At 40.1% G+C, this 72,089-nt stretch overlaps 1 protein-coding gene and 2 pseudogenes across 1 annotated transcript; all 3 read left to right on the forward strand.

The window, feature by feature from the left end:
- Nucleotides 1–16,010: 16,010 nt before the first annotated feature.
- LOC138080038 (olfactory receptor 2A7-like) lies at nt 16,011–16,950 on the forward strand (annotated as a pseudogene).
- Nucleotides 16,951–19,562: 2,612 nt separating this feature from the next.
- LOC138079995 (olfactory receptor 2A1/2A42-like) lies at nt 19,563–20,469 on the forward strand (annotated as a pseudogene).
- A 23,974-nt stretch (nt 20,470–44,443) lies between these two features.
- LOC138080042 (olfactory receptor 2A2-like) lies at nt 44,444–45,376 on the forward strand. The gene has a single exon (XM_068972919.1). The coding sequence runs from the start codon at nt 44,444–44,446 to the stop codon at nt 45,374–45,376; it is 933 nt and encodes a 310-aa protein (XP_068829020.1).
- The last annotated feature ends 26,713 nt before the right edge of the window (nt 45,377–72,089 follow it).

The following is a 72,089-nucleotide window of genomic DNA, read 5'->3' on the forward strand; positions in this document are numbered from 1 at the left end:
TGATATAGAGGGAATATACCTCAACAAAATAGAGGCCATTTGTAACAAACGCCTGATGAACATCACACTAATGAAATGAAAGATCAGGAACAAGACAAAAATGCCCACTCTCACAATGTCTGTTTAACATAGTACTGGAAGACTTACACTCCACAATTGAAAAAGGTATAAAATGCATCTACATTGGAAAGAAGTAAAACTGTTGCTCTTTCTGATGATGTGATAATATATACAACTCTGAAGACTCCACCAAAAAAATACTAGAAACAATAAATGAATTTAATAAAGCTTCAGGATAAAAAATTAATGCACACTAATTTGTTACATTTCTGTACTCTAATAATGAGCTATCAGAAATAGAAATCAAGAAAAAAATCCCATTTACAATTGCATCAAAAACAATAAAATACCTAGGAATAAATTTAACCAGGAAGGGGAAAGATTTGTACTCCAAAAACTATGAACATTAATGAAAGAAACTCAAGATGATAGAAATAAATTGAAAGATACCCCATATTCATGGATTAGAAGAATTAATATTATTAAAATGCCCATGTTATCCAAAGCAGTCTATAGATGCAATGCAATTCTTCAAGCAACATGGTTTTTCATGGAACTAGAACAAATAATTCAAAATTAGTATGGAGCCACAAAAGATCCCCAAAGAGTCAAACCAGCCTTCAGAAAGAAAAGCAAGGCTGGAGATAATCACATTTCTGTCTTCAGATTATACTACAAAGTTATGACAATCAAAACAGTATGGTACTAGCACAAAAACAAACACACAGATCAATGGAACAGAATAGAAAACCCAAATATAAACCTGCACGCATATGGCCAATTTATGACCAATGAAGCAATAATGTAAAATAAAGAATATCAATCTTTTCAATAAGCAGTTTGGAGAAACTGTACACTTATATGCAAAAGAATTAAGCTGGACTACTTTCTCATACCATATGCAAAAATAAATTCAACATGGTTTAAAGACTTAAATGTAAAACCAGAAACCATAAAACTCATAGAAGAAAATGTAGGCAGTAAGCATTTTGAAATAAGTCTTAATATTATTTTTTGAATCTGTCTCCTCAGGCAAATAAAGCAAAAGTAAAAATAGATAAACGGGACCCAATCACAATAAAGAACTTTTACAGGGCAAAGGAAAGCATCACCAACTGAAGAGCAGTTTATTGAATGGGAGGAAATCTTGGCAAAAAATATTTCAGATAGAAGGTTAATACCCAAAACATATAAAGAAGTCACAGAACTCAATATAAGAAGTAAACAATATGATTAAAATATGAGCAGAGGACCTCGATTCTAGTTTTTTTCCAAAGAAAACATACTGATGACCAACAGACGTATAAAAAGATATTCTACCACAGATGTATAGAACAGACTTTTGGACTCTGAGGGAGAGGGAGAAGGTGGGATGATTTGGTAGAATGGCATTGAAACATGTATACTATCATGTAAGAAACAAATCACCAGTCTATGTTCGATGCAGGATACAGGATGCTTGGGGCTGGTGCACGGGGATGATCTGGAGAGATATTATGGGATGGGAGGTGGGAGGGGGGTTCAGGATTGGGAACTCATGTACACCTGTGGCAGATTCATGTCAATGTATGGCAAAACCAATACAGTCTTGGAAACTAAACTAAAGTAAAAATTAAAATGAAAAAAGACAACAACAACAAAAAACAAATGAACAAGCAAAAAAGATACTCCACATTATTAATCATCAGGAAAATGTAAAACAAAACCACAGTGGGGTATCACCTCACAACTGTCAGAGTGACTGTCAACAAAAAGATAAAAATGGCAGGTGTTAGTGAGGATCTGAAGAAAAGGGAACCCTGGTGCAGTGTTTGTGGGAATGTAAATTAGTGCAGGCACCATGGTAAACAGTATGGAGTTTCTTCACATAATTAAAAATAGAACTACCATGCAGTTCAGCAGTTCCACTGCTGGATAGTTACCCAAAGAAAAGGAAAATGTTAATTCTAAAAAATACTTGCACCCAAATGTTTATAGTAGCATAGTAGATACACTAGATATGAGATGAAAACAATGCTCATTGACAGATGAACAGATAAAGAAGATACACTGTGTATATGTACAATGGAATATTACTCAGGAATAGAAAATGAAATTTTGCCATTTGCAGCAATGTGAATAAAACACAGAGATTATTATGATTAGTGAATAAGTCATAGAAAGACATCTTACATGACATCTTTAGATGTCACTTCCATCTAAAAAAGAAAAATGAAGCAAATGTGTAGAACGAAACAGAAGCAGACTCGCAGATACAGGCTTCGAGTAGAACCAGGTGTAAGGCAGGGCTTTCCTTCTGCTTGGCCACTGTCATCACCCTGTCAGGGACAAGGTCAAGTTCCACACTGCTGGCACAGAAGCCCTGGGGGAGCTGATTCAGTTCACTTTGGGTGTGTGCTCTTCCTGTACCCAACAACTCCTTGCCCCAGAGGGGAGCAGTGCTGGAGCAAGAGGGGCTGGTGGGGGTATTGCACGAGGGTCCTGACACAGGCCATTACAGTCTGATCACCATCAGAAATCCAAATTGTCTCTGATGGATGACCCGTGCAATCGTTCTTGGTCTTGGCAACACTCACTTTGGTGCTGGAGTGTTTGCTTGGCTCAGGCTGAACCAGACACCTCCCTGGTCTCAGGAACCAGTCACATCACTCATTTGGTTTTAACCTGTCCTTTCTGCCCTGCTTCGGGAGCAAGGAAGTGTTCACTCTCCCTGCAAGCAGAGTTCGGGCATCCTCTGGGCCATCAAACACCCAAGGGGGCCTGTCTTCACTTTGTCAGACCCCAGAGCCCAATGTGTGGTTCTAATAGCTCACTCACAAGGGAGGGTCTCCACTAAAGTAATTTACCATTTGCTCTGAGTTCCCTCCCAAGTGTGTAGGTCCTGGTATTGCTTTTCTGCCCTTCCTGTCTGGTTTTGTATGGATCTTTTTGCAGCTTTGGTGGAACAGGAGTCTTTCTGCTAATCTCTAGTTAGTTTTTTACTGAGAGTTGTTCCACATTAAGATGTATTTTTGATGTGTTTGTGGGAGGAGGTAAGTTCTCTGTCCTCTTACTCTACCATCTTGATTTGAGTTCAAATAGATTCTAGTTCACCTTTAAGTTCAGTTCAATTCAGTCGCTCATTCGTGTCCGACTCCTTGCGACACCATGAATCGAAGCACACCAGGCCTCCCTGTCCATCACGATCTCTGGGAGATCACTCAACTCACATCCATCGAGTCAGTGATGCATCGAGCCATCTTATCCTCAGTCGTCCCCTTCTCCTCCTGCCCCCGATCCATCCCAGCATCAGAGTCTTTCCAATGAGTGAACTCTTCACATGAGGTGGCCAAAGTACTGGAGTTTCAGCTTTAGCATCATTCCTTCCAAAGAAATTCCAGGGCTGGTCTCCTTCAGAATGGACTGGTTGGATATCCTTGCAGTCCAAGGAACTCTCAAGAGTCTTCTCCAACACCACAGTTCAAAAGCATCAATTCTTCAGTGCTCAGCCTTTTTCACAGTCCAAATCTCACATCCATACATGACCACAGGAAAAACCATAGCCTACACTAGACGGACCTTAGTCGGCAAAGTAATGTCTCTGCTTTTGAATATACTATCTAGGTTGGTCATAACTTTTCTTCCAAGGAGTAAGTGTCTTTTAATTTCATGGCTGCAGTCACCATCTGCAGTGATTTGGAGCCCCCCCAAAATAAAGTCTGCCACTGTTTCCACTGTTTCCCCATCTATTTCCCATGAGGTGATGGGACCAGATGCCATGATCTTCGTTTTCTGAATGTTGAGCTTTAAGCCAACTTTTTCACTCTTCTCTTTCACTTTCATCAAGAGGCTTTTTAGTTCCTCTTCACTTTCTGCCATAAGGGTGGTGTCATCTACATATTTGAGGTCATTGATATTTCTCCCAGCAATCTTGATTTCAGCTTGTGCTTCTTCCAGTCAAGCGTTTCTCATGATGTACTCTGCATAGAAGTTAAATAAGCAGGGTGACAATATACTGCCTTGACATACTCCTTTGCCTATTTGGAACCAGTCTGTTGTTCCATGTCCAGTACTAATGTTCTTCCTGACTTGCATACAAATTTCTCAAGAGGCAGGTCAGCTGGTCTGGTATTCCCATGTCTTTCAGAATCTTCCACAGTTTATTATGATCCACACAGTCAAAAGCTTTGGCATAGTCAATAAAGCAGAAATAGATGTTTTTCTGGAACTCCCTCGCTTTTTCCATGATCCAGCAGATGTTGGAAATTTGATCTCTGGTTCCTCTGCCTTTTCTGAAACCAGCTTGAACATCAGGAAGTTCATGGTTCATGTATTACTGAAGCCTGGCTGGGAGAATTTTGAGCATTACTTTACTAGCGTGTGAGAGTGCAATTGTGGAGTAGTTTGAGCATTCTTTGGCATTGCCTTTCTTTGAGATTGGAATGAAAACTGACCTTTTCCAGTCCTGTGGTCACTGCTGAGTTTTCCAAATTTGCTGGCATATTGAGTGCAGCACTTTCACAGCATCATCTTTCAGGATTTGAATAGCTCAACTGGAATTCCATCACCTCCACTTTGTTCATAGTGATGCTTTCTAAGGCCCACTTGACTTCACATTCCACGATGTCTGGCTCTAGATTAGAGATCACACCATCATGATTATCTTTGTTGTCAAGCTCTTTTTTGTACAGTTCTGTGTATTCTTGCCACCTCTTCTTAATATCATCTGCTTCTGTTAGGTCTATACTATTTCTGTCCTTTATCGAGCCCATCTTTGCATGAAATGTTCCCTTGGTATCTCTAATTTTCTTAAAGAGATCTGTAGTCTTTCCCATTCTGTTGTTTTCCTCTATTTCTTTGCATTGATCACTGAGAAAGCCTTTCTAATCTCTTGCTATTCTTTGGAACTCTACATTCAGATGCTTATATCTTTCCTTTTCTCCTTTACTTTTCATTTCTCTTCTTTTTACAGCTATTTGTAAGGCCTCCCCAGACAGCCATTTTGCTTTTTTGCATTTCTTTCCATGGGGATGGTCTTGATCCCTGTCTCCTGTACAATGTCACGAACCTCAGTCCATAGTTCATCATGCACTCCATCTATCAGATCTAGGCCCTTAAATCTATTTCTCACTTCCACTGTATAATCATAAGGGATTTGATTTAGGTCATACCTAAATGGTCTATTGGTTTTCCCCACTTTCTTCAATTTGAGTCTGAACTTGGTAATAAGGATTTCATGATCCGAGCCACAGTCAGCTCCTGGTCTTGTTTTTGTTGACTGTATAGAGCTTCTCCAACGTATAGAGCTTCTCCAACTTTGGCTGCAAAGAATATAATCAATCTGATTTTGGTGTTGACCATCTGGTGATGTCCATGTGTAGTCTTCTCTGTGTTGTTGGAAGAGGGTGTTTGCTATGACCAGTGCATTTTCTTGGCAAAACTCTATTAGTCTTTGCCCTTCTTCATTCCGTATTCCAAGGCCAAATTTGCCTGTTACTCCAGGTGTTTCTTGACTTCCTACTTTTGCTTTCCAGTCCCCTATAATGAAAAGGACATCTTTTTTAGGTGTTAGTTCTAAAAGGTCTTGTAGGTCTTCATAAAACCGTTCAACTTCAGTTTCTTCAGCATTACTGGTTGGGGCATAGACTTGGATTACTGTGATATTGAATGGTTTGCCTTGGAAACGAACAGAGATCATCCTGTCATTTTTGAGATTGCATCCAAGTACTGCATTTTGGACTCTTTTGTTGACCATGATGGCTACTCCATTTCTTCTGAGGGATTTCTGCCCACAGTAGTAGATATAATGGTCATCTGAGTTAAATTCATCCATTCCAGACCATTTTAGTTTGCTGATTCCTAGAATGTCGACTTTCACTCTTGCCATCTCCTATTTGACCACTTCCAATTTGCCTTGATTCATGGACCTGACATTCCAAGTTCCTTTGGAATATTGCTCTTTACAGCATCGGACCTTGCTTCTATCACCAGTCTCATCCACAACTGGATATTGTTTTTGCTTTGGCTCCTTCCCTTCTTTCTCTCTGGAGTTATTTCTCTGCTGATCTCCAGTAGCATATTAGGTACCTACCGACCTGGGGAGTTCCTTTTCAGTATGCTATCATTTTGCCTTTTCATACTGTTCATAGGGTTCTCAAGGCAAGAATACTGAAGTGGTTGCCATTCTCTTCTCCAGTGGACCACATTCTGTCAGACCTCTCCAGCATGCCTGCACCCACAGGTAATGACTTAGTTTCATTGCGTGAGACAGGGCTGTGGTCCTAGTGTGATTAGATTGACTAGTTTTCTGTGAGTATGGTTTCAGTGTGTCTGTCCTCTGATACCCTCTTGCAACACCTACCATATTACTTGGATTTCTCATATCTTGAATGTGGGGTAATTCTTCATGGCTGCTCCAGCAACGCGCAGCCACTGCTCCTTACCTTGGATGAGGGGTATCTCCTCAACGCCGCCCCTCCTGACCCTAAACATGGAGTAGCTCCTCTAGCCCTCCTGTGCCCACACAGCCACCGCTCCTTGAACACGGGGTTGCACTTTTAGTTTTATAGAAATTTTGAGTCCTGAACTCAGAGTTCTGTATATTCCCTCATTCCTCCCCAGTTTCTTATATTGTTGATATCTTGCAATGTGTGTGGTGTGTTTTTTTAAACCAATGAGCCAATATTGATACATTATTAACAAAATTTCATAGTTAGAGTGCACTCTTTGGGTTATATATTCCATCAGTTTTGACAAAGGTATCATGTATATACCTTTATATACATATAAAGGTGGACATATATCCACCATTATAACACCATACCGAATAGCTTCACAGCCCTACAGTCTTCTGTGTCTCACCAATGCACCCCACTTTCTCTCCCCAAAACCTCTGACAGCCACTAATCTTTCAAAATCTCCATCAGTTCTGTCACTCAGTTGTGTCCGACTCTTTGTTACCCGGTGGACTGTAGCAAACCAGGCTTCCTTGTCCATCACCAACTCCCAGAGTTGACTCAAACTCATGGGCATTGAGTCAGTGATGCCATCCAGCCATCGCATCCTCTGTCATCCCCTTCTCCTCCTGCCTTCAATCTTTCCCAGCATCAGGGTGTTTTCCAATGACTCAGTTCTTTGCATCAGGTGGACAAAGCATTGGAATTTCAGCTTCAACATTAGTCCTTCCAATGAATACTCAGGACTGATTTCCTTTAGGATAGATTGGTTTGATCTCCTTGCAGTCCAAGAGACTCTCAAGAGTCTTCTCCGACATCACAGTTCAAAAGCATCAGTTCTTCGGTACTCAGCTTTATTTATAGACCAACTCTCACATCCATACATGACTACTGGAAAAACCATAGCTTTGATTAGATGGACCTTTGTTGACAAAGTAATGTCTCTGTTTTTTAATATGCTGTCTAGATCGATCATAGCTTTCCTTCCAAGGAGCAAGCATCTCTTAATTTCATGGCGGCAGTCACCATCTGCAGTGATTTTGAGCCCCCAAAATAAAGTCTCTCACTGATTCCATTGTTTCCCCTTCTGTTAGCCATATCTCCATAGTTTTACCTTTTCCAGAATGTCATATAGTTGAAATCATCCAATGTATATAGCATTTTCAATTTGACTTCTTTTACACAGCAATATTCATTTAAGGTTTCTCCATATTTTGGGGACTTAATAGGCCATTTCTTTTTATCACTGAATAATACCACTGATAAAATAATATTGTCTTGGTGTACAGTTTGTTTATCCATTTACTTGTTGAAGGACATCATTATTACTCCCAAGTTTTGGTAATTGTGAATAATGTTGCTATAAACATTTGTTTGCAGGGTTTATGGGGACATAGTTTTACCTCCTTTGAATGAATGAAAACCAAGTAGGGTGATTGGTAGTTCGTAGAGTAAGAGTATGTTTAGTGTTTTAAGAAACTACTAAACCGTCTTCCAAACTGACTCTACCAGGTTACAGTGAATGAAAATTAATTCCCTTAGTAATGGATAAAGATTCCTTTTGGTCCATATCCTAAACAGTGTTTGATGTTGTCCATGTTTGGATTTTAGCCATTCTACTAGGGCTATAGAGATGTCAGTCTTATTTTAATTTGCATTTCCCTGAAGACATGGATGTGGAATATCATTTCAATGCTTATTTACCATCTGTATATTCTCTTTAAAGGGATGTCTGTTAGGGACTTTGGCCCATTTATAAATTGAGTTGTTCATTTTCTTATTGTGTTTTAGGGCTCTTTGTGTATTTTGGAATCAAGTCATTTTTCCAACATGTGAACAGATTTTCTCATCTTTGGCTCAACATTTAATATTTTTTCACAATCTCTTTCACAGAGCAAAAGCTTTTTTTTTTTTTAATTTTAATGAAGTGCAGGTTATCAAGTATTTTAATGATGAAGTGCTTTTCATTTTTTAGTTTCACTGTGTTTTCTCAAAGCTATATACAATCAAGTGTTATATACTATGAATTGTGATATTTACCTCATGTTATAGCCTTTGAGATGCTTGAAACATCTTCTTAAAATCTGTGATAACATGTCTTCTCCTGACTTTCATTCATATATTTCCTGCACAGACAGTCAAACACAGGCAATCTCTGTTTTCCTCCAGGGAGAATGTTGAGGAAAATGTTTTCTCTCAGGAAAGGTGTAATAACTAATGGGACCCCTTGGAAAATCTAAATTCTCAAGAGAGTCATAAGAATTGTTTGTTTCTAACTGATGGTAAAATACAAACTTTGGTAGATCGAAAACATTACATTTAGAATGGATAAGCAATTAAGTTCTACTGTATGGCACAAGGAACTGTATTCCAGCCCCAGGGATAAACCATAATGGAAAATAACATTTAAATAAAAGGATTTATGTGTGTGTAACTGAGTCACTTTGCTGTACAACAGAGATTGGCAAAACATTGTAAATCAACTATCAGTTCAGTTCAGTCACTCAGTCATGTCCCACTCTTTGCGACCCCATGAACTGCAGCACACCAGGCCTCCCTGTCCATCACCATCTCCCGGAGTTCACCCAAACTCACATCCATCGAGTCAGTGATGCCATCCAGCCATCTCATCTCTGTCGTCCCCTTTCCTCCTGCCTCCAATCCCACCCAGCATCAGAGTCTTTTCCAATGAGTCAACTATTCCCATGAGGTGGCCAGAGTACTGGAGTTTCAGCTTTAGCATCATTCCTTCCAAAGAACACCCAGGACTGATCTCCTTTAGAATGGATTGGTTGGGTCTCTTTGCAGTTCAAGCCAAATCAACTATACTTCAGTTCGAAGCATGATACAGGATGTTTGGGGCTGGTGCACTGGGATGACCCAGAGGGATGGTATGGGGAACAAGGTGGGAGGGGGTTTCAGGATGGGGAACACGTGTATACCTGTGGCAGATTCATGTTGATGTATCACTAAACCAATACAATATTGTAAAGTAATTAACCTCCAATTAAAATAAATAAATTTGAAAAAATAAAAATAAAAAAAAAGAAACACACTTACAAAAATAAATTTAAAAAAATTTTAAAAAATACAACCTTTGCTCCCAAAAGTGCAGACAGCAACATTTTTATTATTCTCCAACATCATCAGAAAGTGAAGTAAACATTTTTAACCCTGGAGTTTCTCACTACAGAAAGTGAAAGTGAAAGCATTTGTTGCTCAGTCCTGTCCAACTCTTTGTGACCCCATGGCTGATCCAGGGCTATTAGAAGGAACGATCTACCTTCTGTGGGATTGTCTCAAGGTTAAAGCAGACTCTTAAGGTAACAGCCTACCCCTAATGCCATCATGTGTAGCTGAGATCTGTCTGCCCTGAGAGGTGGTTTGGGGTAAGGATTATTGCATTAGGACGAGGGCTATGGTGAGAGGAAAATTATGTCTTGGGTGTCTATCTTTCTGAGCCAGGGTTTGTATTCAGTGCAACTGGATTGGCAAATAAAGATGTTCTCATGGGGAGCTCTTCTTACCTGAACTGTAAACATGACCCTCTTGGACCTGGTTCCCATCTTTCTCCACATCATTTCCAATAATGTGATTAAGGATGGAGGCCAGAGCTGGCACTAATGAAAGGAGACAAAGAAAATGAGAGCCTCCTTGCCCAGGCTGTGACCTCTGCATGTGGCTCTCTGAACTCAGCCACAGAGGGAAAAGATTCTTTTAGGACTATACTAAATACTTTGTACTTTCTTTATAAATGTGATTAAAATATTTGCTACATTCGGCTCAGTTCAGTTCAGTCACTCAGTCCTGTCTGACTCTGCAACCCCACGAACTTCAGCACGCAGGCCTCCTTGTCCATCACCAACTCCTGGAGTTTACTCAGACTCATGCACATTTAGTCAGTGACGCCATCCAACCATCTCATCCTCTGTCGTCCCCTTCTCCTCCACCTTCAATATTTTCCAGCATCATGGTCTTTTCCAATGAGTCAGTTTTTCACATCAGGTGGCCAAAGTATTGGAGTTTCAGCTTCAGCATCACTCCTTCCAATGAATATTTAGGACTAATTCCTTTAGGATTGGCTGGTTGGATCTTCTTGCAGTCCAAGGGACTCTCAAGAATCTTCTCCAACACTACAGTTCAAAAACATCAATTCTTTGGCTTTCAGCTTTCTTTATACTCCAACTCTCACATCCATACGTGACTACTGGAAAAACCATAGCTTTGATTAGATGGGCCTTTGTCAGCAAAGTAATGTCTCTGCTTTTTAATTTTCTGTCTAGGTTGGTTATAACTTTTCTCCAAAGGAGTAATCATCTTTTACTTCTTGGCTGCATGAAATCACTATGTGCAGCGATTTTTGAACCGAAAAAGATAAATTCTCTCACTGTTTCCATCGTTTCCCTATCTATTTGCCATGAAGTGATGGGACCAGATGCTATGATCTTTGTTTTCTGAACATTGAGCTTTAAGCTAAAATATTCACTCTCCTCCTTCACTTTCATCAAGAGGCTCTTTAGTTCTTCTTTGCTTTCTGCCATAAGGGTGGTATCATCTGCATATCTGAGGTTATTGATATTTCTCCTGACAATTGTGATTCCAGCCTGTGCTTCATCCAACCCAGCATTTCTCATGATGTACTCTGCATATAAGTTAAATAAGCAGGGTGACAATATACAACCTTGACATACTCCTTTACCAATTTGAAACCTGTCTGTTGTTCCATGTCCAGTTCTAACTGTTGCTTCCTGACCTGCATATAGATTTCTCAAGAGGTAGGTCAGGTGGTCTGATATTCCCATCTCTTTAAGATTTTTCAACAGTTTGTTGTGATCCAACAGTCAAAGATTGAAATAGTTTAATAAAGCAGAAATAGATGTTTTTCTGGAGGTCTCTTGCTTTTTCCATGATCCAACGGATGTTGGCAATTTGATCTCTGGTTCCTCTGCCTATTCTAAATCTAGCTTGAACATCTGAAACTTCATGGTATACATACTGTTGAAGCCTGGCTTGGAGAATATTGAGCATTACTTTACTAGCATGTGGGATGATGACCATTATATCCACTAATGTGGGCAAGAATCCCTTAGAAGAAATGGAGTAGCCATCATAGTCAATAAAAGAGTTTGAAATGCAGTACTTGGATGCAATCTGGAAAACGACAGAATGATATCTGTTTATTTCTTAGGCACGCCATTCAGTATCACAATAATCCAAGTCTATGCCCTGACCAGCAATGCTGAAGAAGCTTAAGTTGATCGGTTCTATGAAGACCTACAAGACCTTGCAGAACTAACACACACACACACACACAAAGTCCTTTTCGTTATAGCAGACTGGAATGCAAAATTAGGAAGTCAAGAAACACCTGGAATAACAGGCAAATTTGGACTTGGAGTACAGAATGAAGCAGTTCAGTTCAGTCACTCAGTCATGTCCGACTCTTTGCGACCCCATGAATCGCAGCACAGGCCTCCCTGTCCATCACCAACTCCCGGAGTTCACTCAGACTCACGTCCATCGAGTCCGTGATGCCATCCAGCCATCTCATCCTCTGTCGTCCCCTTTCCTCCTGCCCCCAATCCCTCCCAGCATCAGAGTCTGTTCCAATGAGTCAACTCTTCACATCAGGTGGCCAAAGTACTGGAGCTTCAGCTTTAGCATCATTCCTTCCAAAGAACACCCAGGACTGATCTCCTTTAGAATGGACTGGTTGGATCTCCTTGCAGTCCCAGGGACTCTCAACAGTCTTCTCCAACACCACAGTTCAAAAGCATCGATTCTTCGGCACTCAGCCTTCTTCACAGACCTACTCTCACATCCATACATGATCACTGGAAAAACCATAGCGTTGACTAGATGGACCTTAGTCAGCAAAGTAATGTCTCTGCTTTTTAATATGCTGTCTAGGTTGCTCATAACTTTTCTTCCAAGGAGTAAGCATCTTTGAATTTCATGGCTGCAATAAACATCTGCAGTGATTTTGGAGCCCAAAAAGATAAGGTCTGACACTGTTTCCACTGTTTCCCCATCTATTTCCCATGAAGTGATGGGACCAGATGCCATGATCTTCCTTTTCTGAATGTTGAGCTTTAAGCCAACTTTTTCACTCTCCTCTTTCACTTTCATCAGGAGGCTTTTTAGTTCCTCTTCACTTTCTGCCATAAGGGTGGTGTCATCTGCATATCTGAAGTTATTGATATTTCTCCCAGCAATCTTGATTCCAGCTTGTGTTTCTTCCAGCCCAGCGTTTCTCATGATGTACTCTGCATAGACGTTAAATAAGCAGGGTGACATTATACAGCCTTAACGTACTCCTTTTCATATTTGAAACCAGTCTGTTGTTCTATGTCCAGTTCTAACTGTTGCTTTCTGACCTGCATACAGATTTCTCAAGAGGCAGGTTAGGTGGTCTGGTATTCCCATCTCTTTCAGAATTTTCCACAGTTTATTGTAATCCACACAGTCAAAGGCTTTGGCATAGTCAATAAAGCAGAAATAGATGTTTTTCTGGAACTCTGTTGCTTTTTCCATGATCCAGCGGATGTTGGCCATTTGATCTCTGGTTCCTCTGCCTTTTCTAAAACCAGCTTGAACACCAGGGAGTTCACGGTTCACGTATTGCTGAAGCCTGGCTTGGACAATTTTGAGCATTACTTTACTTGCATGTGAAATGAGTGCAATTGTGCAGTAGTTTGAGCATTCATTGGCATTGCCTTTCTTTGGAACTGGAATGAAAACTGACCTTTTCCAGTCCTGTGGTCACTGCTGAGTTTTCCAAATTTGCTGGCATATTGAGTGCAGCACTTTCATAGCATCATCTTTCAGGATTTGAAAGAGCTCAACTGGAATTCCATCACCTCCACTAGCTTTGTTCGTAGTGATGCTTTCTAAGGCCCACTTGACTTCACATTCCAGGATGTCTGGCTCTAGATGAGTGATCACACCATCGTGATTATCTGGGTCATGAAGATCCTTTTTGTACAGTTCTTCTGTGTATTCTTGCCACTTCTTCTTAATATCTTCTCCTTCTGTTAGGTCCATACCATTTCTGTCCTTTATCGAGCCCATCTTTGCATGAAATGTTCCCTTGGTATCTCTAACTTTCTTGAAGAGATCTCTAGTCTTTCCCATTCTGTTGTTTTCCTCTATTTCTTTGCACTGATCACTGAGGAAGGCTTTCTTATCTCTTCTTGGTATTCTTTGGAACTCTGCATTCAGATGCTTATATCTTTCCTTTTCTCCTTTACTTTTCACCTCTCTTCTTTTTGCAACTATTTGTAAGGCCTCCCCAGATGGCCATTTTGCTTTTTTGCATTTCTTTTCCATGGGGATGGTCTTGATCCCTGCGTCCTGTACAGTATCATGAACCTCATTCCATAGTTCATCAGGCACTCTATCTATCAGTTCTAGGCCCTTAAATCTATTTCTCACTTCCACTGTATAATCATAAGGGATTTGATTTAGGTCATACCTGAATGGACTAGTGGTTTTCCCTACTTTCTTCAATTTGAATCTGAATTTGGTAATAAGGAGTTCATGATCTGAGCCACAGTCAGCTCCTGGTCTTGTTTTTGTTGACTGTATAGAGCTTCTCCATCTTTGGCTGCAAAGAATATAATCAATCTGATTTTGGTGTTGACCATCTGGTGATGTCCTGTGTAGAGTCTTCTCTTGTGTTGTTGGAAGAGAGTGTTTGCTATGACCAGTGCATTTTCTTGGCAAAACTCTATTAGTGTTTGCCCTGCTTCATTCCACATTCTAGGTGTTTCTTGACTTCCTACTTTTGCATTCCAGTCCCCTATAATGAAAAGGACATCTTTTTTGGGTGTGTGTTCTAAAAGGTCTTGTAGGTCTTCATAGAACCGTTCAACTTCAGCTTCTTCAGCTTTACTGGTTGGGGCATGGGCTTGGATTACTGTGATATTGAATGTTTTGCCTTGGAATCGAACAGAGATCATTCTGTTGTTTTTGAGACTGCATCCAAGTACTGCATTTTGGACTCTTTTGTTGACCATGATGGCTACTCCATTTCTTCTCAGGGATTCCTGCCCACAGTAGTAGATATAATGGTCATCTGAATTAAATTCACCTAGTCCAGTCCTTTTTAGTTTGCTGATTCCTAGAATGCCGACATTCACTCTTGCCATCTCTTGTTTGACCACTTCCAATTTGCCTTGATTCATGGTCCTGACATTCCAGGTTCCTATGCAATATTGCTCTTTACAGCATCGGACCTTGCTTCTATCACCAGTCTCATCCACAACTGGGTATAGTTTTTGCTTTGGCTCCTTCCCTTCATTCTTTCTGGAGTTATTTCTCCACTGATCTCCAGTAGTGTGTTGGGCACCTACTGACCTGTGGAGTTCCTCTTTCAGTATCCTATCATTTTGCCTTTTCATACTGTTCATGGGGTTCTCCAGGCAAGAATACTGAAGTGGTTTGCCATTCCCTTTTCCCGTGGACCACACTGTGTCAGACCTCTCCACCATGACCCACCCGTCTTGGGTTGCCCCACGGGCATGGCTTAGTTTCTTTGAGTTAGACAAGGCTGTGGTCTTAGTGTGATTAGACTGACTTGTTTTCTGTGAGTATGGTTAAAGTGTGTCTGCCCTCTGATGCCCTCTTGTAACACGTACCATCTTACTTGGATTTCTCTTACCTTGGGCATGGGGTATCTCTTCATGGCTGCTCCAGCAAATTGCAGCCACTGCTCCTTACTTTGGATGAAGGGTATCTCCTCACCGCCAATACTGAGTCCTAATCTAACGAAATTATTGATTTTGTTTTTATGTTTAGATAAACAGAACAGTACAAATCTATTCGGTCATTCATGTAAATATTCATCTGAATATTGGGAAAACCTCAATGTGAAAGAACAGATTGTAGGATGAAAACAGTTTTTACATTTGAACAAGCAATAGATTTTGTGCAATATTAGTTGTGGAGGTAACCACTTAGAGGCATAAGTGAAAAGTGTGTCTCAACAGGCAGGTAAGTGGTTAATTCCTAATGATGTATTTATATAGGAAGATGATATGTCTATCCTTAGTATGTACTGTCCTTGATAAACCCCTCTAACCCAAAATTTGATGTATTGCAGCTTAAGGACATTAGCATGTATATCAGGTAAAGGTCATACTTTCTGGGAAAAAATACAGATAACATTAATATAAGCAAAGAAGAATAGAATTTATTTCAATGATATGAGGTATTTCACTGAATGAAACAAAAACTCTATATTTGATTAACATGTGGCAACATACTTATTTTGAAATTTAGCCTCTTAAAAACTTAACAAGAAAGAAAATATATGTATATATGTGTTTATGTATATGTATGCATTTTAGGATTACCAAATATATTATTTAAAATTTCATTTAAAAACACAAAATATCACTGAAAGTGGTTCTGAATACATTTTTACACCACAGAAAGGTATAAGGTGACATAGCTCTCTTTGCAGAGACTTCTCTTTAACCCTGGACATTACTCAGTTCCTTATGTCGTAGGGCTATGGGAGACAATATGACCTCTGTCACTGAGTTCATCCTACTGGGATTCCCCCTTAACACAAGGACTCAGATGCTCCTCTTTGGGCTCTTCCCCAGTTCTCCCAGTTCTCACCTTGCTGGGGAATGGGGTCATCCTGGGGCTCACCTCACTGGACTCCAGACTGCACACCCCCATGTACTTCTTCCTCTCACACCTGGCCATCACTGACATGGCCTATGCCTGCAGCATGGTGCCCCAGATGCTGGTCAACCTCCTGAGTCCAGCCAAACCCATCTCCTTTGCTGGCTGCATCACACAGACCTTTCTCTTCTTGACATTTGCTGTCACAGAATGTCTTCTCCTGGTGGTGATGTCCTATGATCGGTATGTGGCCATCTGCCACCCCCTCCGGTATTCAGTCATCATGAGCTGGAGAGTCTGCATCATGCTGGTGGTGACCTCCTGGACCACTGGAGTCCTTCTGTCTTTGGTTCATCTAGTGTTACGTATACCCTTACCCTTCTGCATGGCCCAGAAAATCGATCATTTCTTCTGTGAAATCATGGCTGTTCTCAAACTTGCTTGTGCAGACACACACATCAATGAGCTTATGGTACTGGCTGGAGCAGTTCCTGTGCTAGTGGGACCCTTCTCCTCAGTTATAATCTCATATGTGTGCATCTTCCATGCCATCCTTAGGCTCCAGTCGGGGGAAGGGCAAAGCAAAGCCTTCTCCACCTGCTCATCTCACCTCTGTGTGGTCGGACTCTTTTATGGCACAGCCATTGTCATGTATGTTGGACCCAGATATGGGAACCCCAAGGAACAGAAGAAATATCTTCTCCTGTTTCACAGCCTTTTCAACCCCATGCTCAATCCCCTTATCTATACTCTTAAGAATTCAGAAGTTAAGAATGCCATGAAAAGAGTGCTGGGAATAAAGAGTTTTATGAGAAGATGACCGCATCAGTGTTGACAATGACCTAGGAGGATATTATTTCAAAAGCTCTTAAGCCCAACCCCGCATAAGATTATCTGAGATGCTTATTTAAAATAGAGTAAGTCTCCTGACCCACCGTTAGATCACTGATTCAGTAGATGTAGGAAGTATTTTAGAAAACTACACTTTTAAATATTATCATTATCCAAATATTACCAATAGCAATTTGTGATGCTTCTGAATGTCATAGGCCAATATTTGGAAGTCACAGATCTAGAATAACACTCTTTGTAATTTCTTCATCAAGCTATGTTTCAGCCCCATATCTCCCAAAATGTTTTCCTCAAACCCTGCAGTATTTGTCCTTCTCTGTCTCATTTATCTCACTAAGCACAATGCCCTCAAGGACCATTCGTGTCACAAATGGCAGGATTCCTTTTTTGTGTGTGGCTGAACACACATACACTCTCTCTCTCTCTACTTCTTGTCCTCTCGTCAGCTGGTGAATGCTTAGGTGGTTTCCTTTTCTTGACTATTGTGAGTAATGCTGATATGAACATGGGGGTACAGATAATTTTTGAGTTAGTGTTTTTTGTTTCCTTCAGATAAATGCCCAGGAGAAATTCCTAGATCATATGGTAATTCCATTTTTTATTTTCAGGGAAATTTTCTATATTATTTTTCACAGTAACTGTAACAATTTTCACTTCCACCAACAGTGTAAAAGGATCCCTTTTCTTTACATCTTTCTCAACATTTGTCATCTCTTATCATTTTGATCATAACCATTCTATCAGACATGATGCGATATGTCACTGTGATATTGATTTGCATTTGTCTGATATTGAGTGATACTGAGTAACATTTCAGGTCCCTTTGGTTATCTGTATGTATTCTTTGGGAAAATGTCCATTCAGATTCTTTATTCACATTCAGATTGGATTATTGGCAACAAAGGTCCATCTAGTCATGGCTATGGCCTTTCCAGTGGTCATGTATGGTTGTGAGAGTTGGACTATAAGAAAGCTGAGCACCGAAGAATTGATGCTTTTGAACTGTGGTGTTGGAGAAGACTCTTGAGAGTCCCTTGGACTGCAAGGAGATCCAACCAGTCCATCCTAAAGGAGATCAGCCCTGGGTGTTCATTGGAGGGACTGATGTTGAAGCTGAACCTCCAATACTTTGGCCACCTGATGTGAAGAGCTGACTGATTGGAAAAGACCATGATGGTGGGAAAGATTGAAGGCAGGAGGAAAAAGGGACAACAGAGGATGAGATGGTTGGATGGCATCACCGACTCAATGGACATGGGTTTGGGTGGACTCCAGGAGTTGGTGATGGACAGGGAGGCCTGGCGTGCTGCAGTTCATGGGGTCACAAAGAGTTGGACATGACTGAGCAACTGAACTGAACTGATTGGCTTTTTTGCTGCTGAGTTGTATTGGGAATTTTTAATATATATTTTGAATATTAACCCCTTGTTCAATATATATGGTTTGCAAGTATGTTTTCCCATGCCTTATGTTGTCTTTTCATTGTGTTAATCTTTTTATTCCTTTGCTGTGCAGAACCTTTTTAGTTTGAGGTAGTTCCACTTGTTTATTTTTTATTTTGCTTTAGATGTTATGTCAAAAAATTCATTGCCAAGAGCCACGTCAAGGATCATTTATTTTATGTTTCATTTATTTCTTTGTAGTTTCAGTTCTTTTGTTTAAGACTTTAATCCACTGTGTGCTAATTTTTGTGAGTGGAGTAGGATAGGAGTCTACTTTCATTCTTTTATATATGAATATCCAATTTGCACATTTACTGAAGAGACGGTCCTTTCTCCACTGGGTATTCTTGGCTCCCTTGTTAAATACTAGTTGAATATATTTGCAGGGATTTATTTCTGTGCCCGCAATCCTGTTTAATTGGTCTGTGTTTCTGTTTTTAGGCCAGTAATGTATTGTTTTGACTGCTGTAACTTTGTAATATAGCTTGAGATCTAGAAGTAGAAAGCATGAAGCTTTGATCTTCTTTCTCAGGATGGCTAGGCTATTTTGGTATTTTGGTGATTCCTTAAAAATCTAGGAATATTTTTCTAGTTCTGTTAGAAATACCATGGGAATTTTGATAGGGGCTGCATTGAATCCATCTATGGCTTTTGGCAGCATGTACTAATTCTTCCAATCTGTGACCATGGGATTTAAATACCAATTACTTCTGATTCTTTCTACTACCGGGTAGTTCTCCCACTGACTTGGACATAAGCAGCTCTTAGACAATCCATATTTCATGATTATTTTCTCATAATCTGGTTTGATATTTCTTAATTTCAGGACAGTGTCAGTGGCTCTAGGTAAGTCTTTATTGATGACATATTTCTCTTCTGTAAAATTGAATATTAGACTGAGAATTTAGTTTATTGAACACTCAACTTTATTTAGATACGTAAGTCTGTCTTTCTTTTCTTTTTTGCTTCCTTCTTCCTTCCTTTCCCCTTCCTTAACCTTCCTATTCTTTCTTACCTTGTTTATAATTCAGTGAGTTCTTAAAAGATGTTTATTAATTGTTTTCCATATACCAAAATTATATGAAGTATTAAATAAAATAGATGTCATATAGCTGTCTGATTCTCTCTTAATAGTGAAATGGAGAAAAATTAGACAATGGTTACAGAGTTCATCCTCCAGGGATATTGTCTTGGTCCAAGATTCCACTTATTCCTTTTTGGGCTCTTCTCCCTGTTCTATGCCCTCACCCTGCTGGGGAACAGGGTCATCCTGGGGCTCATCTCACTGGACCCCAGACTGCACACCACCATGTTCTTCTTCCTGTCATACCTGGGCATCGCTGACATGGCCTACGCTGGTCAACCTCTGAGTCCAGCCAAGCCCATCTCCTTTGCTGGCTGCATCACAGAGACCTTTCTCTTTCTGAGTTTCGCTCACACTGTGTGTCTGCTCCTGGTGGTGATGTCCTTTGATCGGTATGTGGCCATCTGCCACCCGCTCTGATATTCTGTCATTGTGAGCTGAAGAGTCGGCATCAGCCTGGTGGGGACTTCCTGGGCATGTGGCTCCCTCCTGGCCCTGGTCCATTTGGGTCTCGTCCTGAGGCTGCCCTTCTGTGGACCTCATGAAATCAACCACTTCTTCTGTGAAATCCTGTCTGTCCTCAAGCTGGTCTGTGCTGATACCAGGCTCAACCAACTTGTCCTCTTTGCTGCTTCCGTGTTTGTCTTAGTTGGGCCCCTCTGCCTGGTGCTGGGCTCCTATGCGTGCATCCTGGCCTCCATCCTGAGGATCCAGTCCGCTGAGGGCCGCAGGAAGGCCTTCTCCTCCTGCTCCTCCCACCTCTGTGTGGTCGGGCTCTTCCTTAGAGTGCCATCGTCATGTCCATGGCCCCCAAGTCCCGCCACCTTGAATAGCAGCAGAAGATCCTTTCCTGTTTTATAATCTTTTCAACCACATGCTGAACCTGCTGATCTACAGCCCGAGGAGCAAAGAGGTCAAGGGTGCCCTGAGGAGAGCACTGTTCAAGAAGAGTCATTTCTAACTGGTGACATTTGAATGCAAAAAAAGTTCTCTGCTCTCTTATATGTGCCTTGAAGATAGAAGAATAAGATTTCCCTCTTCCTTTGAAGGAAAAGTTTTAGCTATATTGCTTTCATTGATTTTTCTTTCAGATGTGATTTTATTGTTATTGTTCAGTCACTAAGCATGTCCCATGAATTCCATGAACTGCACTCCAGGCTTCCCTGTCTCTCACTGTCTCCCAGAGTTTGCTCAAACTCATGTCCATTGAGTCAGTGATGCTATCCAACCATCTCATCTTAGGTCACCCACTTCTCCTGTCCTCAGTCTTTCCCAGCATCAGAGTCTTCCAATGAGTCAGCTCTTCACATCAGGTGGCCAAAGTATTGGAGCTTCCACTTCAGCATCAGTCCTTCCAGTCAACATTCAGGGTTGATTTCCTTTGGGATTTACTGGTTTGATCTCCTTGCAGTCCAGGGGACTCTCCAGAGTTTTCTCTAGCAACGCACTTCCAAAGCATCAGTTTTTTGGCACTCACCCTTCTTTATGCTCCAACTCTCATATCAGTACGTGACTATTGGAAAAACCATAGCTTGGATTATACTATGATCTTTTTCTTTGATTGCTCTGAATTTAATATATCTGAAATTAACATTTATTTAAATTGATTTCCTGAGTCTACAAATTTGAATCATCTTTCCACTGCCCTAACTATATTAGCTCATCAATGGAATAGGTCACAAGACTTGGAAGAAAAAACAAAGTTATGAAGGGAGGTGACCTTGAAAGCCTGGATGCACACTTGTCCACTCTCAAAAACTGCACTCCCCCTGTTCAAGAGTCAGTCAGAGATGTCTAGCTAGTTGTGCTCCATAATGTTGAACAATCTCATATGAAAATTGTTGAGTCATATTAGGGAGCAGGCTTATTGAAGGAACATAATTAATACAAGGTATTTTGGAGATCCAAACTAGTCAATCCAAAAGGAATTGGACTGCAAGGAGATCCAACTAGTCAATCCTAAAGGAAATCAGTCCTGAATATTCATTGGAAGGACTGATGCTGAAGCTAAAACTCCAATACTTTGGCTACCTGATGTGAAGAACTGACTCCTTGGGAAAGACCCTGATGCTGGGAAGTATTGAAGGCAGGAGAAAGGGACAAGAGAGGATAAGATGGTTGGATCGCATCACCTACGTGATGGACATGAGTTTGAGCAAGCCCTGGGAGTTGGTGATGGACAGGGAAGCCTGGCGTGCTTCAGTCCATAGGGCTGCAAAAAAGTCAAACACGACTGAGCGACTAAACTAAACTGAACTGATTTTGGAGAAAGCAGGAAAGATAAAGGAAAAGCTTGCTGATGGGGTGGAAATAGCATGTTGTTTACAGCTCTGGGGGTAAACTGGTTAGCTCATGGCTGCTAAAAGAATAAAACTAGGCAGATAATGGGTACAACCAAATAATTTCTGTTGTCTTTTAGATTCCCAGAAAATTTTATGGGTTGAATGTAAGTTATGTAGATGTACAGACTGTCTCTGAATATTATTTTCTAGTGTCTTTTCAACAGTAATTTCATAGGAAATTTTACCTGATGGTATAAGTGGCTAGCATGGTATGACTGGCTCTTCTGCCTTGTGGTAATTCTGTTTTACAAACCCAATGGTCCCAGTGCAGTCCCATATATGTCAAATGACATAATTTTCTCAGGGTGTTACTTTTACATCCACTTTATAACTTGCCCTGAGACAAGGATGGCCACTTTCCTCCAGACTCTTCCTCAGTTTCACAGTAACAGTGAACAGAAGGCTTGTTCAGTAAAATAAGGGTGTGTCCTTCATTTGGGCTTTAATAAGTTCTCAACCCTACGCTTAATTACTATGTGTGGGCAACAGCACTTACTGAATGTAGAAACAAAGTGGATTTTTACAAGAGTTAAGGCTCGAATTGACCGCTCAGTGCTGCACATTTCATGCTCATATCGACCATTTACATGGACCATCCCGCTCAGTCATCATAACATATCCCAGAAGAGGGTCCTATTATCAGTTTGTTTTATGTATGCATGTGCCAGAAAAACAGTGTCAGACTTTTACCTGGACAGTCTGACTCCCAAGCCTTGTGTACTTAATCATAACAATGTCATAGCTCAATATCATTGTAATTCAGTAAAGAAGAAGTCTAAGATATCCCAAGGAAGAATATGTTAACTGAAGGAGTATCTCTGCGCTGTCTCATGTATGCAAAGTGAGCTGCTCTTTGCTCTCTGAGGCCTGGAAGAGACTGTTTATGAGAGGTCGGTTGTCCTGGACGGTAAAACCTATGGACAGAGTTGCAAGAGTTATGGGACTTCTAGAGGAATACAGACCATGAAGAAGGTGAGAATTAAGTCTACTCTCACTGAGACTGGTGATTTAGTTCAGCTAAGATCAGAAGTCATTACAAAGACATCAACACCCTCTGTCTTTCTCTCTCTGTATCTCCATCTCTGATTTTGTCTCTCTGTTTCTCTCACTGTAAGCCAGGCACTGCACTTTACAAGAATTATTTCATTTCATCCTCAAAATAGCCCTTCGAGGCAAGAGACAATCCCTACTTTACACATAAGGAAATGGAAGCAAAGGGATTGAGTAACTCACCTTGTTCACAGAGAATGACAATCCAGTTCATTGTACTAAGGCAGTCTGATTCTTGACCCTATAATCATTACCATTGGGTAATGGCCTCTTTAGAGCAGATCTATGGGTAAAAATCATGGGGATCGAGAGGCTGAAACAAATCAAATGACTCAGACCAGTGAGGGCATTGGGATTTAGAAAGAAAGGACTTTCATTTGCTAAAGAAAGCACCTCGACTCCAAAGTGAGATGTGAACAGTGGGTGTAGTAACAAGGAAGAAGTGTGGCTCCAAGGGTCAGAGATGGAGGTGGTTCTCTGGAAATGAGCTGGGAAGTGAAAGAGAACCAGTGGAAGGGAAGACTGATGCCACAGTTTCTCACTGGTTCCTCACCAGAAGAGAACAGGCAGAATGGATGTTTGACATTATTTTGTCTAAAAAGTTCCCTTTCCCAAGATAAATGTCCCTTTTGTTTATTTTTTTATTTTGCTTTTATTTCAATTACTCCAGAAGGGGGGTCAAAGAATATCTTACTGCAGTTAATGTCAAAGAGTGTTCTGCCTATATTTTCCCCTGAGTTTTATAGCTTCTGGCCTTTCATTTAGGTCTTTAATCCATTCTGAGTTCATTTTTGTGTATGGTGTTAGGCAGTGTTCTAATTTCATTCTTTGTGTGAGCTGCAAGTTTCCCCAACACCACTTATTAAAGAGACCATCTTTTCTTCATTGTATATTCCTGTCTCCTTTGTCAAAGATAAGGAGCCCTTCGGTGTGTGGGTTTACCTCTGGGCTCTCTGTCTTATTCCCTTGGTCTGTGTTTCTGATCTTGTGCCAGGACCATGCTGTCTAGATTACTGTGGCCTTGCAGTCTAGTTTGGAATCAGGAAGGTGATTCCTCACACTCTATTTTCCTTTCTCACGATTGCTTTGGCTAGTCAGTCTTTTGTGTTTTCATACAAGTTGTAAAATTTCTTGATCCAGTTCTGAGGAAAATGCCATCGGTAATTTGACAGGGATTTCGTTGAATCTGAAATTGAAATAGACGACAGCTTAGATCAAGAGAAAGTTGGAGGTGGTTCCAGTATTTTACTGGTCTTGCTGTTCATAGCGATGGTTTTGCTTAGTGTGGGAGGAACTGCGTTATACTGCACTTTTGGTGACATGGAGTCACCCGTTTGTACAGACTTTGCAGACGACATGGACTTCTATTACACTAAGTTACTACAGGGAATAGCGGAACTTAAACACTGGATCTCCCTCTCCTAGCAGGCGTTCAGGAGGGACAGGCATGCTGGCAGTGAGCATCACAGAGTGAAACTTTCTAAGCAGCTTTTATTTCAGGAGCTCTGTAACATGCGCCGCCCCTGCCTCCCACGCCGTCTCCCCACAGAGGAACAACAAACATCAGAAACAGCAACTGTAAATGGCAATCCAGAGGAGCTCTCAGAATAATCACATAATGAAGCGATATTGATCCGAGCACTGTGGATGGAGGGAATGGCCTTTGGACAGCATGTCCACCTCCTCCTCGCTGCTTCCTAGAGTAATGAGCTACACTGAGCAGAATTAGATAGGGCAGTGTTGGAGCCAAACACTTTTTGGCTACCTTCAAGTTAATGGTTAACTTCCCAGGTGGCTCAGATGGTAAAGCATCTGCTTACAATGCGGGAGACCTGGGTTCAATCCCTGGGTCGGGAAGATCTCCTGGAGAAGGAAATGGCAACCCACTCCAGTACCCTTGCCTGGAAAATCCGATGGACGGAGAAGCCTGGTAGGCTACAGTCCATGGGGTCACAAAGAGTCGGACACGACTGAGTGACTTCACTTCACTTCATTGAATTTGAGGATTATTTTGTGTAGTATAGTCATTTTAACAATATTAATTCTTCCAATCCAAGAACCTGATCTCTCTCTCCATCTGTTTGTGTCATCTTGATTTCTTTCAACATTGTCTTAGAGTTTTCTGCATACAAGTCTTTTTCTCCTTAAGTAGGTTTATTCCTCAGTACTTTTATTTTTTAATGCAAAGATCAATATAATTATTTTCTGAATTTCTACTTTTGACCTTATATTGTTAGTATATAATCTGTTGCATTTGTATATACGAATAATATAAGGTCAAAAGTAGAAAATGCAACAGATTTCTGTGTATTAATTTTGTATCCTGGAACATTACCAAATTCATTGATGAGCTCTAGCAGTTTTCTGGCAGCATCTTTAGGATTTTCTATGTATACTGTAATGTCATCTGCACACAGTGACATTTTTACTTCTCTTCCAGTTTGAATTCACTTTATTATTTTTTTCTTCACTGGCTTCCATGTCTAGGACTTCCAAAGTTACATTGAATAAAAGTTGCAAGAGAGGAATCCTTGTCTTGTTCCTGATCTTAGAAAAAGTGCTTTCAGCTTTTCACTCTTGAGTATGATGTTAGAGTTTGTCATGTATGACCTGTATTATGTTGAAGTTGTTCCCTCTGTGCCCACTTTATGAAGAGTTTCTTTTTATCATAAATGGATATTGAATTTTATCAGAAACTTTTTCCTCATCTACTGAGATAATAGTATGATTTTAATTATTCAGTTCATTAATGTGGTGTATCACACTGATTAATTTGCAGATATTGAAAAAATCTTTGCATCCCTGGGATAAATCCCCCTTGATCATGGTGTATGATCCTTGTAATGTACTGTTAGATTCATTTCCTGGTATTTTGTTGAGGATTTTCTATGTTCATCAATAATATTGGCTGTACTTTTCTTTTCTCATGGTGTCTTTGTCCAGTTTGGCTATCAGGGTGATTGCAGCCTCATAGAATGAGTTTGGAAGTATTCCTTCCTCTGAAATTTTTCGGAATAACTTTGGAGGATTAAGTGTTAATTCTTTTCTACATTTTGGATGTAACTCACCTGTGAAGGCAACTTATGCTGGACTTTTGTTTACTGGGAATTTTTAAATCACTGGCTCCATATCAGTGCTTGTATTATAGTTGGTCTGATCATATTATTTCATTTCTTCCTGTTCAGTCTTGAGAGACTGTACATTCCCAAGCATTTGTCCGTTTCTTCTAAGTTATATATTTTATTGGCATATACTTGTTTGTGGGCCCTTATAGTCCACGAACTTCCCGCTTTGGGGCTAGGACACTGGCCTTTTTCTGCTGCCTTCAGACTACAGCTTATACTATCTGCTATCCTGGTAATCAGACCTTTGGATTCAGACTGAACTGCAACACTGGTTCTCTTGAATATTCAGCTTGACGAGTGCAGGCCTGGGGGCTTCTCAGCCTCAAGCAGGAGGATATTAGACATTGGACAGGGAAGCAGGAGTGACTTAAGGTTTCTGCAGTGCTGTCTTTTCCACCCCAGGCTACCGAGCTGCAGAGAAGGTAGTAGCTGCTGCCCCTGTAGGCTGCCCTGTTCTCCCTGAAGAGTTTTACTTGCTGACTGGGTGTATTCAAGAAAACATAGGGGTAAGACATTTGAGACAGAAATTGCTGGAGAGAAGTTCTTGAGTTGTCAAGAGGGATGACTTTTATAGTATAACTTGTAGACTGGCCTTTGATGAAAAGAAACTAATAACTCCATAGGAAGAGCAGCTAACTTAAGATAAATGCACAGATTTATTAACTTAGTCAGTGTGTGTGTTAGGATTGAATGAACTGTCATCTGATTGCATCCATTTTCTCAGTTACTCTCACTCAGTAGCTAAGACTATGGGTGGAAGTAATTATGGGAGATTTATTGAAAGAGAAAAAAAAAACACACCTGAGAGAAGAGACTAGGAAATACAGTAGGATTTCTGGGAACCTCAAAGGCCAAATTGATGTGAATTCTCATGAATTTAAGGGACGGAGTCATGTGTGTGTGTTTTTCTGGGCATCTGTGAATGCAGGCAAAGCCTTGCATCATCTAAACTCAATGCTTACAACACTGCACTTACAACAGAGAGGGGACAATGGCCTCTCTAAATGTAAGATGTATATTTAGGGGAAAATGTTTTCAAAATGGGACAAATACTGAAGGAGTAGGGTAGAGCAGGAAAGCATTTAGGCAATAAGATTCAGTCTACATCATTTTCCAAGCAGTGAGTAATACTTGCAATGGAAAATTTTAATAATTATTACATATTAACACTTTTCAGCAGATGGGGATAATTCACTCCCTAAGAAAGATCTCATCTTTAGAGGGGCTACCTTAATAATCTCCATGGGAGATCACATTTATTGCATCATGAATCAATCTTTCCAAAGGTAGGATATGGAGACAGGATCAATTTCAATATCAAAGACATAATACACATATATCCTTGGGAATTCTACTGTGGGACATAATTAATGAAATGAAATTTATCACTTAGAGTTTTATTTCAAGAGTCTCTTGAGTACAGACGTCTTTGCCATTCTTCCTCAGTTCTTACTTCTCTGCAAAAGCAGGTTCACACGTGCACACACACGCATGTGCACACACACACACTCACAGATAATAATGCAAGAGACCCAAGAGAGGAGGAGGAGGAAAGACACAGAATGGTGAGAATATGGTTTGTAATTTGTTCCCTGGACGCCACAGGTATGTCTCTGGGGAATGGGTTGCTTTCATTTAATCAGACCATAAAGCCCTCACATATATAGAAGATCCCGGGCACCCCTGAGTCCTGCCCTCTCTGTCAGGGCAGAAAAGGGATCCGGGACTCATCATCTATTGCACTTGCTTCCAGGAGCAGGTGACTTAACTCCAGCCACTCCCCATCTCTGTGAGTTTTCCAGCCCAGCTTGGGAAAAACACCAGAAGGAGTACCACGACTCCTCTTTATGTTAATAGAAATCATTACTTTTATACTGGTTAATGACTGACAGAGGAGCAGGGCAGAAGGCTGGCAGAAATCATCAGGTTTATGAAGAAGGAAAAGCCACCTTTGTGAAGACCCCTTTCTTGAACTGGTGCTGAGGTCTCAGAGTCACATCTGATACCCACGCTGTCTAAACATAGGCTTCTTTTTCTTCTTAACCAGACCCCTTCCCTGGTCACACGTATGGGAAGAGGCTGGTGAAACTCAATGTCCCTGAGTCGTGGTATCAAGCTGAAAGGGATGTAAGAGACCTCTGACCCTTGCCTCCTGAAGCTGGGGGTGTGCCATTTAGTACTTTTCATTTCTTCCTCTGCTGACCAGCTTCTCACACTACGCCTTGGAAACATCCTCCTGCCAGGGAAGTGAGGAAAGCTAGCATCCCCTTCTTCTGAGCACAAGGGAGATGTTAGTAAGTGGCAGGACCAAATCCTATAGCTACTTGATAAAGATCTCATCATTATTTCCTTTGTAGCAGGAAAGTGGGTACAGGAGCCCGTTTAGCTTACTCTAATTCCTTTTCCAGAATTTCTCTCCAGGGATGGTTGTCCTCATCTGAGGAAAAGCCTGCAGCATCTCCTGGAGTAGGTTAACATGACTACCATTGTCACTTATCAAATGTGGGGGAAAGTTCTAGGTGTTAAAAATATGGCAAGATATCCCTACTATAAAACCAATGTCTTAGTTTGAAATGTGTTTATACCTGGAAGATTTTCAGTGAATGTTTTTGCTTTTATTCTCTTCACATTTAAGTCAATTTTTTAAAATAATGAAAATATATCATTTTTAAATTTTGCTGGAGCAAAATAAAGTCAGAAGAATCCTGTCAGTGTTTATAATGTTACAGAAATCACAGGACTCCCACAGACTTTCTCTAAGCTGAAGTATTTGGCTATTTTCATCCATATTTCAGCATTCTAACCTTAAGATTCAAGTTAATATAACTGAGGCTAACAGAGTCTTCATATTCATACTAATCTGGCTTGTGCTGTGTAAAAGTGGAGAACTGATGGTTTGCTAACAGGAAGTTACTGGAAGAGCATTCTAGGTATCCCTGACTTGAGTTTGTAAGTGTTCAGAGTCCACTGAGGTGTGAGGTATTGGAGCAAAGGGTTTCACTTCTGCAGCAGGTCAGAGAAAGCAGGGATCTCTCTCTGTAGACACCTGGGAAGATGGGAGATGTTCTAAGACTAATGAAGATAAGGATATAGTCCTCTGATAATCATCTTGCAACATGTTTATTAATGTTGTTTATTATTCTCTTACTAAATGAACCTTCTAAGCATATATATAATTGTATAGAAATTTAAATGCATTAACTGACTCTCCTCAATGGCATATTACTATATGATGTAGAATGCAACAAATACTTTCTTTTAACTTACAATAACAACATGCCTGGACTGTAGAATGAATTTTAGATGTACTGAATCTCTTGAAAGCTGGACTTGAAGGTAATAGGAGATAACTGGGAACTCCTTGGAGGGATGATGAAAAAAGACAGACATTCGCAAGCACAAGTCTGGAAGCCAAGAAATCAGGCAGTGTTACCAGGGTGTGACTACTTGTAAAATTACACTGGCTAATGGAGATTAGACTTGTCTGCAAATACATGAATTTGTTTAGGAGCGGGTTCTTCATAAACTCAGTTACTAAGTCCCTCAGCGGACAACTCAGGACAGGAGAACAGACCAGAACTAACAGGTACCATGTAAGCTCTTAATGCTTTTGCTGACATTTCTAACATGTGATGTTTATGCTAAGGTTAGCTGTAACATTAGGACCTAAAACTTGGGGGTTAGAGACATGCACTGAAAATGGATGCAGGCCTTGACGTCACTTTACCAGCTGGCTGACAGCCTGCTTGAGAGCCTCATCCACAGGCATTCAGTAGAGAAATCTCTGGTTAATTCTGCCTGGTACACAACACAGAGACCTGTCACCCTAAGAAGTTAGTAAATCAATGCCTGAAATATGCTGTATTTGCCCATTTGTGTCCTTTTAATTAATTAATTTATGTTAATTGAAGGATGATTGCACTATGATATTGTGGTGGATTTTGCCACCCATCAACATGAATCAGCCACGGGTGCCCATTTGATTTTTAACTTAGGGTTTGTTTTTTAAATCAGTGTCTGATTATCTGTTTGTTTTACTCCAACAGCAATGAATAAAAATAAGACTTTTCTACCGTTTCAGGCTTTAAAGGATGACTGTATTCCTTGGTGAGTGTCCCTGAAATGAATTTGTACAGATTATATAGCCTACATCCCATCTAAAATGTGCATTCTTGTTGTTAAAAATACACTGAGCACTTTTCATGTAGTAAATGTGCCAGAAACTTTAATTCATTTACATAGATTTACCGTATAATTCTCAAAAAATAGTGATGCACTTAAATGTTATTCTCTTTTTATTTATGGTGAGCAATAGAGCTAATATTCAATAATATCCCCTAGATTATATTTTATCCAAATACAGAAGTTTTGTCAAATTCCTTCAGATGCAAGATAAATAAATTATGCTAGTAGGTTAGGTATAAGTAAAGTCAACTTTTGACATTAAAAAATTAAACTTTCTTTTTACTTAGCTATGGGTAAATATCTGTGTTGCTCTAACATTTAAAAATCATTAGAAAATATATTTTTTAAAAGTTTAGCAATTGCCCGCTTCATTTAGAACCAGACAATCACACCTGTTCATCTGCCTAAGTATGTTCATCAAATTTTGGATTTCAGAGGTGATGAACAGGGACTTCATAGCTGATGCTGTGGGTGCCCTGTCCATAACACCGTGCCCTCCCACTTCAGTGCACACTGGCCTGATTTCCCAATGCCAGCACCTCTATTCGTTTGCCTGGACAGGTTCCTGAAAACCAGAGACACTTTACTACCTTCTTAAACAGGGAAAAGGAGCCCTGATATCAATCCTTGGTCCACCCACCTCACGGCACTTATCTGATAACAGATACTAGTAGGTGTATTAACACCCCAGCTCCCTTCCAACTAAAGGTAGGTTAACACTGAGAAACATATTCTACCCTGGCTCCAAGATTTTCCCATTGGGATCTAACTTCAGTTACAACAATTTTGATCTACGTGGTCATCCAGCCTTCAGTGACCACCTTTTCTCAGTTGTCCCCCTTTGCCAAATTTCTACCTGTGTTTCCTGGGATTCGGTTCAGTTCAGTCTCTCAGTCGTGTCCGAATCTTTGCGACCCCATGAACCACAGCACACCAGACCTTCCTGTTCACACCAACTCCTGGAGTCCACCGAAAGCCATGTCCACTCAGTCAGTGATGCCATCGAACCACCTCATCCTCTGTTGTCTCCTTCTCCTCCTGCCCCCAATCCCTCCCAGATTCTGGGTTTTTTCAAATGAGTCAGCTCTTTGCATCAGGTGGCCAAAGTATTGGCGTTTCAGCTTCAAAATCATTTCTACCAATGAACACCCAGGACTGATCTCCTTTAGAATGGACTGGTTGGATCTCCTTGCAGTCCAAGGGACTCTCAAGAGTCTTGTCCAAAACCACAGTTCAAAAGCATCAATTCTTCGGCGCTCAGCTTGCTTTATAGTCCAATTCTCACATCCATACATGACCACTGGAAAATCAATAGCCCTGACTAGATGGACCTTTGTTGGCAAAGTAATTTCTCTGCTTTTAAATATGCTGTCTAGGTTGGTCATAACTTTCCTTCCAAGGAGTAAGCATCTTTTAATTTCATGGCTGCAATCACCATCTGCAGTGGTTTTGGAGCCCCCCAAAATAAATTCAGCCACTGTTCCACTGTTTCCCAGTCTATTTGCCATGAAGTGATGTGACCAGATGCCATGATCTTAGTTTTCTGAATGTTGAGCTTTAAGCGAACTTTTTCACTCTCTTCTTTCACTTTCAGCAAGAGGTTCTTTAGTTCCTCTTCACTTTCTACCATAAGGGTGGTGTCATCTGCATATCTGAGGTTATTAATATTGCTCCCGGCAATCTTGATTCCAGCTTGTGCTTCCTCCAGCCCAGCGTTTCTCATGATGTTCTCTGCATAGAAGTTAAATAAGCAGGGTGACAATATACAGCCTTGACGTACTCCTTTTCCTATTTGGAACCAGTCTGTTGTTCCATGTCCAGTTCTAACTGTTGCTTCCTGACCTGCATACAGATTTCTCAAGAGGCAGGTCAGGTGGTCTGGTATTCCCATCTCTTTCAGAATTTTCCACAGTTTCTTGTGATCCACACAGTCAAAGGCTTTGGCATAGTAAATAAAGCAGAAATAGATGTTTTTCTGGAACTTTCTTGCTTTTTCGGTGATCCAGCAGATGTTGGCAGTTTGATGTCTTGTTCCTCTGCCTTTTCTAAAACCAGCTTGAACATCTGCAAGTTTATGGTTCACCTACTGCTGAAGCCTAGCTTGGAAAATTTTGAGCATTACTAGCGTGTGAGATGAGTGCAATTTTGAGGTTTTGAGCATTCTTTAGGATTGCCTTTCTTTGGGATTGGAATGAAAATTGACCTTTTCCAGTCCTGTGGCCACTACTGAGTTTTCCAAATTTGCTGGCATATTGAGTCCTGGTATTACTTCCTAAGAACTACTTGTAGTTGAATAACTGTCTCAGGGGTTGGCCTCTGGAGGATCCCAACCAATGCTTCTCTTAACTGGACCAACATTTAAATTTATTTAATGCATAATGGGAAACAATATTCACAAACATTGGTAATTTTGAATATGGAGAGAAAATTGACATGGTGAATTTTATGTTTACAAATATTAAATATATTATAGAAGACTCATTATTTAGCAATGCAATGCTTTGTTGTCAGAATATATTTCACTACAAGTTCAAATTCATTTATATCATTTCATTTATATTACAAGGACAGATTAAACAGTGTTCATTGGTGGTCATAGATTTTGAACTCAGAGCACCTTTTATAAAAATCCTTATTGACTATATAGTTTCAGGAATGTAACTTTGACTATTTTTTTTTATTTCTAGAGAAAAATTTTGCATATCCAAATAGGCCCATTGTTTTCATTGAGTAGTTTTCCAAAACATATATTTTGTTCAGTTCAGTTCAGTCGCTCAGTCGTGTCCAACTCTTTGCAACCCCATGAATAGCAGCACGCCAGGCCTCCCTGTCCATCACCAACTCCCCGGAGTTCACTCAGGTTCATGTCCATCAAGTCCGTGATGCCATCCAGCCATCTCATCCTCGGTCATCCCCTTCTCCTCCTGCCCCCAATCCCTCCCAGCATCAGAGTCTTTTCCAATGAGTCAACTCTTCGCATGAGGTGGCCAAAATACTGGAGTTTCAGCTTTAACATCATTCCTTCCAAAGAAATCCTGAAATAATTAAATTAAATCATTTATTTCTAAAACTAATTATATGAGTCCTGCAGTAAACATTTATGTGGTCACATGGATTGTGAAGTCAAGCCCAAAGATAAGTCCTTGTTTCAATCTTCTCTTATAAGCAAAGATAGAGTTTTCCTTTGGAAGGTATGAAAAAAATGTTATTATAATTATTTTAAGAATATTCATATGTAAACCTTATATATAAATCTAAATATGTGTATGACATTTGTATGTGTCTATGGGGGCCACATCTGAAGATAGAATCCATGAGCCATTGTTATGCATATGTTCAAATATAGTCAGTTCTTCTTGACTTTTCCAAAACTGGGGCATTGTATTATGTTCTCAGTAGTAATGTATCCCTGTTTCATATCCTTGCCAACCTTGTAGTTTCAAACTTTTGAATTTTGTCCATCAGTGTGTTTTGCATTTTAATTTCTATCTCTTTGGAGACCTAGGAAGGTTAGTACCTCTTAATCTTTTAATGTGCTAAGGGGTTATTCGGATATTCTTCCACGTGAAATGTTTGTTCAAGTATTTTCCCCAGTTTAAAATGGGTTATCTATCTTTTCATTAAAAATGTGCAGAAAATCTTTAAGTATTCTGAATATGAGCCCTGTATTGGTTATGTGTTAGTTGCTCAGGCTTGTCCGACTCTGCGAACTGTAGCCCACCAGGCTCGTCTGTCCAATTCTTAAGGAAAGAATATTGAAGTGGCTTGCCATTCCCATCTCCAGGGGATCGCCCTGACATCAGGGATCAAACCTGTGTCTCTTGGCAGGTAGGTTCTTTACTACTAGCGCAACCTGTATAGGTTATACATGTTGTAAATATTTCCTTCCACTCTGTGGATTTCATTTTTGCTCTCTTAATGATGGCTCTTGATAAAATGCAAGTTAGGTTCTTAATTTTATCAATCTATTCTTTCAGTTCAGTTCAGTTGCTCAGTCATGTCTGACTCTTTGCGACCCCATGAATAGCAGCACGCCAGGCCTCCCTGTCCATCACCAATTCCCAGAATTCACTCAGACTCATGTCCATTGAGTCGATGATGCCATCCAGACATCTCATCCTCTGTCATCCCCTTCTCCTCCTGCCCCCAATCCCTCCCAGCATCGGGGTCTTTTCCAGTGAGTCAACTCTTCCCATGAGGTGGCCAAAGTATTGGAGTTTCAGCTTCAGCATCAGTCCTTCCAATGAACATCCAGGACTGATCTCCTTTAGAATGGATCTCCTGGCAGTCCAAGGGACTCTCAAGAGTCTTCTCCAACACCACAGTTCAAAAGCATCAATTCTACAGCGCTCAGCTTTCTTCATAGTCCAACTCTCACATCCATAAATGACCACTGGAAAAACCATAGCCTTGACTAGACCGACCTTTGTTGGCAAGGTAATATCTCTGCTTTTCAATATGCTATCTAGGTTGGTCATAACTTTCCTTCCAAGGAGTAAGCGTCTTTTGATTTCATGGCTGCAGTTACCATCTGCAGTGATTTTGGAGCCCCCAAAAATAAAGTCTGCCACTGTTTCCACTGTTTCCCCATCTATTTCCCATGAAGTGATGGGACCAGATCTTTAATACTGTTTTAATTCTCTTTCATAAATTTTTTTCTCCCTCTGACGTTTTCACTATAAGTCACTAATATTCTACAAAGCTTTTTTTAAACATGTGATGCTTAGTTCCGAAATCCATCTGATATTTTTAGTGTGTTGGGAGAAGTCATGGTTCGTTTTTATCCTCATAGCTAGCCAGCTGATTCAGCATTATTTATTAAAATCACTGGTGCCTTTATCTTGGTTCAAGTATGTATGTGTGTGTGCATGTATGTGTACACATTTCTGAATTTCTGAGTTAAACATGCTATTTGTTGTGTTTGTTTATCCTTGTTCCAATAAAACATTGATTGAAAATGTAAAGTCACTGTAACATTGTAGGTATCAATATTCCCGAGTGGGTCATTTTATTGATACTTCGTTCTTCTTCAAGATTGCTCTGTCTCTTCTTGAACTTTGATAATTTCACATCAAATTTATAATGAGATTCTCAATTTCTACACATGAAATTTCTTCTTGCATTCTGGTTTTGACTTTATTGACCCAAAGAACAGTTTGAATAGATTTTCAGTCTATAAAATGCTCATTCCATAAGCAGGGTATGTAAGTCCTCCCATTTTGTACATCATCCATGAATGCCTATTTTTTTGAGTGTTCACCTGTAATAATAGATCATCCATAGAGATTCTGTTCTTAACATCCACAATTTTTATCAGTAATTATATTTTATTTTCCACTTTAAATCCTAGCCCTTCTTTTTCTTCCTGTTGCCTTATTGACAGCTAGTTCTTAGGTCACATTTGAAAGAATTGGTTTTAGGGGAGCATGTTAAAATCATATTCTAACTCTAAAGGAAAATTTTTGAAGTTTTACTGTTAATAAAAAAGTAAAGTTTTTGTTTGAATAGATGAAAAAACTTGTCTTCTATATAAAATTTGCTAAATTATTTTATAGTGAATTTTATTCTTTTGGCAAATTGTTCATTTTATTACAACTTTGTAGTATCTTATATGGCCTCCCTGGTGGCTCAGACAGTAAAGAATCCTCCTGCAGTGCAGGAGACCTGGGTTTGATCCTTCGGTTGGGAAGATCCTCTGAAGGAGGGCATGGCAACTCACCCCAGTATTCTTGCCTAGAGAATCCCCATGGACAGAGGAGCCTGGCAGGCTACAGTCCACGGGGTCACAAAGAGTTGGACACGACTTAGCAACTAAGCACAGCACAGTATCTTGTATATATCCTTCCATCCTTTGGTCTGATATCAATATTGCTATTACCAGTCACTGTTGGCATGAAGCATGTTTTTTCATCATTTTACCATCAATCACCTTTTTTGGTTTTGAGTGTACGTGCATGTCTCTGTGTATTTGTGTTTAAAAGTGACTGTTGTAAAGGTTTGTATGTGGATTTTCTGTTTTTAATCTGATATGACCATCTCTATCTTGATGAATATATTTAATTCATTTACATTTAATACATTAATGGAAACACTTGTTTTTGTTATTGTATTTTGTGTTTTCTGAATATCAACCATTTTTTTTCTTTTTCTGTTTTTTCCTTGTATTCTACCTTCTTGTTTGATTGACAATGCTTTAATGCTTGATTTGTTTGCAGTATAATTTTGAAAATCATTGATTCCATCCTTTTTTGATTCATGGTTTTTTGAAGTGTCAACATAAAAATGTGTGATGTACAGTAATAAATTTAGAATATTCAATATTTTGAGCCTCCTCAAGAATTTAGCACTCTTTATTTTTAGTCTCTTTTCCTTTGTTTATGTTTTTCAAATTTTAGTTTCACCTTTTTTAAATATAAAAATAATTATTTCGTAGCCCATAAGTTATCAAATATAAGATTATATTTTATTACTTTGTTCAGTATTATTTGTATGTATTTGATTCATTCTGAATTCACTTCTACTCTAGTGGGGAATACTTTTTACTGGTATGCTAAATAGTTATAGGCTCTAAACATTTGTAATTTACATGTGAAATAATTTCATTTTGTTCTCATTCATTCAAGAGAGTTCTTGCAGTTATAAAACTCTTGATTGAGAACTTCTCTGCCTCTTGAGACATTAAAGATATTACCTTTTTGTCTTCAGATCTTGCTGATAAGAAATTCACTGTTAGTCAAATTGTTGATCCTATATAGACACTTTTATCTCTAATGTTTTTAATATTTCCTTTTGATCTTGGGACAATAATGCAACAAAATATTTTAAGAGACAAATGAAACTATCGCTTTTATTAAAAATTGCAAAACTTATGAAATAAAAACTAAGATTTTAATTTGTTATGGCAGCCCTAGGCAAAGATAGGCAAACATTTGTTTATTTATATTTATTGAGAACTTATTTTTAACCAATCTTAATCTCAAATTTTTGATCTAAAGATTTTATCTTTAATTATTAGAAGGTCTTCAAGTCCTTATGGGAGCATTTACCTTTACTGTTTTCTTTCAGAATGCATTTTTATCAATTTGGAAATTAAGTCTTTGTTCAATTTGGAACATTTTTGGTAAAACCTCTTCAAATAGTGCTTTTTAAAAAATCACATCCGTTATTATCTCTCTGGAAATTTTATCTTGTTTATGTTTCACCTCTCCATCTTTATCATGCCTATGAGTTAAATTTTCAAGGTCTCCCTCTATTTTCCACCTGGCACTAATGTAGTGTTACAGGTCAATTTTACTTCAAATAACAAAAAAGAAAACTTGTAGAGAAAGACATCAGATTTGTAGGACTGAAGGTGAGGAATAGTTGAGGGGGAACTGAATGAAGGTGATCCAAGGGTACAAACTTTTAGTTATAGGATAAGTAAGTCTTCTAAGAATGTAATGTACATGAAGAATATAATTAACACAGCTGTATACTACGTGTCAATGTGAATAAGAGAGCTAATCCCAAGATTCCCACAAGAAAGAAATACCTTTATGTCTATATGAGAGGCTGGATGCTTACTGTGCTTGTCACGGTCATCAGGTCACAAGGTATGTAGGTCAAATTGTTATGCCATACACCTTAAACTTATAAAGTGTTGCATGTCAGCTGTAACTTGATACAATTAGAAGAGAATAAATAAATTAAATAAAATATCCAAATGAAGAATCTACCCCTTGTCTGTACATGTTGAAATCTAGGTAGATTCTTTTTAATATAAATTTATTTATTTTTAATTGTAGGATAATTACTTTACAGTATTGTGTTGGTTTCTGCCAAACATTAACATGGATCAGCCACAGGTATTAAATATAATCTTTCAGTGCGTTATTTCCCTCTTTTAATCTCCAGTATTTTATCTTCTTTATTGAGTTTTAAAAATGAGTGACACTGCTTATTTCCTGAATGCCTCATAGATTCTTTTTTCATGTGCAGTGACTATTTTATACCTCCATTTTCTTTACTGCTTATAATTTATTAAAACTTGAGTAAATGCAAGACTTTCATTGATCTATTGGAATATTTAATCATGCTTACATTAGATTCTTTGTAAGACTGTTCAACACATTCAGTTACAACTTGGGTAAACAAAAGGTTTCATTGTTTAACTCGTACTCCTTTAGCACTAACTGGTTTGTATTTGAATATTGTTTTTTTAATCACATTCTGAGTAGGAAAGTTTTATTAGTGTTATTCAAAATTAATTTGATTTTTCATCCTCTCTTCCCTCTGTTTTGTGATGATGACTTTTTGTTTTTCTTCCTTCTATCATAATCTCCTAATAGAGAACCAGATCTCATTAAGGGTATTTCAGGCTCTGATAAACCAATGAGAAAGCAAGCATATTGAATATTATATATATGCCTTTAATTCAGCAACTCTATAGGTATTTTCAACCTCCTTTCATCTTTTTATAAATGGCCCTCTTTACGTGTTGGGACATGCCTTCACCCCTCATCCAGGTCACTTACAACTCTGACAGCTTCCTGCCCTTGCAGAGTCTGGACTTTAGACAGAGGCAAGGCATCAGGACCTTTTCAGATTCCTCTGAGCATTTTCCCAGCCCTGGTCATGTGTGTGGCCTTATAGTTTCCCAGCAGTATCTGCTGCTGCTGCTGCTGCTGCTGCTACTGCTAAGTCGCTTCAGTCGTGTCTGACTCTGTGCGACCCCATAGACAGCAGCCCACCAGGCTACCCTGTCCCTGGGATTCTCCAGGCAAGAACACTGGAGTGGGTTGCCATTTCCTTCTCCAATGCATGAAAGTCAAAAGTGAAAGTGAAGTCCCTCAGTTGTTTCTGACCCTCAGGGACCCCATGGACTGCAGCCTTCCAGGCTCCTCCATCCATGGGATTTTCCAGGCAAGAGTACTGAAGTGGGGTGCCATTGCCTTCTCCGAGTAGTATCTGGGAGCTATTCAAAGCATCTATTTACCAAATCATCTCATTTCCAATTCTTCCACTCAGGGTGTTATGTTAGTCTATAGTTTACCCCCAACTTTTATTACTCACCTCATGTGGCAGCAGCTGATAGTTTTGCCTTCCAAGACTTTCAACAATTGCCTCTGGGTACTTATATGCAGAGTACATCGTGAGAAACGCTGGGCTGGAAGAAGCACAAGCTGGAATCAAGATTGCTGGGAGAAATATCAATAACCTCAGATATGCAGATAACACCACCGTTATGGCAGAAAGTGAAGAGGAACTAAAAAGCCTCTTGACGAAAGTGAAAAGAGGAGAGTGAAAAAGTTGGCTTAAAGCTCAACATTCAGAAAATGAAGATCATGGCATCTGGTCCCATCACTTCGTGGGAAATTGATGGGGAAACAGTGGAAACAGTGGCAGACTTTATTTTTGGGGGCTCCAAAATCACTGCAGATGGTGACTGTAGCCATGAAATTAAAAGACACTTACTCCTTGAAAGGAAAGTTATGACCAACCTAGATAGCATATTTGAAAGCAGAGACATTACTTTGCTGACTAAGGTCCGTCTAGTCTAGGCTATGGTTTTTCCAGTGGTCATGTATGGATGTGAGAGTTGGACTGTGAAGAAAGCTGAGCGCCAAAGAATTGATGCTTTTGAACTGTGGTGTTGGAGAAGAGTCTTGAGAGTCCCTTGGACTGCCAGGAGATGCAACCAGTCCATTCTGAAGGAGATCAGCCCTGGGATTTCTTTGGAAGGAATGATGCTAAAGCTGAAACTCCAGGACTTTGGCCACCTCATGCGAAGAGTTGACTCATTGACAAAGACTCTGATGCTGGGAGAGGTTGAGGGCAGGAGGAGAAGGGGACGACAGAGGATGAGATGGCTGGATGGCATCATTGACTCAATGGACGTGAATCTGAGCGAACTCCGGGAGTTGGTGATGGACAGGGAGGCCTGGCATGCTGCGATTCATGAGATCGCAAAGAGTCAGACACAACTGAGCGAATGAACTGAACTGAACTGAACTGAGCCACCTCTGCAGTGGGAGAGTTTTGAGTTAATTACATAAAGGAAGTTCTGTGAGTGCATCCTTCAAGGACAGGTCAAATCCAACATCCAAAACCCTGTGAGTATGAAGTATATTCTGCTCCTTTCGGTAGTGAGTGTGCATCAGAAGCACAGACTATCTTGCTTAGAACTGCTCCTGAGCTAGGGAGTAGGGGATGGGATCAGGGCAAGTTAAAATGCTACAGATCTCTCAGGATGATTTTCAGGCTTGTTTTCCATATTAAGCAAGAGTGTGGTTGCTATGGCTTTTGATTAGATTCCAGAATTCCAAAAAGGATTATTTTGACAGGTGTTTCCATTTTATATGTTGCTTTTCTAGAGAGAACTACGTCTAATTCTTCTGTTCCATTTTTCTTTTCCCTGTGTCCCTCCACAGAGTTAATGTTTTCTTGATCTTCTAACTCAGATGTAGATTTAACATGTTGATTTGTAAAGACATGTGACAGGCTTTAATCCCATACAAATTTTTAAAAGAAGAATCCTTACGTTTTTGAATGGGAATATGAACTGCTCATGGGCTAAATTTATCAGTGTAATTAAGTAATTAATACTGAGTAGAAAGAAAGGCTAATAAAAGTCAGTAGTTATACTTTTCTGTCAAAACGCATGGAAATTAGAACCTTTTACCTTCTATCAGCCTGTGCCCCGCATGTGCGCTATTGTTGTGTATTTAGTTCAGTCTTATTCTAGGTACCAGAGAACACCACCAGTATTCCTACCATCAATATCTGCTTAGTTTACAAACATACGTACTACCTTCTTTGCTCTTTATTTCTTTTTACAGTGTGAACTTTCTTTCTGGGATTACTTCTTTTCTGCTTGAAATGAAATATTAGAATTTCCTTCAGTGAGAAGAGTTGAATCCAGGCTGGCTCTGCTCAGGAGTAGGGTTAGTTGTTTTTAATAGACGAGTATGGTGTAGGGCATGTAGTCTCTCCTCTTGCCAGAAACTGAAGTCTAAATCTCAGAGTTTGTAAACGGCATCCTTCAAATTTGAACCTTTGGTTTTTAACTTTCCACTTCAAAATGGGGAGATTTTGTTTTCTTATGATTTTTCATACTTCTCTAACAGGTGACTTTTTCGGATTCTTTAATGCTATTTATGCATTGTAAATGTAAGAAAGTGAAAGCGCTAGTCACTCACTTGTGGTCTGACTCTTGGTGACCCCATGGACTGTAGCCCACCAGGCTCCTCTGTCCATGGAATTCTCCAGGCAAGAATCCTGGAATGGGTTGCCATTCCCTTCTCTAGGGGATCGTTCAAACCCAGGTCTCCTGCATCGCAGGCAGATTCTTCACTGTCTGAGCCACCAGGATTTGTTATTTATGTTCTGTTTATCCACCATCATGCTTACAATTTTGACTGTTTCTTCTCTATTTAAATGAATAATGCTGCACAATAGTCCTGCTATCACAGTTTATGTACATATCTGTAATTTACAATCGACTGAGAAATAATTTTTCAGAATATCTAATAGGGCATATTTTACAAATTCCTGTGTATATAGAAATTACATATATGTGTGTATATATATACATATTTATTTAATAACTATTTATTATTGTAATCATATTACTAAATGTATTACAGTAATGACTACCCCCACGCCAGCTCCTAGGGCTTCTGAGTGCTGGGCTGTGGCAGGTGTCTTCTATTCCTCAGCAGCTCTCTTGGCATCCCTTCCCAGTGTGGTTGAGTGGTGGTCCTTCTCAGCCAATAGACCAACTCTACTGTTTTGAGAACAACCTGGCTACAGGCTTCATATACAGATATTTCTTCTGAATAAGGCTCTGACATGGCCAAAAAAGCAAAAGGACCTTATAACCTAATAGATAAATGTGTTAATAGAGTAATGACTGATGCTGGAAAACAGAATTCGGATAACTGTTATAGTAAACTCTTTACTGAAACAGTATAAGAGTTTTACAATATAGTTATTTCTTACTATTTCCTACACTATCATCTAATATGGATAATTATTAGGCTCAAGATTACTGTTCTGATAGAAATATGTGTCCTATGACAAAATAGGATAGAATGAGTGTGCCAATCCACTGGCTAAAAGAATATTTTAAAGCTCCCTAGCTCAGTTACTGAGCTGTCCCAGTAAAGAATAGCATATCCTTTGTTTACTGAGCTGCAATTATTTTAATGACTCTATTGGAAAGAAGAAATTTTATTTAGGCTATTTTAAACTAGATACGTAAACAGAAAGATAGGTAAGTAGCTAGTAGGAAGAAAGAAAGAATGAAAGGAAGCATGGAAGGATGGAAAGGAGGGAAGGAAGGAAGGAATAGATTTGACCAAGAATTTCCATGTCCTAGAAATTAGTATAAGAAAAGAAAATAGACATGAAAGTATATGTAGAAAATATAGTCACTGTAGCACTATAATCCACACAACCTAGTTAGAAAATGATATACTAAATAAAATCTTCATATTGTACAGATGTTTAAAGTATATTGCAAATAAATAATTGATATGAAAAATATACATGATGTTATTCTAAATGAAAGAAGACAGAGGATGAGATGACTGGATGGCATCACCAACTCAATGGACATGAGTTTGGGTGGACTCTGGGTGTTGGTGATGGACAGGGAGGCCTGGCATGCTGCAATTCATGGGGTCACAAAAGAGTTGGACACGACTGAGTGACTGAACTGAACTGAACTGAGATGCACAGTATTGTTCATATAATTTTAAATATATATGTGAAAATATAGGTATAGTGAAAAATGGAAAATTGTTTATAGAAATTATTAACAATCATCAGCTTTGGACATATATTTCACATATGTATTTTCTCTTCAATGTTTTATGAATTTGTATGTTTCTCTAAGATAATTAGAAAACTTGATGTTAGAATCTCATATGATGTAGATGCTTCTTTACCCATAGTGTAAACCAGATCATTGAAACATTAATTTATAAGTCTAAAATTTCCAGAAGACTATAATTACCTGAAAACCAAGAAAATAAAAAACAGCAAGATAATTAATATGATTTGGTGATACTAAATCTACATTGCCAAAAAAACTACTGTATAAGATTGAGATTGCTCTTTATGATATAATGTTAATTTAGTAAAATAGATTTTGATCTCCAAAAGAAGTCAGTAAACGTGTTAAGATTAAACAAGTCAAGGTAAGAATCCATTATCCACTTAGCAATCTATATACTGTCCCAAATTATATTTATCCCTATTGCATGGGGATATCGGAAATGTGGCAAAAGTGATGATAAAAAAATTATTATTAAACACTCGATATAAGCAGATATTTTTAAATGATTCTTCAATACAAGAAGACATATTTTAAGTGAAATAATTGCTTCCAACCTGAAATGGGAAATGTACAAGATGAGTATAGGATAGTTTGTTAAGCCAGAAGAAAGAAAGTACTTAAAACTTTACGGATTAAAAACTTTATAATGGAAATAACATTGAGGAACCACCTTAGCCAATGATCAACGTCAACATTACTGGGACAAATTATCTGTGTATTAATGGAGGGCATTAAGAAGGACATTTTTTTTCTGTAAAAAAATGTTTAATCTGAGTTAGAACATGGACAATAAATGGAAAATGCATTGAGAAACACTTTACAAAACAAGAACTCATACTCTTCAAAAATATCACCGTCAAGACAAGAAATGCAAAGAATGTAAAATTAGAGGAAATGATAGGATATGTGATGTTGAATTTGAACCTTAAGACTACCAGGGCAGGAAATGTTGTATTTAGAGTAGTGAATCATGTTAATGTTACATCTCCTGTTTTTGGTAATTATACTGAGAATACATTAGCAAGTATCCATGTTACAGAGAAAAAATTCCAAAGGTTTAGATGTAAATCGCCAATAGATAAATATGGTTTCCTGTTAGTCTTATGGGGTCTCCAGAAAATTAACACTATGTGCACACAAAGAAGATAAATGATAAGGCAAAATTAAAAAAAACAATTTGGTAAAATCTATATAGTAGTATAGTTTATAGTCCCTGATACTTATCTGAAATTTTGGATACTTCACATTAAAAAAAAAAAAGGCGAAGAAACTTAGAAAAACTAAAATCAGTAATGCAGGGATTAGCACACCAGCTTCCTCTTCATTCCCTTCTGATAAATAACTCCTATTTTCATTGTTATCCAGCTGTGACCTTCCCATCACACTTCACTCCTTGACAGACTGTCTTTAGGAATGGAGGGCAATCAATCATGGATTGCAGAATTCATCCTGGTAGGATTCCAGCTCAGTGAAGACGTGGAATTGGTCCTGTTTGGTATCTTCTCCCTGTTATATACCTTCAACCTGCTGGCAAATGGCATGATCTTGGGTCTCATCTGCCTCGACCCTAGACTACACACCCCCATGTACTACTTCCTGTCTCATCTGGCCATCATTGACATATCCTATGCTTCTAGCAATTTGCCCAATTTGCTGGCAAATCTAGTGAAACACAAAAATGACATCTCCTTTGTCTTATGTACTTTGCAGATGATTTTTAATTTGACTTTTGCTTCAATAGAGTGTTTGATTTTGGTGGTGATGTCCTATGACAGGTTTGTGGCAATCTGTCATCCCCTGCAGTACATGGTCATCATGAACTGGAGGGTGTGCACATTCCTGGCCATTGCTTGCTGGGCGTGTGGATTTTCCCTGGCCATAGTACAAGTAAGTCTGTTTCTAAGGCTGCCCTTCTGTGGGCCCCAGAAGGTAAACCACTTCTTCTGTGAGATTCGGTTTGTTCTCAAAGTGACCTGTGGTGACATCTGGATCAATGAAATGTTTCTCTTTGCTGAAGGTGTGTTTATTTTAGTTGGGCCCCTTTCCTTGATGCTGGTCTCCTATGTGCACATCCTCTGGGCAATCCTGAAGATCCGGTCAAAGGAGGGCCGTAAGAAAGCCTTCTCTACCTGCTCCTCCCACCTCTGTGTGGTTGGATTCTACTTTGGCATAGCCATGATGGTGTACTTGGCCCCTGACAGTAGCCACCGAGAGGAACAGAAGAAAATCCTTTTCCTGTTTTACACTCTATTCAACCCATTACTGAACCCTCTTGTCTACAGTGTACGGAATGCTCAAGTGAAGGCTGCCTTCCACAGAGTATGGCAGAAAAAGAGGACAGTGTGAGGGAGGGTCCAGTTTTGGTTCAGTGCATTTTCCCCCAGTGAGATGTGATTGCTGGTACACAAAACTCAACAAAGTTTCCCGAGAAGATGCATGATTTCATGGTGACAATTACTCAAGAGGAACATTAACATGATGGCAGAGTAAGATCCCCTAAGCCATTGTTCCTCCATGGAGACCAGAATATACCAGCCATATTTCCTTTCTGAAAATAACAGAAGTCAGATAAGAGGTGTCAGCACCCCAGACAAACACAACGCCAAGAAGAGATACAGTAAGTGAAGTGTTTACGCAAATTGATGACACTTTACCTCCTATGGCTACCTCCTGTATCTGCCACCATGTGTCCAGATCAGGAGAAAATTCCCAACTCCCATCTCTTCTTCAAGAGGGAAAAAGAAAACTGAACAATGCGGATATTTTGTAGCTTTTCGGAGAGTGGCCTGAAGGTTACTTTTCTCACTTGTTTCAGAGCACTGATGGGAATGGCAATTTGGATTCCTTGTAGATACCAAGGGAACGTTTCATGCAAAGATGGGCTCGATAAAGGACAGAAATGGTCTGGACCTAAGAGAAGCAGAAGATATTAAGAAGAGGTGGAAAGAATACATGGAAGAACTGTACAAAAAAGATCTTCAAGACACACATAGTCATGATGATGTGATCACTAATCTAGAGGCAGACATCTTGGAATGTGAGGTCAAGTGGGCCTTAGAAAGCATCACTATGAACAAAGCTAGTGGAGGTGATGGAATTCCAGTTGAGCTGTTTCAAATCCTGAAAGATGATGCTGTGAAAGTGCTGCACTCAATATGCCACCAAATTTGGAAAACTCAGCTGTGGCCACAGGACTGGAAAAGGTCAGTTTTCATTCCAATTCCAAAGAAAGGCAATCCCAAAGAATGCTCAAACTACCACACAATTGCACTCATCTCACATGCTAGTAAAGTAATGCTCAAAATTCTCCAATACGTGAACCGTGAACTCCCTGATGTTCAAGCTGGTTTCAGAAAAGGCAGAGGAACCAGAGATCAAATTGCCAACATCTGCTGGATTATGGAAAAAGCCAGAGAGTTCCAGAAAAACATCTATTTCTGCTTTATTGACTATGCCAAAGTCTTTGACTATGTGGATCACAATAAACTGTGGAAAATTCTGAAAAAGATGGGAATACCAGATCACCTGACGTGCCTCTTGAGAAATCTGTATTCAGGTCAGGAAGCAACAGTTAGAACTGGACATGGAACAACAGACTGGTTCCAAATAGGAAAAGGAGGATGTCAAGTCTGTATATTGTCACCCTGTTTATTTAACTTACATGCAGAGTACATCATGAGAAATGCTGGAGTAGAAGAAACACAAGGTGGAATCAAGATTGCCAGGAGAAATATCAATAACCTCAGATATGCAGATGACACCATCCTTATGGCAGAAAGTGAAGAGGAGCTAAAAAGCCTCTTGATGAAAGTGAACGAGGAGAGTGAAAAAGTTGGCTTAAAGCTCAACATTCAGAAAACGAAGATCATGGCATCTGGTCCCATCACTTCATGGGAAATAGATGGGGAAACAGTGAAAACAGTGTCAGACTCTATTTTGGGGGGCTCCAAAATCACTGCAGATGGTGACTGCAGCCATGGAATTAAAATACGCTTACTCCTTGGAAGAAAAGTTATGACCAACCTAGATAGTATATTCAAAAGCAGAGACATTACTTGGCCGACAAAGGTCCGTCTAGTCAAGGCTATGGTTTTTCCAGTGGTCATGTATGGATGTGAGAGTTGGACTGTGAAGAAGGCTGAGCACCAAAGAATTGATGCGTTTGAACTGTGGTGTTGGAGAAGACTCCTGAGGGTCCCTTGGACTGCAAGGAGATCCAACCAGTCCATTCTGAAGGAGATCAGCCCTGGGATTTCTTTGGAAGGAGTGATGCTAAAGCTGAAACTCCAGTACTTTGGCCACCTCATGTGAAGAGTTGACTCATTGGGAAAGACTCTGATGCTGGGAGAGATTGGGGGCAGGAGAAGGGGATGACCCAGGATGAGATGGCTGGATGGCATCATGGACTCGATTGACGTGAGTCTGAGTGAACTCCGGGAGATGGTGATGGACAGGGAGGCCTGGCGTGCTGCGATTCATGGGGTCACAAAGAGACTGACACGACTGAGCGACTGAACCGAACTGAACTGTAGGGGCCACTGAGAAACATCGCAAGCATTCCAACTTTTTATAGATATATAGAGATTGTAGCATGTCAGACAAACACCAGGTAGAGCAAGTCTATACAGGCTTCAGGGAAAAAAAAAAAAAAGGGGCAAACCTCTTTAACTGAGAAAGTACATAAACCGATTCAGAGAAGCTGCATCCACAGACAAGGCTAGGAGGTCCCCAGAATCTCTAGGAGAGCTTATTGCTGAAGACCTTCCCCTTCTCAAAGTCAATCAATTGACTAGGAGAAGTAGCTGTTTTTCCAAACGCCCACATCTAGCTACAGTTCATAAGATATATGGTGAAATAGGGAAATCATGGACCAATTAAAGGAGCAAACTAAATCTCAAGAAACTATCCCTAAGGAAATGTAGATATGAGTCACCTGACAAAAATCCAGGATTATCATTTTAACCATATTGAATAATCTATAAAACATATAGACAAATAAAATGATACATGAACAAAATGAAAGTATCACAAAGAGATAAAAACTATAAGAAGAACCAAACATAAATTCTGGGACTGAGTTGAAAATTTGATTACAGGCCTTCAAGCGAGAAATTAGGAACTGGTTGGAGACTGATGAAAACAAGACACAGCATGCCAAAAATGTGTGGCTGCAAAAGCAGTACTGAGAAGGGAGCTTTCAGTAGCATGTCCTCATGCATTTATAAAGAGAGAAGATTGAAAACCAACACCCTCACTTTGCATCTGAACCAGAAACAGAAGAAAAATCAACCCCAATATGGCAGAAATAAGAAAGTAATAAATACTGGAATGTAGATAAGCAAAATAGAGAATAGAAAACAGCCAACTGGTAGAAAAAGAAGTCAATGAAACTAAGAAATGGTATCCCGAGAAACTCAAACTATTGGCAAACCCTTATCTAAACTGAAAGAAAAAGAGATATATGTAGGATATTCAGATACCTAGAAACATGAAGTAGAATAATGGTTACAAGTGACTAGGAGACAAGAATAAGAAGTTATTTAATTGGTACAGAGTCTCAGTTTGAGGTGGGAAAGTTCTGGAGATGGATATTGATGATGGCGCCACAGTGTTATTGACAATGTCACTGAAGTGTACATTTAAAATTTTAGAAGACAAGTTCAAGACAGAAGAGTTGTAAGACCCTGAGTATATCTCATGAATATACCAAAGCTAAAACTACATATGAAAGAGCTCTCTCTCTTTGAGAACTAAAGTAGAACAATTTTTGTATAACCGTGAATACAAAAGAAATAACTCCACACCAAACATGTAGGAGGGAAAGAGAAACAATCTAGTTGGGACCCACACACCCATTGTGCATCCTAGAAGGGGAGGAGGTTATCCCAAGATGGGCATCCTCCCCAAGGAACAAGGAGTTCAAGCACTATATAGGGCACCCCAGCCCTGGGGCCCTGCACTAGCAAGACAAAAAGCTTTTGCTGGTTTTGAAACCGGTGAGGCTTATAACTGAGAGAGCCCAAGGGCTATTGGAAATCTAAATGTCCCTGTTTAAGGGAGTACACACGGACTTGCTTCCTCCCAGGTCCTGTGCAGAAACAGCAAGATGAAAAGTGCCTGGTGCTATGGCCAGCTTGCCAAGACCACTCCAGTGGGCCCCACCCCCCAGCCTGCCTGGACTGTAGCTCTAGCCTCTCTGGCTCTGGCCACATATCCCACTAAGGCACTGGCCACCAATACCCCTGCCCCCAGGAGAAGCAGCAGCTCTCCTCAGGCTCCAGCCCCAGCCACTCCCTCTTTGGTCACACTCCCGGTCAAGGTAGTGGCCACGAGCACAGCCTGGGGGCTCTCATCAGGTAATGGCTCCAGTCTCTCTGGCTCCAGTCTCTCTGGCTCCAGCTCTGCACCCACCAAAATGATTACTTCAGTGTGATCCAGGAGAAGCCTCAGCCCACAAGAAATCCTAGATCTAGTCCCCAGCAGCAGCTCATGGCTCACTGAAGCAAGGCCTCACAGTGTGCCCCCAAAAGGGCCTCAGCCTACGTCAGACTCTAGCTCTAGCCCCACCCAGCCCTGGCTCCAATTCTGACCCCTACAAGTGGAGGCCCCAGCAGGCCCTGAAAAGAGCCTCAGCACAGACTTGTGCCAGTTCCAGATCTTGCCCAAAGGCACTGGGCACATGTAGACTACATAAGGAGTCTCCCACACAAGACATGCCTTTAAGACTGAAAAAAAAAAAAAAAGGAATAATATAAGAAATACAAATCAGAGCTGGAGAACACAGTGCCTGAAATCAAAAATACACTAGAAGGAATCAACAGCACATTAGTACATAGATTAGGTAATATAGATGCATAAGTGATCTGCAAGGTTGATTGCGAAATCACTCAACCAGAACAAAAACAAAGATAATTAAATCAGGATAGTTTAAGGGACCTGTGAAACAACAATAACTATGCCAATATTTGCATTATAGGAGTCACAGGTAAAGAAAGAAAGGGGTAAAAAATGTACTTGATGACATAATGGCTGAAACATTCCCTAACCTAAAGGAACTAGATATACAAGTCCAGGTAACACAGAGAAATACCCACCAAGACATATCAATATTAAAATAGCAAAATTTAAAGATGAAGAATCTCAAAGGCAACAAGAGAACAACAAAGAGTCACATATAAAGGAACTTCCATAAGGCTATCAGTTGATTTTTCAGCAGAAAATTTGCAGGTCAGAAGGGACTGGCATTATATAAAGTGCTGAATAAAAAGGCCCTATGACCAAGGATGCTCTACCCAGCAAGGTTATCATTGATTTGAAGAAAAGAGTTTTCTAGGCAAACAAAAACTGAGTTCCTCACTACTGGACCAACCTTAAAAGAAATGTTAAATGGCCCTCAAGTGAAAACTAAAGACCATAACAAGAAATAAGAAAATACGTGTATGAAAAATCTCCCTGATAGAGGTAAATTAAAGACAGTGTATCAACCACTCAAATAAGGTAGTATAAAGCTTGAAAGACAAAAGTTATAAAATCAACTATAATTAAAATAATCAGTTAAGAGATGTGAAAAAACATGTAAAATTTGATACCAAAAGACAAAACTTGTGGGAAAGGGAGTAAATATGTAGAGCCTTTAAAATGTTTAAACTTGAACAGCTATCAATATAAACATTGAAATATATTTATATTGTATATAAACACATACATTTATATGTAAAACTATACACATATATATAGAGAAGTGAAAATACCTTTAAAAAAAATAACAGAAAATGAGTAACAAAATGGCAGTAGTTATATACTTCAAATGGGCTTCCCTGGTGGCTCAGCTGGTAAAGAATCCGCCTGCAATGTGGACGACCTGGATTCGATATCTGGGTTGGGAAGATCCCCTAGAGAAGGGAATGGTTACCCACTCCAGTATTCTGGCCTGGAGAATGCCATGGACTCTATAGTCTATGGGATCACAAAGAGTCAGACACGACTGTGTGACTTTCACTTTCATATACTCATCAATAATCACTTTAACTGTAAATGGACTAAATGCTCCAGTGAAAGGACATAGGATGGCTCAATGGGTTGAAAAGCAGAAAACAAGCGAAAAAAAAAGAGACAAGAAAACCACCAACAGCAAAAAAATACACAAAACCCCCACCAATCTATATGCCTCTTACAAGACATCCGGAACAGAACTAAACACACACAAGGAGTGAAAACAAAGAGATATCCCATGCAAATGGAAATGAAAAGAAAGCTGGGGCAGCAATACTCATATCAAACAAACTAGACTTTTTAAACATCTATAACAGAAGACATTAAATTAAGAAGACAGAAATCAAATGTTTTCTGACTACACAGTATTAAACTAGGAATAAATTATAGGAAGAACACTGGAAAAAATACAAATGTAAGGAGGCTAGACAACATGCTACTAAAAAGGATGCTACCAAAGGATCAACTTAAAAAAAAATTTATAAAATACCTTCAAGATGAATGAAAAGAGAAACACAGCTTTTCAAAATATATGGAACACAGCAAAAGCAGTTAAAAAAAGAATACAGGGCTATGTCAAGAAACAAAAATCTCAAGCAATCTTAACTTTACAACTAAAGGAGTTAGAAAAAGAATGATAGATGTCCCTGGTGGCTCAGTTGTAAAGAATCCACCTGTAATGCAGCAGTGAAGAAAGTGAAAGTGAAAGTTGCTCAATTGTGTCTGACTCATTGCAACCCCATGGACTGTAGAGTCTGTGGAATTCACCAGGCAAGAATACTGGAGTGGCTATTCTTTCCCTTCTCCAGGTGATCTTCCAAACCCAGGGATTGAACCTAGGTCTCCCCCATTGCAGGTGGATTCTTTACCAGCTGAGCCACAAGGGAAGCCTTGTGCTTCTGCTTTATTGACTACACCAAAGACTTTGACTGGGTGGATCACAATAAACTGCAAGGATGCACTACAAGCTGGAATCAAGATGGCTGGGAGAAATATCCATAATCTCGAGTATGCAGATGACACCACCATTGTGACAGAAAGTGAATAAGAACTAAAGAGACTCTTGATGAATGTGAAAGAGGAGAGTGAAAAGTTGGCTTAAAACTCAACATTCAGAAAATGAAGATCATGGCATCTGGTCCCATCACTTCATGGCAAAAAATGAGGAAACAATGGAAGCATTGAGAGACTTCATTTCAAGGGCTCCAAAATCACTACAGATGGGGACTGCAGCCATGAAATTAAAAGATGCTTACTCCTTGGCAGAAAAGCCATAACCAACCTAGATAGCATATTAAAAAGCAGAGACATTCCTTTGCCAACAAAGCCCATCTACTCAAAGCTATGGTTGTTCCAGTGGTCATGTATGGATGTGAGAGTTGGGCTATAAAGAAAGCTGAGCACTGAAGAACTGATGCTTTTGACTGTGGTGTTGGAGAAGATTCTTGAGAGTCCCTTGGACTGCAAGGAGAACCAACGAGTGCATCCTAAAGGAAACCAGTCCTGACTATTTTCTGGAAGGACTGATGCTGAAGCTGAAGCTCCAATACTTTGGCCACCTCATGTGAGGAACTGAGTCATTGGAAAAGACCCTGATGCTGGGAAAGATTGAAGGCGAGAGGAGAAGGGGATGACAGAGGATGAGATGGTTGGATGGCATCACTGACTAGATGGACATGAGTTTGCGTAAGCTCCAGGAGTTCGTGATTGATAGGGAAGGCTTGCGAGCTGCAGTCCATAGGGTCGCAAAAAGTGGGACAGGACTGAGCAACTGAACTGAATGCAGGAGTCGCTGGTTCGATCTCTAGGTTGAGAAGAGCCCCTGGAGAAGGAAATGGCAACTCACTCCAGAATTCTTGCCAGGAGAATTACATGGACAGAGGAGCATGACTGTCCATGAGATAGCAAAGGTGTTGGACACAACTTTGCAACTAAACAGCAAAAATCTTCAAAGTTAGTGGAAGGAAATAATAAAGATCAGAGTGGAAATTAATGACATGGTGACCAAATAAATGAGTAAATAAAAGAGATCAATGAAATTAAAAGCTGGTTCTTTGAAAACATAAACTCAATAGACCTTTAGACAGATTCATCATGAAAAAAAGAAAGAGGGCTTAAATGAATAAGATCAGAAATTAAAGAGAAGTTTCAACTGATATCACTGAAAAGCAAATAACTATAAGGGGATACTACAAACCGTTATACACCAACAAAGTGGGTAATCTAGAAGAATTGCAAATTGCTAGAAAAAGATACTTTTCCAAGCCTAAATCTGGAAAAAAAAGGATGCCTTCACAGGTCATTATTAGTAAATAATGATGTTAAAAGAGTAATAAAATCTTCCAACAAACAGAAGTCTGGGACCAAAGGACTTTACAGACAAATTCTACCAAATATTTAAAGAAGAGTTAATACCTATGCTTCTCCAGCTGTTCAAAAAATTGAAAAGTAGGAAACTTTTCAAATTTCAAAAACTTGAAAAGGGCTTCCTCAATAGCTCAGTTGATAAAGAATCCACCTGCAGTGCTGGAGACCCCAGTTTGATTCCTGGGTCGGGAAGATCCCCTGGAGAAGGGATAGGCAACCCACTCCAGTATTCTTGGGCTTCCCTCATCGCTCAGCTGGTAAAGAATCTGCCTGCAATGCGGGAGGCCTGGATCCAACCACTGGGTTTGGAAGATCCCCCAGAGAAGGGAAAAGCTACCCACTCCAGTATTCTGGTCTGGAGAATTCCATGGAGTAACAACGAGTCAGACACGACTGAGCGACTTTCACTTTCACTTAATACCCATCCTTCTCCAAAAATTGAAAATGAGGAAACACTTTCTAATTCATTCTACCAGGTCAGCAATACCCTGATACCAACCCCATATAAAAATACTTCAAAAAAATAAAATAAAAATTACAAACCCTTATCCATGATTAATATAGAAGAAAAATCCTCAATTAAATATTAGCAAGCTGAATTCAATAATACATAAAAAATCATACATCATGATCAAGTGAGATTTATTTCAGGGATGCAAGGAGGGTGCAGTATCTACAAATATGTCAACATGAGACACCACAGTAACAAATGAGGTGTCGTTTTGTTAATGACATGAGATGACATGGTCATCTCAATAGATGCAAAAAAGCACATAACAAAATTCAACATCCATTCATGATAAAAACTCTAAGCAAGATTGATATAGAGGGAATATACCTCAACAAAATAGAGGCCATTTGTAACAAACGCCTGGTGAACATCACACTAATGAAATGAAATCTTCTCTAAGATCAGGAACAAGACAAAAATGCCCACTCTCACCATGTCTGTTTAACATAGTACTGGAAGACTTACGCTCCACAATTGAAAAAGGTATAAAATGCATCTACATTGGAAAGAAGTAAAACTGTTGCTGTTTCTGATGATGTGATAATATATACAACTCTGAAGACTCCACCAAAAAAATACTAGAAACAATAAATGAATTTAATAAAGCTTCAGGATAAAAAATTAATGCACACTAATTTGTTAAATTTCTGTACTCTAATAATGAGCTATCAGAAGTAGAAATCAAGAAAAAATCCCATTTACAATTGCATCAAAAAGAATAAAATGCCTAGGAATAAATTTAACCAGGAAGGGGAAAGATTTGTACTCCAAAAACTATGAACATTAGTGAAAGAAACTCAAGATGATAGAAATAAATTGAAAGATACCCCATGTTCATGGATTAGAAGATTTAATATTATTAAAATGCCCATATTACCCAAAGCAGTCTACAGATGCAATGCAATTCTTCAAATAACATGGTATTTTTCATGGAACAAGAACAAATCATTCAAAATTAGTATGGAACCACAAATGATCACCAAAGAGTCAAACCAGCCTTCAGAAAGAAAAGCAAAACTGGAGATAATCAAATTTCCTGTCTTCAGATTATACTACAAAGTTATGACAATCAAAACAGTATGGTACTGGCACAAAAACACAGATCAATGGAACAGAATAGAGAACCCAAATATAAACCTGCACACATATGGCCAGTTTATGACCAATGAAGCAATAATATAAAATAAAGAATATTGATCTCTTCAATAAGCAGTATTGGACTACTTTCTCATACCATATGCAAAAATAAATTCAACATGCTTTAAAGACTTATATGTAAAACCAGAAACTATAAAAGTCATAGAAGAAAATGTAGGCAGTAAGCATTTTGAAATAAGTCTTAATATTATTTTTTGAATCTGTCTCCTCAGGCAAATAAAGCAAAAGTAAAAATAGACAATTGGGACCCAATCACAATAAAGAACTTTCATAGAGCAAAGTAAAGCATCACCAACTGAAGAGCGGTTTACTGAATGGGAAGAAATATTTAGCAAACAATATTTCAGATAAAAGGTTGATATCCAAAACATATAAAGAAGATATATATATATATCATATATATATATATATATATATATATCAAAGAACATATATCACACAACTCAATATAAAAAATAAACAATACAATTAAAATATGAGCAGAGGACCTCAATTATAGTTTTTTTCCAAAGAAATCATACTGATGACCAACAGACATATAAAAAGATACTCCACATCACTAATCATCAGGAAAACGCAAAACAAAACCACAATGGGGTATCACCTCACAACTGTCAGAGTGACTGTCATCAAAAAGATAAAAGTAACAGGTGTTAGTGAGGATCTGAAGAAAAGGGAACCCTGGTGCATTGTTTGTGGGAATGTAAATTAGTGCAGGCACCATGGTAAACAGTATGGAGTTTCTTCACATAATTAAAAATAGAACTACCATGCAGTTCAGCAGTACCACTGCTGGATATTTATCCAAGAAAAGGAAAATGTTAATTCTAAAAAATACATGCACCCAAATGTTCATAGCAGCATAGTAGATACAATAGATACGAGATGAAAACAATGCTCATTGACAGATGAACAGATAAAGAAGATACACTGTGTATATGTACAATGGAAAATTACTCAGGAATAGAAAATGAAATTTTGCAATTTGCAGCAATATGAATAGAACCTAGAGATTATTATGATTAGTGAATAAGTCATAGAAAGACATCTTACATGACATCTTAGATGTCACTTCCATCTAAAAAAAAAAAAAATGAAGCAAATGTGTAGAACGAAACAGAAGCAGACTCGCAGATACAGGCTTCGAGTAGAACCAGGTGTAAGGCAGGGCTTTCCTTCTGCTTGGCCACTGTCATCACCCTGTCAGGGACAAGGTCAAGTTCCACACTGCTGGCACAGAAGCCCTGGGGGAGCTGATTCAATTCATTTTGGGTGTGTGCTCTTCCTGTACCCAACAACTCCTTGCCCCAGAGGGGAGCAGTGCTGGAGCAAGAGGGGCTGGCGGGGGTATTGCACGAGGGTCCTGACACAGGCCATTACAGTCTGATCACCATCAGAAATCCAAATTGTCTCTGATGGATGACCCGTGCAATCGTCCTTGGTCTTGGCAACCCTCACTTTGGTGCTGGAGTGTTTGCTTGGCTCAGGCTGGACCAGACACCTCCCTGGTCTCAGGAACCAGTCAGATCACTCTGGTTTTAACCTGTCCTTTCTGCCCTGCTTCAGGAACAAGCAAGTGTTCACTCTCCCTGCAAGCAGAGTTCAGGCGTCCCCTGGGGCATCAACCAACCAAGGGGGCCTGTCTTCACTACGTCAGACCCCAGAGCCCAATATGTGGTTCTAATAGCTCACTCACAAGGGAGGGTCTCCACTAAAGTAATTTACCATGTCTTCTGAGTTCCCTCCCAAGTGTGTAGGTCCTGGTATTGCTTCTCTGCACTTCCTGTCTAATACTGTATGGATCTTTCTTGCAGCTGTGGTTGTACAGGAGTCTTTCTGCTAATCTCTAGTTAGTTTTTACTGAGAGTTGTTCCACATGTAGATGTATTTTTGATGTGTTTGTGGGAGGAGGTAAGTTCTCTGTCCTCTTACTCTACCATCTTGATTTGAGTTCAAATAGACTCTAGCTCACCTTTAAGTTCAGTTCAATTCAGTCCAGTCGCTCAGTCGCGTCCGACTCCTTGCGACACCATGTATCGAAGCACGCCAGGGCTCCCTGTCCATCACCAACTCCCAGAGTTCACTCAGACTCATGTATATCGAGTCAGTAATGCCATCCAGCCATCTCATCCTCTGTCGTCCCCTTCTCCTCCTGTCCCCAATCCCTCCCAGCATCACAGTCTTTCCAATGAGTCAACTCTTTGCATGAGGTGGCCAAAGTACTGGAGTTTCAGTCTTAGCATCATTCCTTCCAAAGAAATCCCAGGGCTGATCTCCTTCAGAATGGACTGGTTGGATCTCCTTGCAGTCCAAGGGACTCGCAAGAGTCTTCTCCAACACCACAGTTCAAAAGCATCAATTCTTCAGCACTCAGCTTTCTTCACAGTCCAACTCTCATATCCATACATGACCACTGGAAAATCATAGCCTTGACTAGACGGACTTTTGTTGGCAAAGTAATATCTCTGCTTTTAAATATGCCATCTAGGTTGGTCATAACTTTTCTTCCAAGGAGTAAGCGTCTTTTAATTTCATGGCTGCAGTCACCATCTGCAGTGATTTTGGAGCCCCCAAAAATAAAGTCTGACACTATTTCCACTGTTTCTCCATCTACTTGCCATGAAGTGATGGGACCAGATGCCATGATCTTCATTTTCTGAATGTTGAGCTTTAAGCCAACTTTTTCGCTCTTCTCTTTCACTTTCATTAAGAGGCTTTATAGTTCCTCTTCGCTTTCTGCCATAAGGGTGGTGTCATCTGCATATCTGAGGTTATTGATATTTCTTCCAGCAATCTTGATTCCAGCTTGTGCTTCTTCCAGCCCAGCGTTTCTCATAATATACTCTGCATAGAAGTTCAATAAGCAGGGTGACAATATACAGCCTTGATGTCCTCCTTTTCCTATTTGGAACCAGTCTGTTGTTCCATGTCCCGTTCTAACTGTTGCTTCCTGACCTGCGTACAGATTTCTCAAGAGGCATGTTAGGTGGTCTGGTATTCCCATCTCTATCAGAATTTTCCACAGTTTATTGTGATGCACACAGTCAAAGTCTTTGGCACAGTCAATAAAGCAGAGATAGATGTTTTCTGGAACTCTCTTGCTTTTTCAATGATCCAGCAGATGTTGGTAATTTGATCTCTGGTTCCTCTGCCTTTTCTAAAACCAGCTTGACCATCTAGAAGTTCGTGGTTCACATATGCTGAAACCTGGCTTGGAGAATTTTGAGCATTACTCTAGTAGCATGTGAGATGAGTGCAATTGTGTGGTAGTTTGAGCATTCTTTGGGATTGCCTTTCTTTGGGATTGGAATGAAAATTGACCTTACCCAGTACTGTGGCCACTGCTGAGTTTTCCAAATTTGCTGGCATATTGAGTGAAGCACTTTCACAGCATCATCTTTCAGGATTTGAATAGCTCAACTGGAATTCCATCACCTCCACTAGCTTTGTTCGTAGTGATGGTTTCTAAGGCCCACTTGACTTCACATTCCAGGATGTCTGGCTCTAGGTGAGTGATCACACCATCGTGATTATCTTGGTCGTGAAGATCTTTTTTGTACAGTTCTTCTGTGTATTCTTGCCACCTCTTCTTAATATCTTCTGCTTCTGTTAGGTCCAGACCATTTTGTCCTTTATCGAGCCCATCTTTGCATGAAATGCTCCCTTGGTGTCTCTGATTTTCTTGAAGAGATCTCTAGTCTTTCCCATTCTGTTGTCTTCCTCTATTTCTTTGCATTCATTGCTGAAGAAGGCTTTCTTAACTCTTCTTGCTATTCTTTGGAACTCTGCATTCAGATGCTTATATCTTTCCTTTTCTCCTTTGATTTTCACTTCTTTTCTTTTGACAGCTTTTTGTAAGGCCTCCCCAGACAGCCATTTTGCTTCTTTTGCATTTCTCTTCCATGGGGATGGTCTTGATCCCTGTCTCCTGTATAATGTCATGAACCTCATTCCATAGTTCATCATGCACTCTATCTATCAGATCTAGTCCCTTAAATCTACTTCTCACTTCCACTGTATAATCATAAGGGATTTGATTGAGATCATACCTGAATGGTCTATTGGTTTTCCCAACTTTCTTCAATTTAAGTCTGAATTTGGCAATACGGAGTTCATGATCTGAGCCACAGTCAGCTCCTGGTCTTGTTTTTGTTGACTGTATAGAGCTTCTCCATCTTCGGCTGCAAAGAATATAATCAATCTGATTTTGGTGTTGACCATCTGGTGATGTCCATGTGTAGAGTCTTCTCTTGTGTTGTCGGAAGAGGATGTTTGCTATGACCAGTGCATTTTCTTGGCAAAACTCTGTTAGTGTTTGCCCTGATTCATTCCATATTCCAAGGCCAAATTTGCCTGTTGCTCCAGGTGTTTCTTGACTTCATACTTTTGCACTCCAGTCCCCTATAATGAAAAGGACATCTTTTTGGGGTGTGTTCTAAAAGGTCTTGTAGGTCTTCCTAGAACCATTTAACTTCAGCTTCTTGAGTGTTACTGGTTGGGGCATAGACTTGAATTACTGTGATATTGAATGGTTTGACTTGGAAACAAACAGAGATCATTCTGTTGTTTTTGAGATTGCATCCAAGTACTGCATTTTGGACTCTTTTGTTGACCATGATGGCTACTTCATTTCTTCTAAGGGATTCTTGCCAGCAGTAGTAGATATAATGGTCATCTGAGTTAAATTCATCCATTCCAGACCATTTTAGTTCGCTGATTCCTAGAATGTCGATGTTCACTCTTGCCATGTCTTGTTTGACCACTTCCAATTTGTCTTGATTCATGGACCTAACATTCCAGGTTCCTATGGAATATAGCTCTTAACAGCATCAGATCTTGCTTCTATCACCAGTCTCTTCCACAACTGGATATTGTTTTTGCTTTGGCTCCTTCCCTTCTTTCTTTCTGGATTTATTTCTCCACTGATCTCCAGTAGCATATGGGCACCTTCCGATCTGGGGAGTTCCTCTTTCAGTATCCTATCATTTTGCCTTTTCATACTATTCATGGGGTTCTCCAGGCAAGAATACTGAAGTGGTTTGCCATTCCCTTCTCCAGTGGACCACATTCTGTCAGACCTCTCCACCATGACCTGCCCGTCTTGGGTTGCCCCGAGGGCATGGCTTAGTTTCATTGAGTTAGACAAGGCTGTGGTCCTAGTGTGATTAGATTGACTAGTTTCTTGTGATTATGGTTTCAGTGTGTCTGCCTCTGATGCCCTCTTGCAACACCTACCGTCTTACTTGGGTTTCTCTTTCCTTGGACGTGGGGTATCTCTTCATGCCTGCTCCAGCAAAGTGTGCAGCCACTGCTCCTTACCTTGGATGAGGGGTATCTCCTCAACACCACCCCTCCTGACCCTAAACGGGCTAGCTCCTCTAGCCCTCCTGTGCCCACACAGCTACCGCTCCTTGGACATGGGGTTGCACTTTTAGATTTATAGAAAATTTGAGTCGTGAACTCAGAGTTCTGTATATTCCCTCATTCCTCCCCAGTTTCTTATATTGTTGATATCTTGCAATGTGTGTGGTGTATTTGTTTAAACTGAGTCAATATTGATACATTATTAACAATATTTCATAGTTAGAGTTCACTCTTTGGGTTATATATTCCATCAGTTTTGACAAAGGTATCATGTATATACCTTTATATACATATAAAGGTGGACATATATCCACCGTTATAACACCATACCGAATAGCTTCACAGCCCTACAGTCTTCTGTGTCTCACCAATGCACCCCACTTTCTCTCCCCAGAACCTCTGACAGCCACTAATCTTTCAAATATCTCCATCAGTTCTGTCACTCAGTTGTGTCCGACTCTTTGTTACCCGGTGGACTGCAGCAAACCAGCCTTCCCTGTCCATCACCAACTCCCGGAGTTGACTCAAACTCATATGCATTTAGTCAGTGATGCCATCCAACCATCGCATCCTCTGTTATCCCTTTCTCCTGCTGCCTTCAATCTTTCCCAGCATCACAGTGTTTTCCAATGACTCAGTTCTTTGCATCAGGTGGCCAAAGCATTGGAATTTCAGCTTCAACATCAGTCCTTCCAGTGAATATTCAGGACTGATTTCCTTTAGGATAGACTGGTTTGATCTCCTTGCAGTCCAAGGGACTCTCAAGAGTCTTCTCTGACACCACAGTTCAAAAGCATCAGTTCTTCGTCACTCAGCTTTACTTATAGTCTAACTCTCACATCCATACATGACTACTGGAGAAAACATAGCTTTGGCTAGATGGACCTTTGCTGACAAAGTAATGTCTCTGCTTTATAATATGCTGTCTAGATCGATCATAGCTTTCCAAGGAGCAAGCATCTTTTAATTTCATGGCAGCAGTCACCATCTGCAGTGATTTTGAGCCCAAAAATAGATTCTGTCACAGTTTCTATTGTTTCCCCTTCTGTTAGTCATATATCCATAGTTTTACCTTTTCCAGAATGTCATATAGTTGAAATCATCCAATGTATATAGCATTTTCAATTTGGCTTCTGTTACACAGCAATATTCATTTAAGGTTTATCTATATTTGGGGGACTTAATAGGCAATTTCTTTTTATCACTGAATAATACCACTGATAAAATAATATTGTCTTGGTGTACAGTTTGTTTATCCATTCACCTGTTGAAGGACATCATTGTTACTCCCAAGTTTTGATAATTGTGCATAATGTTGCTATAAACATTTGTTTGCAGGCATTGTGTGGACATAGTTTCACCTCCTTTGAATGAATGAAAACCAAGTAGGGTGATTGGTAGTTCGTATAGTAAGAGTATGTTTAGTGTTTTAAGAAACTATTAAACTGCCTTTGAAACTGACTCTACCAGGTTGCAGTAAATGAAAATGAATTCTCTTAGTAATGGATAAAGATTCCTGTTGGTCCATCCTAAACAATGTTTGATGTTTTCCATGTTTGGATTTTAGCCATTCTACTAGGTCTATAGAGATATCTCATTGTTATTTTAATTTGCAATTCCCTAATGACATGGATGTGGAATATCATTTCATATGCTTATTTATTACCACCTGTATATTTTCTTTAAAGGGATGTCTGTTAGGGACTTTGACTCATTTCTAAATTGAGTTCTTCATTTTCTTATTGTGTTTTAGGGTTCTTTGTGTATTTTGGAATTAAGTCATTTTTCCAACATGTGAACAGATTTTCTCATCTTTGGCTCAACATTTAATATTTTTTTTACAATCTCTTTCACAGAGCAAAAGCTTTTTTTTTATTTTAATGAAGTGCAGGTTATCAATGTTTTCAATGAAGTGCTTTTCTTATTTTTTAGTTTCATTACGTTTCGCAAAGCTATATAGAATCAAGTGTTATGTACTATGAATTGTGATATTTATCTCATATTATAGCCTTTGAGATGTTTGAAAAATCTTCTTAAAATCTGTGATAACACGTCTTCTCCTGACTTTCATTCAAATATTTCCTGCACAGACAGTCAAACACAGGCAATCTCTGTTTTCCTCCAGGGAGAATGTTGAGGAAAATGTTTTCTCTCAGGAAAGGTGTAATAAGTAATGCAGTCCCTTGGAAAATCTAAATTCTCAAGAGAATCATGAGAATTGTTTGTTTCTAACTGATGGTAAAATACAAACTTTGGTAGATCGAAAACATTACATTTAGAATGGATAAGCAGTAAAGTTCTACTGTATAGCACAAGGAACTGTATTCCAGCCCCAGGGATAAACCATAATGGAAAATAACATTTAAATAAAAGGATTTATGTGTGTGTAACTGAGTCACTTTGCTGTACAACGGAGACTGGCAAAACATTATAAATCAACTATCAGTTCAGTTCAGTTCAGTTGCACAGTCGTGTCCCACTCTTTGTGACCCCATGAATCGCAGCACGCCAGGCCTCCCTGTCCATCACCATCTCCCAGAGTTCACTCAAACTCATATCCATCGAGTCAGTGATGCCATCCAGCTATCTCACCTTCTGTTGTCCCCTTTCCTCCTGCCCTCAATCCCTCCCAGCATCAGAGTCTTTTCCAATGTGTCAACTATTTGCATGAGGTGGCCAAAGTACTGGAGTTTCAGCTTTAGCATCATTCCTTCCAAAGAACACCCAGGACTGGTCTCCTTTAGAATGGACTGGTTGGATCTCCTTGCAGTCCAAGCCAAATCAACTATACTTCAGTTCGAAGCATGACACAGGATGCTTGGGGCTGATGCACTGGGATAACCCAGAGGGATAGTATGGGGAGGGAAGTAGGAGGGGGGTCCAGGATGGGGAACACATGTATACCCATGGCAGATTCATGTTGACGTATGGTAAAACCAATAAAATATTGTAAAGTAATTAACCTCCAATTAAAAAATTAAAATTAAAACACAAACACACAAAATTAAAAACTACAACCTTTGCTCCCAAAAGTGCAGACAGCAACATTTTTATTATTCTCCAACATCATCAGAAAGTGAAGTAAACATTTTTAACCCTGGAGTTTCTCACTACAGAAAGTGAAAGTGAAAGCATTAGCTGCTCAGTCCTGTCCAACTCTTTGTGACCCCATGGCTGATCCATTGGGGCTATTAGAAGAAGGAACAGTCTACCTTCTGTGGGATTATCTCAAGGTTAAAGCAGACTCTTAAGGTAACAGCCTACCCCTAATGCCATCATGTGTAGCTGAGATCTGTCTGCCCTGATAGGTGGTTTGGGGTAAGGATTATTGCATTAGGACGAGGGCTATGGTGAGAGGAAAATTATGTCTTGGGTGTCTATCTTTCTGAGCCAGGGTTTGTATTCAGTGCAACTGGATTGGCAAATAAAGATGTTCTCATGGGGAGCTCTTCTTACCTGAGCTGTAAACATGACCCTCTTAGACCTGGTTCCCATCTTTCTCCACATCATTTCCAATAATGTGATTAAGGATGGAGGCCAGAGCTGGTACTAATGAAAGGAGACAAAGAAAATGAGAGCCTCCTTGCCCAGGCTGTGACCTCTGCATGTGGCTCTCTGAACTCAGCCACAGAGGGAAAAGATTCTTTTAGGACTATACTAAATACTTTGTACTTCCTTTATAAATGTGATTGAAATATTTGCTACATTCGGCTCAGTTCAGTTCAGTCACTCAGTCCTGTCTGACTCTTTGCGACCCCATGAACTTCATCACACAGGCCTTCCTGTCCATCACCAACTCCTGGAGTTTACTCAGACTCGTGTGCATTTAGTCAGTGACGCCATCCAACCATCTCATCCTCTGTCATCTCTTCTCCTCCCACCTTCAATATTTTCCAGCATCATGGTCTTTTCCAATGAGTCAGTTTTTCACATCAGGTGGCCAAAGTATTGGAGTTTCAGCTTCAGCATCACTCCTTCCAATGAATAGTCAGGACTAATTTCCTTTAGGATTGACTGGTTGTATCTTCGTGCAGTCCAGGGGACTCTCAAGAGTCTTCTTCTCCAACACTACAGTTCAAAAACATCAATTCTTCAGCTCTCAGCTTTCTTTATATTCCAACTCTCACATCCCTACGTGACTACTGGAAAAACCATAGCTTTGATTAGATGGACCTTTGTCAGCAAAGTAATGTCTCTGCTTTTTAATTTTCTGTCTAGGATGGTCAGAACTTTTTCTCCCAAGGAGTAATCATCTATTCATTTCATGGCTGCGTGAAATCACCCAGTGATTTTTGAACTGATAAAGATAAATTCTCTCACAGTTTCCATTGTTTCCGTATCTATTTGCCATGAAGTGATGGGACCAGATGCCATGATCTTTGTTTTCTAAACATTGAGCTTTAAGCCAAAATATTCACTCTCCTCTTTCACTTTCATCAAGAGTCTCTTTAGTTCTTCTTTGCTTTCTGCCATAAGGGTGGTGTCATCTGCCTATCTGAGGTTATTGATATTTCTCCTGATAATCGTGATTCCAGCCTGTGCTTCATCCAACCCAGCGTTTCTCATGATGTACTCTGCATATAAGTTAAATAAGCAGGGTGACAATATACAGCCTTGACATCAGTTCAGTTCAGTCACTCAGTCGTGTCCAACTCTTTGCGACCCCATGAAACACAGCACACCAGGCCTCCCTGTCTATCACCAAATCCTGGATTTGGAACCAGTCTGTTGTTCCATGTCCAGTTCTAATTGTTGCTTCCTGACCTGCATACAGATTTCTCAAGAGGTAGTTCAGGTAGTCTGATATTCCCATCTCTTTAAGATTTTTCAACAGTTTGTTGTGATCCAACATATCCGGTCCCATCACTCCATGGGAAACAGATGGAGAAACAGTGGAAACAGTGTCAGACCTTATTTTGGGGGGCTCCAGAATCACTGCAGATGGTGATTGCAGGCATGAAATTAGAAGACGCTTACTCCTTGGAAGAAAAGTTCTGACTAGCCTAGATAGCATATTCAAAAACAGAAACATTACTTTGCCAACTAAGGTCTGTCTAGTCAAGGCTATGGTTTTTCCAGTAGTCATGTATGGATGTGAGGGTTGGACTGTGAGGAACGCCGAGTGCTGAAGAATTGATGCTTTTGAACTGTGGTGTTGGAGAAGACTCTTGAGAGTCCCTTGGACTGCAAGGAGATCCAACCAGTCCATTCTGAAGGAGATCAACCCTGGGATTTCTTTGGAACGAATGATGCTAAAGCAGAAATTCCAGTACTTTGGCCACCTCATGGCAAGAGTTGACTCATTGGAAAGACTGTGATGCTGGGAGGGATTGGGGGCAGGAGGAGAAGGGGACAACTGAGGATGAGATGGCTGGATGGCATCACGGACTTGATGGATGTGAGTCTGAGTGAACTCCCGGAGATGGTGATGGACAGGGAGGCCTGGTGTGCTGCAATTCATGGGGTCGCAAAGAGTCGAACATGACTGAGCGACTGAACTGAACTGAACTGAACAGTTAAAGATCTGAAATAGTCAATAAAGCAGAAATAGATGTTTTTCTGGAACTCTCTTGCTTTTTCCATGATCCAGCAGATGTTGGCAATTTGATCTTTGGTTCCTCCGTCTTTTCTAAAACTAGCTTGAACATCAGGAAGTTCACGGTTCACGTATTGCTGAAGCCTGGCTTGGAGAATTTTGAGAATTACTTTACTAGCATGTGAGATGAGTGCAATTGTGCGGTAGTTTGAACATTCTTTAGCATTGCCTTTCTTTGGAATTGGAATGAAAACTGACGTTTTCCAGTCCTGTGGCCACAGCTGAGTTTTCCAAATTTGCTGGCATATTGAGTGCAGCACTTTCACAGCATCATCTTTCAGGATTTGAAGCAGCTCAACTGGAATTCCATCACCTCCACTAGCGTTGTTCGTAGCGATGCTTTCTAAGGCCCACTTGACTTCACATTCCCAGATGTCTGGTTCTAGATTAGTGATCACACCATCATAATTATCTGGGTCGTGAAGATCTTTTTTGTACAGTTCTTCTGTGTATTCTTTCCACCTCTTCTTAATATCTTCTGCTTCTGTTAGGTCCAGACAATTTCTGTCCTTTATCGAGCCCATCTTTGCATGAAATGTTCCCTTGGTATCTCTAATTTAATTAGTCATCAATAAAATATAAATAAAATCACAGTGATATACCACATTAGTTAAAATTACAAAATTACTATCAACTGTTGGGTAAACTCCGGCATTGGTAATGGACAGAGAGGCCTGGCATGCTGCAGTTCACGGGGTCGCAAAGAGTCGGACACCACTGAGTGAACTGAACTAAAAAAGGACCCAAATATCCATAAAGAGTAGGATCAGTTCAATTCAGTTCAGTTCAGTCACTCAGTCGTGTCCGACTCCTTGCGACACCATGAATCGCAGCACGCCAGGCCTCCCTGTCCATCACCATCTCCCGGAGTTCACTCAGACTCACGTCCATCGAGTCCGTGATACCATCCAGCCATCTCATCCTCGGTTGTCCCCTTCTCCTCCTGCCCCCAATCCCTCCCAGTATCAGAGTCTTTTCCAATGAGTCAACTCTTGCCATGAGGTGGCCAAAGTACTGGAGATTCAGCTTTAGCATCATTCCTTCCAAAGAAATCCCAGGGTTGATCTTCAGAATGGACTGGTTGGATCTCCTTGCAGTCCAAGGGACTCTCAAGAGTCTTCTCCAACACCACAGTTCAAACGCACCAATTTTTGGCACTCAGCCTTCTTCACAGTCCAACTCTCACATCCATACATGACCACAGGAAAAACCATAGCCTTGACTAGACAGAACTTAGTCGGCAAAGTAATGTCTCTGCTTTTGAATATACTATCTAGGTTGGTCATAACTTTTCTTCCAAGGAGTAAGCGTCTTTTAATTTTATGGCTGCAGTCACCATCTGCAGTGATTTTGGAGCCCAAAAAAATAAAGTCTGACACTGTTTCCACTGTTTCCCCATCTATTTCCCATGAAGTGATGGGGCCAGATGCCATGATCTTCGTTTTCTGAATGTTGAGCTTTAAGCCAACTTTTTCACTCTTCTCTTTCACTTTCATCAAGAGGCTTTTTTTTTTAATTTTTATTTTTACTTTATTTTACTTTACAATACTGTATTGGTTTTGCCATACATTGACATGAATCCACCATGGGTGTACATGCGTTCCCAAACATGAACCCCCCTCCAACCTCCCTCCCCATAACATCCCTCTGGGTCATCCCCATGCACCAGCCCCAAGCATGCTGTATCCTGCATCGGACATAGACTGGCGATTCGATTCTTACATGATAGTATACATCGTTCAATGCCATTCTCCCAAATCATCCCACCCTCCCCCTCTCCCTCTGAGTCCAAAAGTCCACTATACACATCAGTGTCTTTTTTGCTGTCTTGCATACATTGGTCATCATTGCCATCTTTCTAAATTCCATATATATGTGTCAGTATACTGTATTGGTGTTTTTAGCTCCTCTTCACTTTCTGCCATAAGAGTGGTGTCATCTGCATATCTGAAGTTATTGATATTTCTCCAGGCAATCTTGATTCCAGCTTGTAGTTTCTTCCAGTCCAGTGCAAATGAATTTTGGAATGTTCATATCGAATATTATGCAGCATAAAAAAGAGTGAATCTCTGATACACAAACAGCATGAATGAATTTCAAAAACATTTTATTGAGTCAAAGAAGCCAGAAACAAAAGTGTTCAATGTGTGTGTGTGTGTGTTAGTTGCTTAGTCGTGTCTGACTCTCTGCAACCCCATAGACCACAGCCCACCAGGCCCCTCTGTTTATGGGATTCTCCAGGCAAGAACACTGTAGTGGGTTGCCATTTCCTTCTCCAAAAGAAACTATAGAAAGAAAGAAAGGGAAGTCGCTCAGTGGTGTCCAACTCTTTGCGACCTGATGGACTCTAGCCTACCAGCCTCCTCCATCCATGGAATTTTCCAGACGTGAGTACTGGAGTGGGTTGCCATTTCCTTCTCCTCACTGTGTGTAACTTATTTATAAAAGTTCAAAAACAGGCAAAACAAACCTGTGTGACAGAAGTCAGAATAGTGGTTACCTTGGAGTAGGAAAGTGATTTCTATTAATAGCAATGAAAGGGGTCACAGGAATTTTCTGGAGTGATGGAGACATTCTACACTTTCGTCTGGATGGTGCTTACACACATGTATTGATATATGAAAATCCATTGAACTAAAAAAAAAAAGAAAATCCATTGAACTACACACTTTGTATTATAGCTCTAGCACTTGGAACTTTGGACTGGCAGACCACATGGATCTGAAGCTTATCTCTGGTAGATAAATATGACTCTGCTGAGCCCATATAGGTGAATCGTGTGATAGGCCACAGGGACTCTGCATCAAGGCTCTCCATGTACAGCAAATACAATACATCTTTCAGAAACACCATTCTTCACATATTACTGAGACTTGGTAGAGACTAACCAAAGAACATCAAGTTACTATTAAACCAGAGTAGCCTGTTTGAACTGAGATGCTGTCAGACCCCTCCAAATCATGAGGCATTGTGATCACAGCAACTATGCACCTTACACTTAATGTAGAATAACTTAGGCCAAGAACACCTGCAGAAGACAAAAGCAAGTGGATGAGCAGCTGGTCCAGACCTCCACATCACCTGTATCACTGATGCCTGCCTCTAATGTGTGTGCGTGCACACACATGCATGTGAAAAATCTCCAAGAGATTTCCTACAACCATTTGGTAGATTAGGAAGAAAGGCTTGATACAAAGATAATTTGGCTTAATATAACCAGTCCATTCTGAAGGAGATCAACCCTGGGATTTCTTTGGAAGGAATGATGCTAAAGCTGAAGCTCCAGTACTTTGGCCACCTCATGCGAAGAGTTGACTCATTGGAAAAGACTCTGATGCTGGGAGAGACTGGGGGCAGGAGGAGAAGGGGACGACCCAGGATGAGGTGGCTGGATGGCATCATGGACTCGATGGCCTTGAGTCTGAGTGAACTCCGGGAGATGGTGATGGACAGGGAGGCCTGACGTGCTGCAATTCATGGGGTCGCAAAGAGTCAGACATGACTGAGCAACTGAACTGAACTGAACTGACTGGTGCAATATATGTAACACTCGGGTGTGGGGCCTTAAAGATGATTAGAGTAAATTTGTCATTGCCCAAAGCTAGTCATTCAACTATTCATCTACCTTGTGGAGAGAGAAGTTTGCTGCGATGAGAACATTCACGGTCTCCTGGAAATTGCAAATGGGTTGACTGGTTGGTCATGGATCTGAAAGGAACACAGCTGGGATATTGAGTCAATGGAGGTATGGGGAAAAGATGTGAGATAGTACACAAAGTATCTGAATCTGTACATAGCACACTCATGCCAACCAAAGACATCACTGCAGAAGAGGCATTAATCAACCAAGTATAGGATGACTCAGTAGATGCTGGGCAGCCTCTGCCTTCGGCCTCTCCACTGACTGCACACTGAGCACACAAATGCAATAAGCAATGAGATGTGGGCTTTGCATGAATATAACAGCATAGGCTGCCTCTCACCAAGGCTACTCTACTGTGCTGAATATCTGCTCTGTTGGCAGCAAAGCCCAAAGCTGAGTCCTCGATATGCTACCTTCCTCTTAAGAGGACCAGTAAGTCAGTTGATTGGAGAAGGAAATGGCAACCCACTCCAGTATTCTTGCCTGGGGAATCCCATGGACAGAGGAGCCTGGCATGGGGTCGCAAGAGTCGGACACGACTTAGTGACTAAACCACCCCCGCCACCAAGTCAGTTGATGGCATACTGAATCCTTCCACTCTGCGTAGGGCAATGATTCATTGGGTTGCAGATGATATCCATCACAAGTATGAATTTCCCTTTCTTGTCCACAGTATCTTGATTTGATCAGTACCTCCACTGAGTGCGATTAGATCATGTGATTTCTGATACATGTAATGTCACCTCAGTCCATTTCACAGTTGTTCACATTTCCTTAGGCTCATTTCACAGCAAAGGAGTGACAAAGGGCAAATGACCAAGGAATTAACTGGTTCCAATACATTTTGTTATTCATTGGAGGGACAGAGGCTGAAGCTCCAATACTTTGGTGACAGAGGATGAGACAGTTGGATGGTATCACCGACTCAATGCACAAGAGTTTGAGCAAACTCCAGGAGATAATGAAGGACAGAGGAGCCTGGCATGCTGCAGTCCATGGAGTTGCAAAGAGTCAGACAGGACTTAGTGACTGAGTAACAACAATACATATTGTATTACTCAGAACTTGTAGATCAGATAGAAATTGTAAACTGACATGCAGATTTGGAGTACTGGGTTGTTGATAACACTCTGAAGAATTAGAATACTGTTTTTCAATATATACTGATATATGGCTACTCTGATAGGTAGAATACATGGGCCCCACCATAAGGATAAAGAGGACAGGAGTTGGCCCTCTGCTTTTATAGAGCTTATCTTTTCCATGAGGACAGCACCAGAAATTATCAGAAATTACTTTTCAAAAGTAAACTTCGTCAGCCCTTGTGCTTTATTCATTCATCCTCCAGACAGATGCACAAGCTGCAGGGCACGTCCAACATGAAACCCTAACTAGGATGCCCACACATTTCCAGATCGGTGCTCAAGGATGTAGGTTCTGAGTTGCTATCTAAAATGGTGTGATGATTAAGACCTTTTTATTCTGCTACAAGATTCACCGTAGTTACTAAATACACTAAAACAAACGAGCTTCAGGAATTAATGTTGAGTTTCTGTTTCACTGTCAGATAATAAACAGGAATCAATACCTGCATCTCCCAAGTGCCTCTTGTATGTTTGGGAGCTGGACCAACATAAAAATTCATGAACCATAACAAATTTCTGTATTTGGGTAGCAGTAATATTCATGGGGTAACCAGAAAGTGAGAGTTAGACCATAAAGAAGGCTGAGCACTGAAGAATTGATGCTTTTGAACTGTGGTGCTAGATAAGATTCTTGAAAGTGCCCCTTGGACTGCAAGGAGATCAAATCAGTTAATCCTAAAGGAAATCAACCCTGAGTATTCACTGGAAGGACTGATGCTGAAGCTGAAGCTCCAACAAGTTGGCCACTTGCTGTGAAGAGCCAGCTCATTGGAAAAGACCCTGATGCTGGGAAAGATTGAGGGCAAGAGAAGGGGGTAACAGAAGATGAGGTGGTTAGATGGCATTACTGATTCAGTGGACCTGAGTTTGAGCAAACTCCAGGAGAGAGTGAAAGACAGGAAAGCCTGGTGTGCTGCAGTTCATGGTGTCACAGAGATGGATATGACTTAGTGTCTGAACAATAACAAGAAGAGCGTACCTTAATACGTGTGTATTCTTTTCATTATGGAGGTACTACCTGTTCTTTACTTCTAAAGATCTTGCTATTTCTCTTGTTTCCTCTGAGACTACAAATCCTCTTCTGTCTCAGAAGGGGGGCAGTGGTTGACTTCTGTATGTCTCTATGGGGAGCACATTAGTGTGAGACCTACTGTACCCTACACAAACCCTCATGACAATTGGGAAGGAGCCCTGTAGATATTGTAAATGAGCAAAGCCTTCTCTTCTCTTAGGCAACATGAGTAACCAAGGTCCTTTTTCGACAGTACTCAGAGGAGGAGCAA

Source organism: Capricornis sumatraensis, chromosome 5, assembly GCF_032405125.1.
Source record: "Capricornis sumatraensis isolate serow.1 chromosome 5, serow.2, whole genome shotgun sequence".
NCBI classification, from domain to species: Eukaryota; Metazoa; Chordata; class Mammalia; order Artiodactyla; family Bovidae; genus Capricornis; species Capricornis sumatraensis.

Excerpts from the sequence above, each read along its gene's own strand:
- LOC138080042 (XM_068972919.1), top strand. The coding sequence starts at position 44,444 with ATGGAGGGCAATCAATCATGGATTGCAGAATTCATCCTGGTAGGATTC.